The 67,061-nt window shown below is 36.8% G+C and overlaps 4 protein-coding genes across 4 annotated transcripts; 1 reads left to right on the top strand and 3 right to left on the bottom strand.

Annotated features, from left to right (window-relative positions):
* Nucleotides 1-3,964: 3,964 nt before the first annotated feature.
* Nucleotides 3,965-5,229, top strand: LOC145778890 (GDP-fucose protein O-fucosyltransferase 1-like). Its single transcript, XM_082590479.1, has one exon. The coding sequence runs from the start codon at nt 4,075-4,077 to the stop codon at nt 5,227-5,229; it is 1,155 nt and encodes a 384-aa protein (XP_082446605.1). The 5' UTR covers nt 3,965-4,074.
* Nucleotides 5,230-8,712: 3,483 nt separating this feature from the next.
* On the bottom strand, nt 8,713-20,620 carry LOC145777893 (uncharacterized). Its single transcript, XM_082589250.1, has 13 exons — nt 20,516-20,620; nt 19,962-20,390; nt 19,439-19,605; nt 18,454-18,595; nt 16,801-17,049; nt 16,414-16,611; nt 16,096-16,280; nt 15,282-15,511; nt 14,977-15,187; nt 13,412-13,547; nt 11,953-12,136; nt 11,588-11,790; nt 8,713-10,059 (listed from the first exon to the last, which is right to left on the bottom strand). Exons 1-13 carry the CDS (start codon nt 20,517-20,519, stop codon nt 10,025-10,027), a joined length of 2,373 nt encoding a protein of 790 aa, XP_082445376.1. The 5' UTR covers nt 20,520-20,620; the 3' UTR covers nt 8,713-10,024.
* Nucleotides 20,621-33,603: 12,983 nt separating this feature from the next.
* Nucleotides 33,604-38,831, bottom strand: LOC145777894 (uncharacterized). The gene is made up of 5 exons (XM_082589251.1): nt 38,716-38,831; nt 37,672-37,875; nt 36,984-37,149; nt 35,590-35,774; nt 33,604-34,358 (listed from the first exon to the last, which is right to left on the bottom strand). The coding sequence occupies exons 1-5, from the start codon at nt 38,780-38,782 to the stop codon at nt 34,270-34,272; spliced, it is 711 nt and encodes a 236-aa protein (XP_082445377.1). The 5' UTR covers nt 38,783-38,831; the 3' UTR covers nt 33,604-34,269.
* Nucleotides 38,832-41,320: 2,489 nt separating this feature from the next.
* Nucleotides 41,321-52,766, bottom strand: LOC145777892 (uncharacterized). The gene is made up of 14 exons (XM_082589249.1): nt 52,653-52,766; nt 52,017-52,201; nt 51,496-51,759; nt 50,994-51,160; nt 50,076-50,214; nt 49,190-49,435; nt 48,477-48,674; nt 47,930-48,114; nt 45,332-45,561; nt 44,550-44,760; nt 43,858-43,993; nt 42,976-43,159; nt 42,503-42,708; nt 41,321-41,793 (listed from the first exon to the last, which is right to left on the bottom strand). The coding sequence occupies exons 1-14, from the start codon at nt 52,661-52,663 to the stop codon at nt 41,759-41,761; spliced, it is 2,397 nt and encodes a 798-aa protein (XP_082445375.1). The 5' UTR covers nt 52,664-52,766; the 3' UTR covers nt 41,321-41,758.
* Nucleotides 52,767-67,061: the final 14,295 nt, after the last annotated feature.

Consider the following 67,061-nt stretch of genomic DNA (forward strand, 5'->3'; position numbering starts at 1 on the left):
ACGCAATACAACTTTTCAAGTCGCTGATCGCAGTTTAAAAGGGTAGCCACTTTAACAAGTCGAAATTCTGCCACTGAAATTGATTAGAATGCAACTGCCAACCAATCAGAACATGTTATAAGAGGCTACCGTCCAATTGTGATCCTTCTCGCACTCATCCAGAGAGTTAATGCTTGTTTTGAACTTTATTTGGTAATTACAGAAGAAAAAGAGCAATAGCACTAGTGGGAATCGAACCCGCGTCAATGAAATGACTACTTTCTAGCCCTAACCCTAACCCCTAAGCCTACCAGCTGACAAAAAATCCATCACTTAATTTGTTTTCTATTATCTTTTTTTCGCCATTTTTTACGTCACTTAAACCGTAGCTTGTGATTGGTTGGCGGTTTCATTCTAATCAATATCAGTGGCAGAATTTCGACTTGTTAAAGTGGCTACCTTTTAAAAGGGTTGGGGACTGGGGTTGATCAGAGTTTCTGCAAACATTTTAAAAGGGTTAGGGGGTTAGGGTTAATCGGAGTTTCCGCAAACATTTTAAAAATTCTGGCTATGATCATAAAAGTTTTGTTTGTTTGCGGAAAATTTGAAAACTTACTCAAAAAAATTTTCAAATTCCAGCAAATTAAAAAAATCTTAGTCGGCAGCCGTGGTCGAGTGGTTAGCGCGTTGGGCTCGCAGTCGAGAGCCTGCATGTTCGACTCCAGCCACCTGCAATTGCTGTTGTTTCTCTGGGCAAGAAACTTTACGATAATTGCCTCTACCCAGTGATCGATTTCGAGTAATGGGTAGTACCAAATTTAAGTCATAAGTAGAGTAGTCAACCAGAAACAGACATTGCCGTCGGCTGCAGCGTGGGTCAGGTGTATGTCGGAAGGCGTACACCGATGCATAGCGCTCAAGTCCGCTTTCCCCAGTGGCGTATCCTGGTTGGTTGAGCAAGGGAAGCAATAAAACTCGTGGGGGAATAGAGCGTGCCGAAGGCACGTGTTTTCTAGGGGGTTTGGGGGCATGCTCCCCCGGAAAATTTTTGCAAAATTACACTCAAATAATGAATTATACTGCTTTCTGGAAACACTTTTAGGGTAATTTTTGTATGAAATTTATTAGCAGATAAACAGCTATTAACTTATTAAAGGTAGCTCTTACACACGAACGGGCAAAGGGCAAAAATGCGACTATAATTAGAGAACACCAAAAACTCAGCTACAAAGTCAAGTATAGCTTAGACCTCACATATCCTGTCTTACTCCAAAGTCTATCCAGCCAGGATAACAGTGTAAAGCCAACATTTGGCTCCCCGGCAACAAGACTTCAACAATCGGAAACTTCACTCTGTCAATCTCGGTGACCGGGCCTGCGTCAGTGATTCAAAGCCTCTACAAGTATGCGAAACTGCCAGGATTAAGCTCTGCAAGAAGCTTTCCCAGTCCGAGGATAAAGATTCAATCAACCAATCTTACAAGGCCGATATTATAAGCATAACAGTGCCCTAGATTTTCTCATTACATAGCTCACTGGCACAACATCCAACAAAGCAGAGTTGCCAGACTATGAAAAAGTCTTAAAGCCAAAATAATACAAAGAAAAGGCCAAAGCAAGGAAAATATTAGACAAAAAAAACCAAATGGATATATTTACCTGTTTCTATCAAAAATAATAAAATTTACATATATATTTTATAACTTGTAGTGAATTTTAACAAATTGTAGCAAAAATAATTCTGAAAGTAGCCCAAAAAATAGCAAGCTAGCCTATAAAAGTAGCGGATGAGTTTTGATCCGCCACATTACGAGTATTAAACAAGTATAGAACATGTATTGAACAATGTTGAATATGGTTTCATCTGGTAAAGTTACAATATTAGAGAAATATTGATTATTATGCATTTTGAAAAGTTATTTAAAAAAAAACTAATTCGCGGAATTTGGCTAATCTGGCAACCCCGCGACTGGAAGCAATTTTTAAATCGCTTCCAGCGATTAGTTAAAAGAAACGTAAATTGCGAAAACTTTGGGCTGCTTTTTTCCTTTCTTTCAAACTTGTTTCTTCTTATTGCAAAAACGAGAGCAACGGATGCAATACGAATCTTCGCTTCCGTTGGCTTCCAACTTTTTGAAAATTAAAACCGAGTTCAAAATCATACGGGGGGCATGAGTTAAAAACCGTTCTAAATCGCATTTAGGTAAAGAAATTACGAAATCGTTTTACTGAAAAATATCAGCTTCTCTTTTTTTCAATTTTGACAGGGGAAGCAATGCTTCCCTTGCTTCCATTGAGGATACGCCCCTGGCTTTCCCGCAATGCAGGATAAAGATAAACAAACAAACAAATCTAACTTTATTACGGTACTTATATTTGGAAAAACATAAAAAATCGGGCTGTGCTCAAATTAAAAATTTTCCACAAAGAAGCCCTAACGATTGAGTCTCTTCGAATTAAAGTATAATTTACAAAAAAAGTTGTTTGGGTAGTGATTGTGCCACTCCTAGTGTTTTTCCACTAGATCTAGTGTTTTTGGGTTGCATCTAGTGTTCTAGTGTTTTTTTTGCTATCTAGTGTTTTTTTTAGCGATTTACCGCTATGTTGGTGTGCATAAGTTTGGACAGTGTTCAAAGTAGCCCACCTATTTTTGTTTGGCTGCATCAATGTGTTCGTAGTGCTTTTCAAAGTGGACTCTAGTTTTTTGTCTAGTTACACCCAATGATGACCAAATTTGAGATATTTAGCATAAATACTTTAAAAAATACTCACAAATGACTATGAAAAGTCTTCAAAGTAGACTAAAGTACCGTAGGTAGCATACGGTAGCCTACCATTTGGTACCGGAGGCTTACATTTTGTCGGCTTACATTTGATGAGTGTGGAGTTCTTAGACTACACTACCTCAGAAATGATTGTTGAGTAATTTTGCGTTTTTGACAATATATTTGCAAAGGCTAAATGTGGGAAAATTTTGTTCGCTCCCCCAAAATGTTTTACTCTCCTACGGCTATGACTTCAGGGCTCTCACTTTCAAGGAAATTCAGTTCTACTTTGAAATTTTGAGGACTTTTAACACTCACTAATGCCATTGGCTGTCATTTTTGTACATAATGCATGTAAATGATCGTGTATTTATGATACTAGTGTTTTTTTTGTAAATCTAGTGTTTTTTACAGTCAAATCTAGTACTTTTCCATGACAAGAGAGTGGCAACAGTGCGCCCAGGGCGAAAGAGAAAATTGAATTGAGTCCTGTCTTTGTCATGAGTTACCAAGGGGGTGGGGGGACTTATATACCAGTCCCAGGTATAACCTGTCTCCCCCCATGGTAACTCATGACAGACAGGACTCAATGCAATTTTCTCTTTCGCCCTGGGCGTGTGATGTTCTAGGCGTTACCCAAGTCCCAATCCAAGAAACAAGGCACAAGCCACTGATTCAATCAAAAAATCTTCTGATTTTAGAGGTTATTTACGCCCTTTTTCATTATTTGTTTTAAAAAGAAGGTGAAAGAAAAGATTACATCATGCTGCGGCTGAATATAGGATAAGAATAGCTACTGCTTTAGATATATTTATGTCTTGAAATGAATATTTTGCTACATTTTATTGTTCACTTTGGAAAATTTACTTTTAAGCACCCGCTACTTTTAAAGTAGCGCGCTTCCCGCTACCGCTACTTGACCAAAATAGCGTGCGGTACCCGCTACTGTACTAATTTACAAAAGTAGCGCGCTAGGCCGCTACTGCTACTCGGACCTAAGTAGCACGCGCTTCCGCTACTTCTTTCGCTCTTTTGTCTAAAATGACACTAGGAAACACTCTTCAATGAATTTTATCATTTGTTTACACTGTCATTTTAACGTCGTTTTAGAAAACACTTTCTAAAGCTTTACCTCATTACTTCTGATTAACACAACTAAGTAAGATTCTTTTTGTTCAGTGTTTCTTCTGAACAGATGCTGTGATAGGAATCAGAATTTTTCTTGTTTAAGGCATAAGCTTTTTAAACTGTTTTTTTGGAAACTTGGAAACTTGCTGTAATAAACTTGCATCTTATTTTATCTTAGACAAGCAAAAATCGAAATTTTGACATGAAGATCAGGTCTACATCAGTATATTTGATAATGATGATGGTTTCTGTTGTCATTTTTCCAGTATCTGGTTTTGACAAAAGTGGATATGTCATGTATTGCCCATGCATGGGTAGATTTGGTAATCAAGCAGATCATCTTTTAGGTTCCCTTGCTTTTGCAAAAAAGTTAAATCGCACTCTTGTTGTTCCTCCATGGATAAACCATCACTTTGCCACTGGTTATAAGAACTCTTTTGTTTCGTATGATAAATGGTTCAAATTAGATGCTTTAAAACTGTATCACAAGGTGATATTAATGGAAGATTTTATGAAGAATATTGCAACAACAATTTGGACCCCAGAAAGTAGAAAAGTTTATTGCCACAAACGGGCAATGGAGAGAAGTACAGACAAACAATCATGTCCGGCAAAGGTTGGCAATCCGTTTGGGGCTTTTTGGAATAACTTTAACATAGATTTTGTATCGTCGGTGGGATATCCTTCTTCTTTGAGTTATTTTTCTAGCAAAACGGATTGGGATAAAGAATATCCAGTGGCCCAAAATCTAGTTCTTGCGTTTATGGGAGCTCCTGCTTCGTACCCAGCCAGGGAAAGCCATAAAGAAATCCAGAAATATGTTGAATGGTCTGATGAAGTTGGTTTGTTTGCTTTAGATTTCATACAAAAGAACTTGAAACGACCATATGTTGGAATTCATCTACGCAATGGAGATGATTGGAAGAGAGCCTGTGACCATATAAAAGAGGACACTAACTACCCATTTATGTCATCTCCTCAGTGTGTTGGAGATGGTGAAGGGAAGTCCAAAATGTTTACAAAGGAAATGTGTTTTCCTTCCAAAAAAACAGTTATTGCTCAAGGCTTAGAATTAGTAAATAAATTCTCTGCAAAATCTCTTTTTATTGCTTCTGATAATGACTTCTTCGAAAAGGAATTTAAGAATGCGCTTTCTTCAGAATCAATCAATGTTAATGTGGTACGATTGAATTATGACTCTTTAATTAAAGATCTTTCTGTATTGATTGAAGCTAATGGTTTTTTAGGGAGCTGTGCTTCTTCCGTAACTGCTTTTGTTGTTCGAAAAAGAACAACGTTGAAAAAACCTTATCAATTTGTAGGGATTATGTCTGATCACTTAAAATCAGAATTATGATTCATCTTACTGTATAATTGTCAACATTGTGTTTAAATGAAATTATGCTTTTTTTAATGAGCTTCGAAAATGTTGGGAGCTACGATCCAGGATAAATGACTCAATAAGCATCTTGTTAATATTTGTAGTAGGCTACATTGTTTTGCTCAAAAACTTTAACGTCACTTTGTTTTTTTTCGAATATTACCACATGATGTGTGGTTGTTAGTGACAGTTCACTAAACTTCCTTATCGAACATGCCCTTGGCAAAGAAAATTTACTTATTTTAACTATTTGTATTAAACCAATGAACCCATATTTACACACAACATTAAAACAAAACCAATCATTGAAACTGTAAATCAAGTAGCGGATGCATCCGAGTTAAAAGATGATGCTCTTGGGAAGTATTGTCAAAGAATAAACAAAAACATGCGGTACGGTACTCAAAACATTTTATTTGTTGTAGGCCTACAGAAAATTTAAATAACTTTATCTACAAGTGACAGATGGTATATTTGTGAAAACACTTAAAAGTTGCATTTCTGATAAGATTTACTTTCACTAACTTTGAATTTAAAAAAAAAGCAGCACTAACTGTCGATAAGAAATGAATTACCAAGTTGGAGTTTAAAAATTTGCTGTGCGATTTGGTATAAATCTTCACATAGCATGAACAAATTTTCTGAGTGTTGGTATGCATTTAATGCAAAACCATTGCATGTTACTCTGCAATTGAATCAATCAAGTTTTTGTAAAAACTCCTGTTTGTCGCTCATTAGGCTATGTGTTCGCCCGAGGAGTTTTTGCATATATCTGCATTGCAGTAAAACTAAAATCTGTGAAAAAAGTACGGTAAGTTTTAAATAAAAATTCCCAAAAATTTGGACGTTATAACTTCAAAATTTAAAAGTAGGCCTATCTAGTCGGTATCAGCAATATCTTTTAAAGTTAATGGTTCTCTGTTGGTTATTGTTTTATGTGCTTAAATTCAAGTCTCCATACAGCAAAATCTATCATTTTTGCATTGGCTGATGTAATTTTTACACTGAATCAATGTAGAAATGACGAATTTTGCTTTCTGGGTTGTTGCCTGCGTTAGAATCGTCAACTAATCGTGTAATAGCCAAACTAAGTTTATTCCATTAACTATATATATGTTTAGTTGATAGTATGTAAGTTGTAGCATCAGCCGGCCATTGACTTCATGCGACAGCATTGTTTTTTTCCTTTGTTACAAAACTGCATTTGAGTTGTTGAAATCTTACCATACATATTCCCAATATGTTTCTCGGCTGCCGAGAAACATATTGTTGATTGGATGGTCTGAATGGCTAGCGTGGAAGCTTTTCCGTTATGGTTAGCGAATCGCAACTGCTCGCTGTACTAGTGAGTGCTCAGCCTTGTGCTGATAGCCGGGAAGAACGCCTCTTTCTTCACAATACATATTCCCAATCCAACTTTTGCACATAGAAAATATTGTTTACCACAAGTGTGCACTGTGCAAGGTGTTGTGAGGTTCTTTGATCATCAAGGAAAATACCCAAATCGTAGCTATCCGGGTTTTACTTTTCTCGAATTTGCTTTACTTCCGAAAGAGAAGCATGCCATTCTGAGTTGTAAAGAGAATTTTTTGTTTATTTTTATCGGACCATGTTATTGTTATATGGATAAAGCACACCATAAAAAGTGCATTATGGTCCTATTTGTTGTTAAAGTAAATGCAGTAATTTAATATTTGCATAGGAAATGGGACAGTTATATAGCGAAACTGTTTTGAATCGTATCGGTCATGCTCCTCTCACATTGTTCACTTGCGTGCAATAGAAGTACTGTATTTTTCAAGCGTTGTGTTTTATCCATTCATGTCATCGGCTTGCAGTAGGACTCGCATATTGGATGGTTATGTAGCGGGTAGCCGTATTTATCGGATCAAAGTGCTAATCCGGATAGCTTTCCATTCTTATAGGTGCATTTCAACTCGCTTATCATAGATCTGTTATCGTATTTGACTGTAAATAAGAAGGTCAATTTCGTCTTAGGGATATCACGTATGACGGATAAAAATCACTGGTCTGAACTTGTCCATTATATGCGAGTTTTACTGTACAATGAGTTATTTTTCTGCCATACGTTGTTTTTCCCTGTTCCTTGTTTTTACATCTCAATCATGTTATTGTAGTTTCCAGTTTAAACATTACCTACAACATTCGGCGGTTTAGTCTATGTTGTGTCTGAAGTTTGCACTGAATGCTGCAATTAAGGATGTGCCGATTAATCGACATCGGAATCGGCAGGTATCGGCAATTTTTGGAGAATCGGCATCGGAAAAAATTGCCGATTCTTTCCGATTCTTTATCAAAGTTTCCTGATCAAAAGTAGCGCGAGCGCGTGGAAATACCGATCAAAGTACGGCTTCTTTTAACAACCGCATCAGCATCAACTAGCATTCGGAGAGCGGTAGTCTAAATTATGACGATTGTCCGCCATTTTGTAAACTCTTGTTTAGTAGGCACGTGATCAAAATACTTTCTTTCTTTGAAATGACGAAAAACGTTCAAAGAGAAAATCAAACCAGATAAAATATATAAGTTCAATGATTACACAACGGTTAGAAGTTAAAGGAGAAATGGATTATTACGTAAATTATTAGCTTGCAGTATGCGAGGCGCTAAAAGCAAGAAGAGAAAAAGCGAGGGAGTATAAACTGCAAAGAAAATGAGAGCAACTGTCTGAAAGATTCAAAACGTTTTTAGAAAAAAACAAAGGGCGTCAATGGAAAACAACGTGTGAAGTTGCAAGTTATATCTTTTCAGACGCTGAATTGCAGTGAATTAATCTTGTCACTTAGTAAACACGTGAAAAAAGATTACCTCGTTTGCGCAATAATCACTCGATTGTTTGTTCAACCCATGAAACGGACTATGTTACAGCTGTCTCAGCTCTAGTCGGCAAAATTAGGGAGTTTTCTGTGATCTGCAGAATATACCTTAATGCAGACATTTTTAGTTGATGTTATTGCATTTTAATTTACGTGCCTTTAATTTTGAATGTTAAAAAGCGGAAATGTTCTTTGTAATTATTGTTTAATCGTTGTAAAATTCGTAGTCACTGAAAGTTGCTTAATGTTAATTTACTAAGCAGAGAGAAGTGAACTCCAAGTATAGACCTATTACGCTTAATGCGTTCAACAAACAATCGTGGGATTGCGCAAACGCAATCAAACCAGCTACCCCGTAATCTTCACGTGTTTGCTAAGCAACAAGATTGTCTGCAACTCTGCGTTCGAAAACAATAGTAATTTCTTCACAAGATGTTTTTCTTTTTTCGCCTATTGATGCACTTTGAATGCAAGGCTGGTGTGTTACTTTTTTAAAGGTTTTTGTATATTCAATACCGCTGCGTTCATTTTCTTTTACACTCTAGTCTTTTTCTCTTCTTGTTTCTGGCACCTTCTTTAATTCTGCGAGAAAAATACTGCAAACCGCACAAGATAATATTTTGCACACTGCATTAAGCTACGTTTATTTTGCACTCTGTGAGCAATGGCGATTTTTCTCTTTTCACTGATTTCCGCGACAAATAAAACGCGTGTCTATCACCACTTTGTAGCGCGCAAGAAGTAAACAACCACCGTAAAAAATCACACTGTCTAGAGCAGGCGACAAAGTGAACGCTTTTAGACACTTCAAAGGCAGCAACTTGTAACAAAATTGCAACCACTTGTAAAGCGCCAATTAAAAGCAGCTTTAATCATTTAACCAAAGAATCGGAATCGGCAAATATTTAAGAATCGGCATCGGCAAAAATTCTGTAATCGGCACATCCCTAGCTGCAATCCAGTATTTTTGTGAATATCACATGGTCTGTGTCCAAAAACTGCACGAGTGTAAAATGTAGGCTACCAATAGTTGCTTTATTATGAGTTTTTTGTTGTTGGATGTATGGTGCTTTGATGAATTTTGTTTTACGGTATTTTACTTCATTATTACACAGCTTCCAATCAATAACATGATCATAATGATTGCTTCATTTCGTCTACCTCGAGAAGGTTGGTGTAGAATAACCGATTTAAGCCGGAAAAAACCTAGTGTGCAGATAATCCGACAATTCTTAAGTTGGGTTATGATCAGATTCAAAGTATTTTTATGAACAGGATTAACATACTGGTAGGTTCATCAATTGTTTTGGCCAAGGCTGTGTAACTTGCGGTTATTGTCATCAAATAGGGCGAAAGAATGTCATTGCCCCATCTATACTTTTCGTCGACTAGCCTACCTACTCTTTTTACTAAACGATGCTGAGCAGGCCTAGCAAGTAGCTTAATGGTATTTTGTAATACAGAGGTTCTAAAACCGAGTATAAATTTACCCTCTGTGTCAAATTTACATGGTGTACGCAGAAGAAACAAACTGCATAATAAATAATTCTAATTTGAAAATATAGCAGTAGCCAATCGTGTGTGATTTTCCATATCAAAACTCTGCAAGAGTTCAACGATACGATAAAAGTTGAGAACTTCCGCTCCAACATATAAATTACCGGTACTGTAAAGTACACTGCATGTTTTAAGCTGGGCGCTATATTACGCTCTGCGAAACAAGGTCCAATGAAGTTGAATTTAAGCGGCAAAATTCTAACTTTACCAGAGGTGGTTCGAAATGAAATTTCGGTATTCTAAACGGAACCAAAATAAACGAATTTCAATTCGAAGCAATAATTTCATAGGCTATAGGTAAGCAGATTATATTTTTGATTCGATCTGTCCCAAAAGAAACCATAAAGATAACAAATTTCTTCGAAACGTTAAACTTTTCAGAGCTTTCCAACAAGAGCGAAGTGTTGTAGACCTGAAACAAATTAATATTAACATTAAAATAACAACAAGCATAGAACAGATCAGATCTGTGGATCAACCAGAAGATCAGCAGTTTTGGTATATAAATGAAATAAACAAACTAAATGCTCACATCTTTGCTTATGCTTGTCGGCCCAACTATTGTTACTTCACGCTCAACCAAAAAAGGATTTTCGCTTTGCAGTTTTACTTTCATTTCAATTTGTGTTTGCGTAGCCCACTGATGCCCACCCATTGCAGTGTGGTGTGGTTCAACCTCCTACTACTTGCTATTTCACAGCTTTTCGTTTTGTCCGCCCCAATTGCTTCTTTACCGTCCGCTCAGTGCTTAAGCGCCCGACTCAAGATCACTCAACGTACACCCGGCGGCGAATTTTTTTCCCACGAACTTTCTGTCTCACTTGCATATTTCTGTAAGCGTAGCTTACAGTAGCTATTACTTGTTACCGCGCGGCGCGCTTACTGTTTTTACCGATTCATTTTTTTCCCGCGGTTTTCAAAGTCAGCAGCCGATTTTCGCCCTCCAAGTCCAAATCTAAACATTGAACTTGAAAAAAAAACGTAGCCTGGAGACACACCTAGTCTAGTCAAGTTTAAAAAAGTTGAGAAAAGAAATTGATTCTGGTCACTCTAAAAGTAAGATTTTTCGAATTGATTAAAAATTAACCCTAACCGTTCTTTTTGTGAAAAGCTTTTGTGCACAGCAAAAGTTAATGTAAAGAAAAATAAATTGACTTCGATGGGCGTCGAACCGATGTCCTCACGAACATAAGGCAAAATATGAAACCACTGAACTATAAACACGCCAGTTGGCACATTTTTTTCGTTGACGAAAAAATGTTTGCATTCACACAGTATCAATACAAACTCTATGCGAATTAACAGAAAGTTCGTGAGAAAAAAATTTCGCCACCCGCGGCTCTGGTTCAGTTCTCGGGGTGTGCGTTTGAACAACGCATTTCAAGACTGCTCCCCTTCAGCAGAACCTAATAAATGGAATAATTCGCCAGCAACAACATTTTAACAACTGCAACTGGAAACTTCACTCTGCCAGTCTCGGTAACCGATCTGTGTCAAAAGCCTTTACAAGTGTGCGAAACTTTCAAGAATAACCTCGCTATCAGAGGCTTTGTCAGTTTGAGGACAGAGATTTAAAACCAAGAGCTCATATATAAGGCCTTTTTCGAAGTTCTTGTTACAGGATAAATTAATTCAGAGATTCTTCTGAGGAAAAAACAAAGAGTCTCTTTCGGACTTGAAAAACAACTTCAGGCATATTGGTAAACCAGGAATTATGGCACGCCGTAAATGAGTCATGACAGATTTTTCCACAAACCGTATTTAGTCTAGCAATCCAGCTATTGAAACTTTCTGGAGAAAATCAGTTCTACAACTAAAAATTTAATCATCAATATTTAATTGTTTTTGCAATAGGCTAGCCTAATTTTTTCAAAAGCATCTAAATTCTGAAATATTAACTTACCACCACAGCATGCTAAAGTCAATTCTAAGCTACGCACCTGCAACAGCAGAGTGGAATCCAGCATTGTAATCAGTCGCTACTTCATTGCTGACGAAATCCTTTCTGTCATCTTCATAAAGACCGGCCACATTAGGTCCACCTACAAGGGCTCCATACAGTACGTGAGGATTTGGACCTGATCTGTCGAGTGCTCCAAACCCGCATGGAGTAACAGGCTTCGACCTCCATTTTGGACAAGAACTGCAGGAAACAATTTGTGTTAGACTATAGGCTACTGATGAATAACTGTTTTTGAAATGCGCTACCCTAGTAGGCTACCCCAAGAGCCGAACCAGCGCTGCTTTATCTTACGTTTCTTTGCACAAAGTCAGGCGCTTTACCAAATGTTTCTGGGATACTTACCTCGCTCGGTGGTGAGGTCGGCGTGGAGATGTTTTATCAAATCCAACCACATAAGCTTTTGAAAGTTCATTTTGACCAAGCAAGTAGTTTATTTGCGACATTCCATACTGTATGAATTGTGTTTCTTGATTGCTTTCCAGATCCAATACCTCCGCAGCCATCACAAAAATGAAGGCAAAGTTTGCTGTGTATAAAAAAAAGCTTTTATAGAAGCAGTATTTCGACCAGCAATGACTTTTATCATCCTTTTAGCAATGAAACTACAATACGCATTATGTTAATTATGATAAATAATTTATAAACTTAACCATAAACGTTGCGCTGTAGCCTATTGAGAATGTTTTGACTTAATAAAGTTTTAAACCTTTGCTTGTTTGTGCAGGCTACATCTTTGCTTGCTTATCCAAGCTCCAATCCCACTGCAAATCCATGCAGGCCTACCCTGCATCCGAATCTACATCTTGTAAGCCTACCACGTATTCAAGCTCGCTTTTCAAAGTAACGATTTCTTAACATCCAGGCTTCATCTCAAGATATGATTATCGAGAAACTCCCAATTATTGATAGGTTTGTGTCTACAATCTTTTTGATTGTTGTTTTGGCAATTTATTTATAGATTTTTATGCCACTATGAGTTTAAACCATTAATATCCCTTGACTAATCAACAACACTTTTTATCAACTCTTGCTCTCCATTTAGAGGCACCTAGTAGATGGAATAATTCCCCTAGCAACAACACTTCGACAACAAGCAGAAACTTCACTTTGTAAATTTCTGTGGCCGGGCCTGCGTCAGTGGTTCAAAGTCTCTGCAGGTATGCGAAACTGCCAATATTAAGCTCTAAAAAAAATTTCGAAGATAAAGATCAAAAAATCAAATTAACGTTTGTTGGAGTTCTTCCCCCTTTATGTCACCATCAAAGGCTGCTCAGTAAATGTTTAGGTCACTTTATAATAACTCAGTTTGTTAAGTGCCTGACTTCACGAACGAAGAAACTGCAAGATTAAGCGGGCAGTTCAATTCACGGTCTTTCCCAACATCGATGCCTAATCAGGAACAGAACTAACTCGGAAGTAATGGGTGAAGCTCAATCGCTTGCGAACTGAAGTGGGCCGTTTCAGTAGCAACATGTTCAAATGGGGGCTCGCCGACTTACCATCTTGTGAATATGGCTCATATTTTTAGACTGCATACCACATTCTCTACCAATGTCCTGTATACCGAGCCGAAGATAGACATTTAGACTTAACAACGGTCGATAAACACACAATCCATCGGCTACTGCTCCTGGATATAACAACGTGACCTGCGGCGGCCTTAAACGCAAAAAGAAGAACCATACAGAAATTTGTAGGCTACTATTATTTTACATTTTTACATTATTCAACTTAAATTGTCTTTGTGCTTTTATCTACACAATAGTTGACTATACTTCAGTACTTAAAGTAAACTTCCCACCTGCGTATCGGTTTGACCCCCATTTGCTTTTCCATGTAAGTCCATTCGGCGTTTTGGATACTTGCTGGGTGTTGAAGTAAAAATCTCCGACATCGTTTAAATATTTTTGTTCTCCAGTGACTTGAGCCATTAACACCTATCAAAAACAAAGCAGAAAGTTTTATCACTAAAAAGAGCGGTTGTCTATTCTCAAATTAATTTTAAGTTGCAAGCTCCAATTTGAAGAAGCTGCTCAATTAATTTCAAGCCAAGTAGTTTTAATGTAAGTTAAGTGACTGCTGTGAGCCGCCAATCAGCCAAATGTGGTATTGTTCTCACGTAGCTTTTTAGCCTTGTAGTTTATTCTTTATTCTAAACAAATGTAGGGTTAATATGGCTTACAAACTGGTACTTTAATCTTTATTTTAAAAGCAAACTAAACGGATAACAATCAATGCAACACTTAAAACGTTTAAATAACATCAACTTGGTAGGGGCAAAGCGACGAACCACTTTTATGCGCTAGATATGTTAAAACATTAAATTTGACTACCATGTACAAATACTGTAGTTGGATTCCATTTTGTGTAAAAGAATGGCAGCTAGACTGCTTATTGTGGTCTACACAGTGCTGTATTCGAGGGTATACGGCGGTATACGCAGTATACCCTCTGCTTTTTCGGGCAATTTTAGTATACCCTCTGGTTTTCCAAAGAGAATGCGTATGCTATCCTTGCTGGTTCTTGACAACTAGGCCTACTACAGAATTCTAAAATGGTGCCAATTAACGCGAATCAATTCATTCAGAGCATTGTTAGCAGAATGCAAATGAGACTTTGCGCTATTGCTGACACTGACAATGGTCAGCTAATGGTTGATATTGCTAACTTGCAATATGAAAAATGACAGCTACTTCAACTTTACCTTGTTCGACAGCAGAATGTGAACGTTGTTTCAGTTTAATGAACAATATTATCACGGGTTTAAAAGCATCTTTGCTCATTGATAATGTGAGCTGTTTGATGTTTATTAATTGCAATTTGCAATGGACCACCTGTGGCTCAATTTACCGCTGAAAATATGTAAGATCCTGGCTGCTAAACCACCGATCAGCTAAGGAGACTAGATCCCAAATTTGTAAAGAGGATAAAGATTAGATTCCTCTCGGCAGGCTGTTTGGAATGTATTCATAGAAAAATAAACAGTTTTGTAGGCCTTCCTCTCGTCCAACTTTGATGTTGATAATTCAAGTTATGGTACAATAAAGGTTAGTATTTTGCAAGTTGTATATTATTATTGATCATTTTGGAAAATCTGACAGTATACTCTGTGCTTTTCTTACAAGCACAGCGCTGTTCATGTTATGGTAGAATAAAGATTAGTATTTTGCAAGTTGTGTAACTATTTATCATTTTATCAAATCTGAGACAGTATGCCCTGTGCTTTTTTTACGAATACAGCACTGAACATAAAACAGTGGCCAATGGTCTTTTTTCATGCAACCTTATCGTGATCATGCAAATATCTAGTAATGTTGCTGGTAGACAATTAATTTTTTGTGTGTTACTGAGATTTTAAATAAGTACCTGAACACCCGCATATTTGTTATCCCACGAAAACTCTGGTGGAGCATTGCCTGCACCATAATTGTCGTAGTTGTTTGCCACGGACGTGAGATACATCCTTTTATTGGTAGCTTTATACAACCACACACCGCCCCATAACAATTCATCGCGGTAACCGCTCCACGATTTATAATATGTTTCTACGCCTGGTACAGAATTGTGGTACACACCCCTAAAAAGAAAAAAATATAATTCATTAGCGTATTGGTTAGTTATAACTGCATTTACTGACACTGCAATTGTTGCTATCTGGAGGAGTCTCTTACTTGAAATCGTTCGCAAATTCAAACAACTCTTCGGCATGAAAAATCAATTCGTCAACATAAGAAATCTGGTTTTCAGATTTGAAAATAATTGAGGCAGCAGCAAGTGCAGCAGCTGTTTCAGATAACACGTCACTGCCAGGATTATTTCGATCCAGTTTGTATGATTTCTGTGTGTAACTGATATCCTCAGGCCGCAACCACTGCCCATGATCTATCCCAGCATCTCCAACCTTGTAATCATAAAACTCATGTGTTATCAGAAGGCTTATACTGTATAGAAACCGAGGCTTGTTTAGGTAGACTATACAGGATATACTCTACAGTATATTAACATCTACCTGTATATTATCATCTACCATATACTGTAGGTGTGCATATTTTTCAAAGTTTTGTTTGATTATTGTGTCAAACCTCCAAGAGGTATAGGTATTCGTATTCCAACAGGGACGTTTGGTTGACATAAATTCACCTTCATTTTTGGCTTGAGAAAATCTGGTTTCAATCATCATTTATATCTTATAAAATCTTCGTGGGCAGCACAATGCCAGTTAAATAAATGAAGAAGGCATGATGGCAGACATTTGATAGACATTTGCTTCAAAAAACAAACAAAAAAACGCACTATACAGTAGGCTAAGTCACAAGTTACATTTTTGTCATATATTTTTTGTATTGGGAACAATATTAAAGAAAAATGACACTGCTGTTGTTAATAAAATAATTCAAACCTACCTGTAAGCAATTGTCTAAAAATATTGTAGTCTTCATACTCTCACAACATGACAGTTAATGAGCAGTAAAATAAGCAGCTAACCTGAGCGTAAAATTCGTATTTAGATGGATGAGCTTTAATGAAGTAATCTGTTCCCCACTTCAAAAGATCTAGTGCTGCTTGCCAATCTCCTGAGCTTTCGTAGGCGTCTCTGAACTCAATCATTCCCCAAGCAAGTACAGTCATTGTGTAAGCCATAGGAAATCCAAACTTTACATTGTCACCAGCTGCAAGACAACACAAACCTGTAAGAACTTGTACAGAGTAGGCCTATGGTTTTTGAAACAAGGATTTTTGTTGTTCAACTTTTTGCATAACTTTGTTGCAACAAACAAAGCATTCATTTAACAATTATCCAACCATCATAAAATCCTCCAGTTAAATCCAGTCCAACATCACATCCATCCTTGAGCCCTGAATTTCCTCTCCAAGGTATCCTATTGTTTGCTGGAAGTCGCCCTGATCTTTGAGCTTCATAAAATAAAGTCGAATAATGTAGAACTTTATTGTAATCATACGCTGTCCTTCCAGGAGGAGTAGGTTTTCTTCTGGAATAATCTGTAAATGTAGAGCCGTTTATTAAATTTTTCATTCATCAATGCCTTTAACCTGATATTAGCCTATTACTGTCTAAAACGTGAATAAAATACCTTCCACACGTGGATAAGTCACCTACTGTAGGCTACATTTTTTGGATATTAGCTTATCTTGACTTACAACAAACAATTGAGCTACTTGGGAACTTACAGGGAGAAGCGTTGTATTCAGATGGATCAGTCTGTTTAGAAACAGAAGGCAAATCTCCAAAAGATTTTTTAGCCTTTGAGTCACAGTTTCGCATGGGGGTGGAAGAAGGGCGAGCATTTGGGTTTGAAGTTTCCCTGGTAGGTCCAAGTGGTCGATTTGTGGTCGATTGATCCGTTGTGGAAGATATAGTTTCAACGTTGGAAAGATCGGTGTTTGGGATCTCTCCATTTCGACAAAATGTAACCAAGGCTGAAATTGAAGAAGCAAAAAATTGTAAACTGATTAACTTTCATTCGACTCTCCTTTACGTTACAACGTTAAGTTTAAACCTCTGTCATGTAGATACAATTATAAAATTATAATTTACTAGGCTACTACTGTATAGTAGGGCAACACTTATTTAGTTTCAAACTTTTTCACTCATTGTGACAATACGCTACGCTGCAAATAACATATGCAGCACAACAGACAGCTGAAAGCAGCAAAGAGACAGTCATCAGGTAAGCGCGGCCAATTATTTTGGCGTAGAGTTAAATACATCCCCAGACAAAGTCGATTGCTCTGGCACGATATCGAACGTGCTTTCCACCGTCGGGAGCTGTCACCACTCGGCCACGCAGCCGGCATTGAGACTAGTACGCACAGCACAATAGGGGAGAGTGGGGTTAGTTGGAAGACGGGGTTAGTTGAAAAATGATCATTTTTTTAACTCTCCATAACTTTTTTAAATATTTGCTGCAAACATGTGAAGTAGTTTATAAAAACACACAATCCATGTTAGTTTCGATTTGTTGAGTCAAGGTATGTTTGTTTGGCTGACAATTTTGTGTTTTCTTACTTTCGAAGTAAATTTTTTAGCGCATTTAAAAACATCTCATACGTCGATATCGTTGAAGATAGGAAGAAGTTTTTTGGTGTGTGTCAGCTGTAGGTGTTCTACATACACTAAGAAATAAACATATTTTAGTTTATTGCACCATGCTTGAATATTTTAGGAAAATAGTTTGTCATATGCTAATGGGGCTAGTTGGAAAATAGTGGGTGGGGTTAGTTGGAAAATGTTTTGATAGCGGTATGACTATGTAGTATGTTACGAGTATATCGTCGTGGTACGATAATAAGTAGTATAAGTTCCAATGTACCTGTTTTAAGCAGACATACATTGTAAAATTTTAATTTGATTAATTTGGAAAGTGCTATATATGCGGCATCACAAGTTTTAACAATGCGTTTATTAAAAAATGTTTTTCCGATGATTAGATGTAGAATTGATTGCATTTTGATTTTAAAGCAAGTAAACATATTTGCTTACAACCCCATGTAAATGTTTGTTGGTTGAAAAAAGAGTATCCAGTTAATTAGTGTGCATTAAACTGACGTTTTTCAACTAACCCCAGGCATGGGGTTAGTTGAAAAATCAATTGTATGTTTGTTTATTTTAAATTTTTATTAAAAGCTGAATTGATTCAATACTTAGTTTTTGGTTGTATGATAGAGGACATCATAGATGATAATTTAAGCCGCTTCAAGTTGTCAGGTTATGCACCAATTGTTTTAAAGTTCACTTTAAAAAAAAAACTTTCCGACTAGCCCCACTCTCCCCTACAGTGTAGGCTACATTATTGTATTGTGTATTAGTCTACTTTATCTCACCCGTTGGCCCAGCGCTGCCTCCGGTTATTGTACCAAGAAAATTGAGCCTCAAAGGATCTCTAGTTATTGTATTAAACGGTTTAGGACGAACAAACCACACTCGATCATTGGAAAATCCTCCTTCAGCTTCAGCTGCAAATATCTGAAACGCAATTATGTTTTGATTGAAATCTCAATGCATGAAAAGTTATTAAAAAAAGTATTAGGTCTAGTTGCGTAATTTATCTTGTTGTGTTTTAAGTCAAGTAAGTTATCACAATTTGAATCAAAATGGGCTTTTGTGGTTTTAAAAACTGCAGTTTCACATTGAAGCAGTAAATTGTGAACTAAACTCTATACTCAATAAATGTTATAACCAAGGAAAATCGTTGTTCTTCTACACTTCTACAGTTAGTCGAGTTAAAATTGTTGTTCAAACAAGCATGATTTATTGTTAAATAAATAGTTATTTTATTTTCTGTATTCTCACAAATCTCAATACACCAAGACAGTGAGTTTAGTTTTGAATAGCCAAGATGTGGCATTTATTGTTGGATTCAGAATGTTTAGTGCTGGTTCCAAACTTTGACGTTTTTGGCTTTCCGAGTGTAGGACGCTTGGCTTCCTAAATTGCAGTCCAGGTTTGATAGCCAATTAAGGTAGATACATTAGCTATATCTTATTTTTACCGGGTGGGTCCGAATTAGGTATGCGACGATTATTACATTACTTTAAGGCAACTGTAAATCACCTACCTATTTTTACACAGAATTTTAAATATAAAAACAACCAAATTGAAATTATGTTTAACATTTTTTTAAATAAGAGATGGGCTGTAGGCCATTAAACAGATTTCTAAAATAAGGTCAAAGATGTTCTCGAAGATTTTGATGAAAGCAGAAATTTTGTCACCAAATGCAAGATGTTGCTTCTACATCACTGCAATTCTGTTGTTCCATTTGAGTATGTCGGTTATTGTGGCTTCTATGACTCATGAGGTACAAACCTGTATCGCATTAACGCTTTCGCTGAATTCCACTTTAAAAACCCAATCTATCAGCTCCTCTCCATCGACGGGATATTTTTCAACTCGAGAAGTAAATTTCCAGTCGTTGCCTTCTTTCCATCCTCTGTTCAAGAGCAAATAGCCTGGCTGATTGGGATCGTTGAGAACTGCAATAAAACTTTGTTACAAACTTTTGCATTTCGACTGAAGAAGGAAGATAGATTAAATGGACAATATGTCATCAACAATAGATATAGAAATATTGTCCTATCATACTGCCACCCAGGGCGACTGAAAAGATAATTTTGACCCGATACCAATGTGATATTTGGGCCCCAAATTAAAACACTTTTAAGAAAAATGCACTATCCTCGAAGAATATGCGGTGTTTCTTTAAGTTTCTGGGTCCCTCGGAAAGGTTACGAGTCCCTAATATCATCTCGGGCCCGGATCCAAAAGTACCCTCTGGACCCTCCCTGTCAACGGTAGCCTACTGCTGCCATCGTATATATTAAAAATGTACCTTCACAGTTATTTTCAACTGATGAAAGAGTGGAAGTTGGAGGTGCACGTGTAGTAGTTGTGCGTCGCGTTGCTGGTCTTCGTGTGGTTGTGCGTCGAGTTGCTGGTCTTCGTGTGGTTGTGCGTCGCGTTGCTGGTCTTCGTGTGGTTGTGCGTCGCGTTGCTGGTCGTCGTGTGGTTGTGCGTCGAGTTGCTGGTCTTCGTGTGGTTGTGCGTCGAGTTGCTGGTCTTCGTGTGGTTGTGCGTCGAGTTGCTGGTCGTCGTGTGGTTGTGCGACGCGTTGCTGGTCTTCGTGTGGTTGTGCGTCGTGGTCGTTTGGTTGTTGGTTGCTGGGTGGTTGGTGGAACTGTACTTGGTAAAGGTTGAATAGGAGTTTTGTCTTCAATGCAAGAACCATCTTTTACCAATTTATCGTAGAAACCTATCAAAGCTGCAAGTAATGTGAACGCATAGTTATAGTTCCTGTAATAGGATGGAGACCAACAATAAGTTAATTACGGATGGTATGAAAATCGTCAAGTTGTGATGTCATGGTTTATAACAAAGCGGGCTTACCCATATACAAATCAGGGCGGTTAGGTCCTTTAATATTGAGATGGAAATCGTATTGCGATAAGTCAGAAATGTCTTGATTGTGGTTTACACTGTTGAAAGTTAGAACTCGTCTGTCTGTACTTGTGGCAACCAATGTCACGTGGCCAGATGAAACTTGAAAACTTTCGGGAAGAGATCTGGTGAAACACAAAAATATGAAAACTGTCAAAATCCAGCATCTAAAATAGCTTCCAACTACCATCTCTAACAAATAACTATTCAAAGCACTGCATATCCACATCGAACCGCAGTTGCGTTCGCTGGTGCTGGTCTGCCACAAAATTTCGATGATTTTTCGATAAAGTAACAATTCGTAACAGTTATCGATTCACAGGGCCGTTGAGAGAATAATTTAGGCCCGTTACCAATTTGATTCACGACTCCCAAATCAAGGCATTGCTGAAAAAAATCCATATTCTAAGAATACGCAGTAGCTTCATCAAGTTTTCGAACCCCTTAATTGGAAAGGTTATGGGCTCCTAAAATCTTTCCAGGCCCAGATCCAAAAAGTACCTTCTGGACCTCCTGCCAACGCTAATGTTGGTTCAACGACGACCGAAAACACTCGGCTGTGTCTCGGCAGATTAATGACAGTAAAGGTTAGCCACATTATCAAAAACTGAAAAATGGATGACCAGATTAAACAGGCTATGCACTTCCGATTCCTGTAGCCACAACTATTGGGAAAAAATCTAGCTATAGTCGCAGATTTCAGAATGCAAGAGAAAAAAAAGCAAGATCAACTGCTCAAAGTCAGGTCTTGGGGTGTTCCCTTGATCAACGCACATTTAGAGAACAGCTCTCCATGTAGTCAATGGCATCGAGGCAATCAAGTAATTCACAGGCAACAACACTTCAACAACAATCGGAAACTTCACTCTGTCAATTTTGGTGACCGGATCTGCGTCAGTGGTTCAAATCCTCTTCAAGTATGCAAAACTGCCAAGCAAGTCTGTTCAGAAGATTATGTGGGCCCTCTATTAATAAGATTCTCTGGACCCAAATCATTACCAAAAAAACGCATTCTATTCAAAGCATATGCGGTGACTTTTTCAAGTTCTCGGGCCCTTTAGAAAAGTTACGGGTCCCTAAAATCATTCCGGGTCAAGTACAAAAATACCCCGTAATCTACCATGTCAACGCTACTTCTGCCAGGATTGCGATTTTAAAGATTTCCAGAATCAATCAACATTAATTTTTTACCTTGCAAATATTAGAACAACTGACCATCCTTGATTAGTACTAGCGGACGGTTTTACACTGATTTTCATGATGGCACCAGTCGGCCAAACGTCTTGCATGGCCAACGAAGCTTTCGTGTATTCAGGGATATCGCAACCAACCTGCCCCTGCGGTGGAGTTTCTGCAATAATGATGACGTGAAAAAGAAATCTGGCTTTAATCGTTTGCGCTATAATTGCATTAGATAAGAAATAATTAAGGTAAGCACGGTCCTCATTCTCACAACTTGAAGCACTGTTTAATTTATAGATTGCTTTTTGTTGGTAGTCCACTTACATGAATTGTAACCCCATAATATGTCCGCATTTCTTTCAGTATGCTGTCGAAGTTATTTGGTGTTAAACCACTCAGCCTTAATAAAGCTGTCTAAATTCACCAAATTGCCTTTGAGAAAAGATAATGTTTGTTTACGCGTTGGCGTAAAAAAATATTACTTTTCGATCTTCTTGTTTTGCACGATATAATTTTCCAATTAAATGTCGAACCTATATATGAAAAATGACTTTTGTAGTAAGCCTTGGCCTATTTAGCCTGCTAATATTCAATTTTACAGAAAGGTTACTTTTTAAACCAAATGCAAACAAAACCAGGCAACAACATGGCACTTAGCATGATATAAAAGAAACCAAAAACAAAATTGCGAGTGTTTTCGGTTATAGCCTACACATAGCCCTTGACAACTTTTTTAAAAACCGATGTGGGCTACATGTTCAAAAAGAAATATGTAAATAAGTGCTATATACCGTATTGTTGTTTGGTTTTATTTGCTTATACTTATATATATATTTTTTTAAACTTTATTGTCCGATCTTACTTAGCTTGCAAATTGGTTGTTTTCTTCCAGCCCAAAAGCATCCTCTTCCCTTTCTGCACACGCACTTTTTATTCTTCGGCGTTCCCTTAGCAAACACATAGCCTTTATCACACTTGAATCTGCATCGCTTTCCTTCCGCAATTCCTTGCGGGCAAGTTACACTTACATATCTTGGAGGGGTTATAGGGCTGCATGACTTTGATTCTGTGACATAAACATGCTCTTTGTTTATAAACTCATTTTCTGCTACAGGTTAAATGTTGACAAGAATAAAATATAAAACTGGGCCTTCAAGTTACCTTGAGCTGATGACTTCATGAAGAAGTTGATTCCAGCTACAATCAAAATTGATAAAATATAATTTTTCATCTTCCTCGTTAATGATTTCTTGAGAATTGTCCCAAAATGATAAAGGCGCGCTTTTCTTGTTGTTGTCAGTCGACGTACTTTTTTATTTAAACCTAATATAACGTCACAACTGTCGTTACAGTAATACGAGTAAACTGTTGTTTGAAGCAGTGCCGTAGACTTGAGTGACGACAATTTATATTACGCAGTCTGACGCAAACCCGATGATAAAACTGTCACTCACTGTTTATGGCCTTCTTCAGTTTGCTACAGGAAACGAATACAATTGATGATATTCCAAGGGTGCTTTTAGACCATACAAAACATCTACCTGATTTAATGCACGTATTCTTAATGAATTGAAAAAATATTATTGTTTTTCGACGTGTCTTTTGTAATCACTTATATAATTGAAATTTTTAAAATAAATAACATAGGAAACAAACCATCTCTGTGCATGATCAATAGACGAGGCTGCTATTCACTTGATAAATAACGTAGGTTTTGCATTCATGATTTTCATAACCAAACAATGTCTTTTTGTTACAAATTATAGCCAGCTTGTTCAAACTTGTATTTTTCTGATTTTTAACGACATAACTCTTTTCAAGGCTTGTAAACTGTGATTACATACTTCTGTGTATGCGTGCCAGCTGTGCAAGAATTTCGGGTAACGTGGACTTGGTGTATAAACTGCTCACATGTCAGGTAAAAATGCTTTTAGATTCTTAAGTCACTTTCCGAAATGTTATATAACTTTGAACTCTTTGGATGCGAATTGTCGCTGATTTTTTTCCATCACTAAATAATGTCTGCTACATTGCAAAAATGCAAATTTTATTTGAAACGCCAGCGCTTTACTTTACGGTAGCTAGAAAGTAACCAGTGAAACAACGTCTTAACACTTTGCTCCTCAAAGGGAGGCCGGATTTGGCCCCCCCCTCATATTTCCTTTAATTATTTGAAGCACAGTAACGCCATGCACTTGGTTTTTCTTGACTTTTCCTAAAATTGCCAGGCGGATCTGATGATATTAAATTTGATGCTAAAAGTTGTGTAGTTTTCTTGTAAATTCAAGATTTTGGTGAATTTTTGCTATTTCTAGCTAACTTCCAGCAAAGCGTAAAATGGATTACATTGCGATGACAAGCCATAAGCTCATAATTGCTTCGTGCATCGATATGCGCGAGCAGAGAGAAGCATTCTCTTGCTTTCTTTTGTTTGGTTTGACCTCAATAATACAAAGCGCGTTATTTCTTATGCTACAAAGAAAAGCCAGTGATCGCAAAGCTGTTAATTAGAAACAATAATAGCAAACGTTTTTTGCGTTATCAGCTCTACAAAGAAGAATAGCAATCCACGATCAAAATAGTAGGCTATGGAGGCCACAAACTATTCAAAACAGTTGTTTCAAGCAGATAATATTCATTGACGAATAAAAAACGTTACAATAAGAAATCTTCTCTTGGATAAAGACACGAAAACTTGGTTTCGAAATAAACGTTCTATGGAAATGCTCTCATTGACAAAACTTGCAATTGAGGAAATGTATCACTGCAAATGCTTTTGGGAGAAGCCGGAGAAATAGCGTTTTTGCAAACAGTAATTGTGAGATACTCAAAATTATGAGATAGGCTTCATTTACACGTAGCAGCTAACTCGATGGCGTCCCTTCACTGATTTATGTCGCCTACTTGTTGTTATGTCCTGTATTTTTGTTTCACAGTGCACTGTGTTTTGTTCCAAAGAGCGCAAAATAAAGATGATAATGCTTCATCTACATTACAAAATATTTTGTAATGTAGGCCTACAAACAAAATGTACAATGTACACAATGTACATTACAAAATATTTTGTACTGTAGACGAGGCATAAAGTTAGGCGTCACATAAGACAAACAACAAATCAGCTTTCTTCATCATTGATTCAACATCTGAATACGTTGCGCCAATGTATAAGAGGCCGGCTATTGTGAAGACCCGCCATTTAGGCTATAAACGATCCGATTATACCAAAAGTGGGACAAACTAATGGATCAAAGAATGAATAAACAATGCTGAGAAAACTAAATCTAAGTGACGAACAATACCGATGTCTTCATTTATCTTGGAAAAATGCTGCCCAAACTTATCAACAAAAAATACAGTAAATAACGGCAAGGATCCCGAAAGCAGAATTTGCTCAACTTTGGCATGAATTTAGTCAGACATCTACAGTAATAATTCCACACATACAATAACGGGCTCTCAACTGCTGTAAGATAACACGATGGTTCTGGTTCTGGGCGATTTGTGTAACAGTTTAGGGGAAGACACTACTTGAAATGATGCACCACACAAAAGATTTTCAATGAAGACTGAGTCTAAAAACCGATGTGGATTGTGCTGCACAATGACTTCAAGTTCAGGACAGACAAGGCACAAAAATATCACGATAAAAATAAAGACCTTGTGGGAGATTTTCGAGAATCATAACACGATGCAAATACCAAAAACGCATGGTTTGCATGCTGCTCTAAGCTGGCCGGCAACCACAAAGGTAGACAATACAGGCAGTTTATAATTCGATAACAGCGCAATAAACATTATAAATACGTAAACCGACAATTTTCTTTTACAAACGTTTTACGTCTAATAGTAAATTTTCCCTCAACAATTTTTTGTGAAGCACTTGCAAACCACGGTTTTATAAAATAATTCATCATTATTATTTTTTACTTCTCGGATATTGTAAAACGTCATCAGCAAAATCACAAAAAAAATTTTATTACTTCAATGTAGTAGGCCTAAGAATTTCTTATAGAATTGTAGCCACGTTGTTTCAACAAAGAAGCCATTTTTTAGCAATATAGAGTTATAGAAAATAATTTGCAATCATGCAAATGGTTGGAAAGAATCTAGGAAGTCTTCTCACAATCTGGCACAAAATGATTATGTTTATTGTATCTCTGTAAAATGTTTTACGACAAACTTTGAAGCTTCGTTATAATCATTTTTATCTTTGAAGTCAAAAGTTATTTTTTTTTTTTTGGCCAGAAACATAATCACTGCCTTGCTGATGTTGTCGATATTACGCGTATTTTTAGTGCTTCAAACAATAAGGACCCAGTCAGCAATCCAGTCCTTTTACATTGATTCAACATTTGTAAACGTTAAATTTATGTAGATTTGCTGACTGTGGGTTATTTCACATTTCCTTTGTTTACGCACGTTCCTCAATTCGCTGTTGCATTATTTCGACGCTGGCGGCAATTCGCTGTTGCATTATTTCGAATTGATTGACACAATCTTCAATAAAAAGTGAGCTTCGAACTTAGCTTTGTTGATATAAATGCTGTATTTTTTGTGGATGTAATTTATGAGTCATGTTTATAAACACCCGTAAGCGAAATGACTTATGATGTGGCCTGCATGATATTTGTGATGCGACTTGACACAAATCCACAATTTCAAAAGCACCTAATTTGAACTTAGAAATTTCAGATAATTTCAACAACTTGTTCAACTGTCTTCTCTCTACTAAAAATATTCATACTACAAACTCAATTGTAGACCTAAATACACAAACGAAGATGTAAACAGCTATTCAAGCAGGCTAAGGTGTTACTTATGAGAAATTTGGTTCCATAAAACTAGAAGCTAGCCATGAGTTTGGGAATGCATTAGTTTAGGATAAAAATGTAAGACAACAAACGCAGTTTTGTTTTTTTTTCAAATTCGTGTAACAATGTTACTTTGATTGTAACTATTTTAGAATCAGTGAGTAGCTTACAATAAGATTTGCTCGCAAGTCGTAAATTCTAATCAATGCAATGATTCGGCACACCGCACACACACTTCGTGCGTTCGATCGAGCTCTTTGTTATTCAGAAGTTTGCATGAAATCGGATTAGCACGGTAATTAAATAGCGGCAAGTTAAATCAAAATTGTCGTTTTTGGGTACCTTTGCAAAAATTGAAATATCAAGTTTAACATATAAAATTTTAAAATAATGACTTTTCAAACTTATATACAAATGATTTGCTTTCACACCAGTGCAACTTCTGTTCAAATAGCATCAGCGGATAACACGTAACAGCTGATTGAATTTGATCCAAAAACGGCCCCCCCTTGAGCAGTTAACTTCCAAAAAAACGTTGAAAAGCAAAGGGTTAACACTTTGCTCCTCAAAGGGAGGCCGGATTTGGCCCCCCCCTCATATTTCCTTTAATTATTTGAAGCACAGTAACGCCATGCACTTGGTTTTTCTTGACTTTTCCTAAAATTGCCAGGCGGATCTGATGATATTAAATTTGATGCTAAAAGTTGTGTAGTTTTCTTGTAAATTCAAGATTTTGGTGAATTTTTGCTATTTCTAGCTAACTTCCAGCAAAGCGTAAAATGGATTACATTGCGATGACAAGCCATAAGCTCATAATTGCTTCGTGCATCGATATGCGCGAGCAGAGAGAAGCATTCTCTTGCTTTCTTTTGTTTGGTTTGACCTCAATAATACAAAGCGCGTTATTTCTTATGCTACAAAGAAAAGCCAGTGATCGCAAAGCTGTTAATTAGAAACAATAATAGCAAACGTTTTTTGCGTTATCAGCTCTACAAAGAAGAATAGCAATCCACGATCAAAATAGTAGGCTATGGAGGCCACAAACTATTCAAAACAGTTGTTTCAAGCAGATAATATTCATTGACGAATAAAAAACGTTACAATAAGAAATCTTCTCTTGGATAAAGACACGAAAACTTGGTTTCGAAATAAACGTTCTATGGAAATGCTCTCATTGACAAAACTTGCAATTGAGGAAATGTATCACTGCAAATGCTTTTGGGAGAAGCCGGAGAAATAGCGTTTTTGCAAACAGTAATTGTGAGATACTCAAAATTATGAGATAGGCTTCATTTACACGTAGCAGCTAACTCGATGGCGTCCCTTCACTGATTTATGTCGCCTACTTGTTGTTATGTCCTGTATTTTTGTTTCACAGTGCACTGTGTTTTGTTCCAAAGAGCGCAAAATAAAGATGATAATGCTTCATCTACATTACAAAATATTTTGTAATGTAGGCCTACAAACAAAATGTACAATGTACACAATGTACATTACAAAATATTTTGTACTGTAGACGAGGCATAAAGTTAGGCGTCACATAAGACAAACAACAAATCAGCTTTCTTCATCATTGATTCAACATCTGAATACGTTGCGCCAATGTATAAGAGGCCGGCTATTGTGAAGACCCGCCATTTAGGCTATAAACGATCCGATTATACCAAAAGTGGGACAAACTAATGGATCAAAGAATGAATAAACAATGCTGAGAAAACTAAATCTAAGTGACGAACAATACCGATGTCTTCATTTATCTTGGAAAAATGCTGCCCAAACTTATCAACAAAAAATACAGTAAATAACGGCAAGGATCCCGAAAGCAGAATTTGCTCAACTTTGGCATGAATTTAGTCAGACATCTACAGTAATAATTCCACACATACAATAACGGGCTCTCAACTGCTGTAAGATAACACGATGGTTCTGGTTCTGGGCGATTTGTGTAACAGTTTAGGGGAAGACACTACTTGAAATGATGCACCACACAAAAGATTTTCAATGAAGACTGAGTCTAAAAACCGATGTGGATTGTGCTGCACAATGACTTCAAGTTCAGGACAGACAAGGCACAAAAATATCACGATAAAAATAAAGACCTTGTGGGAGATTTTCGAGAATCATAACACGATGCAAATACCAAAAACGCATGGTTTGCATGCTGCTCTAAGCTGGCCGGCAACCACAAAGGTAGACAATACAGGCAGTTTATAATTCGATAACAGCGCAATAAACATTATAAATACGTAAACCGACAATTTTCTTTTACAAACGTTTTACGTCTAATAGTAAATTTTCCCTCAACAATTTTTTGTGAAGCACTTGCAAACCACGGTTTTATAAAATAATTCATCATTATTATTTTTTACTTCTCGGATATTGTAAAACGTCATCAGCAAAATCACAAAAAAAATTTTATTACTTCAATGTAGTAGGCCTAAGAATTTCTTATAGAATTGTAGCCACGTTGTTTCAACAAAGAAGCCATTTTTTAGCAATATAGAGTTATAGAAAATAATTTGCAATCATGCAAATGGTTGGAAAGAATCTAGGAAGTCTTCTCACAATCTGGCACAAAATGATTATGTTTATTGTATCTCTGTAAAATGTTTTACGACAAACTTTGAAGCTTCGTTATAATCATTTTTATCTTTGAAGTCAAAAGTTATTTTTTTTTTTTTGGCCAGAAACATAATCACTGCCTTGCTGATGTTGTCGATATTACGCGTATTTTTAGTGCTTCAAACAATAAGGACCCAGTCAGCAATCCAGTCCTTTTACATTGATTCAACATTTGTAAACGTTAAATTTATGTAGATTTGCTGACTGTGGGTTATTTCACATTTCCTTTGTTTACGCACGTTCCTCAATTCGCTGTTGCATTATTTCGACGCTGGCGGCAATTCGCTGTTGCATTATTTCGAATTGATTGACACAATCTTCAATAAAAAGTGAGCTTCGAACTTAGCTTTGTTGATATAAATGCTGTATTTTTTGTGGATGTAATTTATGAGTCATGTTTATAAACACCCGTAAGCGAAATGACTTATGATGTGGCCTGCATGATATTTGTGATGCGACTTGACACAAATCCACAATTTCAAAAGCACCTAATTTGAACTTAGAAATTTCAGATAATTTCAACAACTTGTTCAACTGTCTTCTCTCTACTAAAAATATTCATACTACAAACTCAATTGTAGACCTAAATACACAAACGAAGATGTAAACAGCTATTCAAGCAGGCTAAGGTGTTACTTATGAGAAATTTGGTTCCATAAAACTAGAAGCTAGCCATGAGTTTGGGAATGCATTAGTTTAGGATAAAAATGTAAGACAACAAACGCAGTTTTGTTTTTTTTTCAAATTCGTGTAACAATGTTACTTTGATTGTAACTATTTTAGAATCAGTGAGTAGCTTACAATAAGATTTGCTCGCAAGTCGTAAATTCTAATCAATGCAATGATTCGGCACACCGCACACACACTTCGTGCGTTCGATCGAGCTCTTTGTTATTCAGAAGTTTGCATGAAATCGGATTAGCACGGTAATTAAATAGCGGCAAGTTAAATCAAAATTGTCGTTTTTGGGTACCTTTGCAAAAATTGAAATATCAAGTTTAACATATAAAATTTTAAAATAATGACTTTTCAAACTTATATACAAATGATTTGCTTTCACACCAGTGCAACTTCTGTTCAAATAGCATCAGCGGATAACACGTAACAGCTGATTGAATTTGATCCAAAAACGGCCCCCCCTTGAGCAGTTAACTTCCAAAAAAACGTTGAAAAGCAAAGGGTTAAAGTTCACCACACTCGAGCACAGCAAACTTGAGTGAGCTTGGCATTGGTGGCGTGTTGTACGACTGATCACTGGAAAGCAGCAAGCTTTGCTTCCTTGGACTATGGATGGTTGGTGTTCACACGACCACACAGTTCAGATGAATAGCAACCTTTATTGACCATATAGTCATAGACCTGTCTTTTTTTGCTTGCATGAGCAGGCAGCAAAACTGTTGTCAAACTGTTTTTGTTACAAAAACAAAAAATATTGTCATACAACAATGCTTGACGGCAGAGTTGGGGAATAATTGGTTGTGATGATACTTTTTGAATTGGTATGAAGGTGTGCAATATCTACATTTCAACTGTAACGCATACACGATACAAAACTGAGATTGGAGTATGGGGAAGGTCGGGACCCATGATCATAGTGGGAGCCATGATCCACCCCCTTTTCTGAAATAAATTATTTTTTTTGCGTTTTTTGACATCATTCCATTTTTTATGCTTGAATCACTTTTCCTTAATGTTTTTGTTAAAATTGTACTGAAAGTTAAAGAGCCATGAAAATTTGTCGTTTTTCTTTTGAAAAAGTATTTTTTTTGGAATAGGTGTGCTTCAAGATAATTGATTTGTTGCGCAAGAAATGTTTGTGAGGTTTTTTTAATGATCGGTAATGCATTCATGAAAAACATAAACTGATGATGTTTTTTTAGATAATAAAGTTAGTTTTTCTCAGCAATTGTTTCATTCTTAAAACATCAGGTCGAGACCTTTGAGTCGTCTTATGGGGGGACCTGCAAGCCGTGACATATTGGTATCAGTTGTCATTGTATAAAATTGCTACTGTACTTTTTTTTTTTTTTTACTTTCCCTTGACTCAACATTTGGTATGATTTTTGTTTTCATTTATAAGCTAGTTGGTGCTTTCAAATTTTTTTAATATTTAATGCAAGTTACCGTGTTTCAGCGCCTGCAGACGTTGAATCAATGTAAAAAGGCAAGGTTTGCTGGCTGATACTGTAGGCCTACCTGTAATAGGGGCTGTTCAAGTATCTTATAACATCATTTATTTTTATTTTTGATATAGCTTCGTGATTTCTATATAGAAATACTTTATTTGTTCACAGAGTAGTTTATTTGTTCACAGAGTAATTGTATCTTGTGGGTTCCAACACTCGTCTTACCACTCCCCGCATGTATGGGGAGCGATAAGCCACTTGGCGCGTGTTTATGTTTTCAAGCGTTTTCAAACAATTGCTGAAATGATGGCTTCTGCTTTTGTTGTAAAGTAGGTTGCATTAAAAGGCATTGTAAAACCATTTTTTAAAGAAAAATATTGAGAAACGTAGGAGATATGAATCAAACAGAAAAAGTGGCTCGCAGGTTTCGACCTCCCCTGCATGCAATTATCGTTATTTTCAGTGAAGCAATAATAGAACTTTTGAAGAAGCATTGCGTTCTTTGCAGGACCGTGTAAACGGCCCCTTGTGCCCTCTGGACGGGGGGCCCAGAGCAGTTTAGGGGTCCACTCATTTTAGTCTGTTTAATGTTTTTTGACTGTATAAAAAAAGCTGCTACAGAAGCTCGATAATAATCAATAACTGAAATCATGCAAAGCCGTACTTACTGCTTCCCAAACTCCCGGCTGGGGACCCACCTCTGTCTAGGGGCCCATGCATATTTATTACATGCAGCGTTTTTTATCGTATTTGTACATGCAACATTTATTATGTAATTTTTTTCAACTTTTCAAAATTTTCTCGCTCGCTTTGCTGGCTCAAACACACTTTATTTACTTGAGCTACAGTATTTTGGGCATGCATAGTTCCAGAAAGGGGATTGAGGGAGTAAAAACTTTTTGTGTCCTCAAAAAAACTAACAAAATAATGTAATAGTCCGAAGTAAACACTGCTCACTCAAACAACCTAGTTAAAATTAACAATTTAATCAATAAATTTCAGTGTTAAATGGAGACTACTATAAAGTGAAATGTGCTGTAAAAAATGCTATAAGTGAAGCGAAAGTGAAGACACCTCAGATTTTCGAACGTTTAGCCTGCTGAAAGGCTATACACAATAATAGGCTATACAAATTTTCAAGAACTTAATCATTGAAATCCTTCTATAATCGTAAATGAAGTCTTTTTGAAATGGTAGGCAAAATTAAATTTTAAATCAAACCTTCTACCCAAATCCAACTTTTTTAGTCACATACAAAGCGACCTATTGTTGCAGCTATGGTTATACACAAAGTGTGCATCTTGATAAAAAAAAAATATATATAGCCTATTAGTGCGCCAAAACTTTTTAAAAATTGACCAAAACAAGATTATATTTGTTAAAATTTTCTGGGAGAGCATGCCCCACACTCTTTTATCCAACTTTACTTTTTCTGACATTTAGTTTTGAGTTGTCCATTTATTTTATCAATACTGTTTTTTTTTAAATTCTGGCCCTTCTCCCTTTTTTCCACATCCGTTACTGTATAGTCGGCGTATTTAAGTTATTAATATTGTTTACGCTTTGCTGAAATGATGAGCATAACTTTTTTCCCTGCCTTGAAAGAATCTGTGGCCATAACGTAACGCTGCCTTGTGCAATTTTTAAGACCCATCGGTAAACATAGGGCCCAGTAGTGGATTTCGGAGGGGAAAGATGGTGTTCATATGGCTTTCTTCAATCGATCAATCAATCATTTATACAGTATGATGCACTCTTGCAAAATACTTATTCTATTGATGCACTCTTGCAAAATACTTCAGTAAAACACATGTAAGAAGTGGAAAATTGGAAAAAGTCGATTTTTGCTTTGTAACTTTGTTTTGTTTTCTTGATCAGTCTTGAAACCTTAAACGTTTTCGAATTCTAGATCAAGGATTTTGATTGTGCAATTTAGGTTTGAAAAAATGAAGTTCTTCAAGTTTTAGTAGCCTATACGTAGTCCTGCTGCCAAGACGAAAACATGCTCCATCACTAATAATGTAACAATAAATAATATTTTGCATACAGTAGCATAAACCTGTGCTACTTTTAGCAGTTGTACCAATGGACCCATTTTGCAATACATTGCAATGTAAACTGACTATTTTTTTTGTAACATCCTGTGAAAATAACCAGTCCAAAAACTTAAAGCCAGTCTTCTCTTTTTGATGCGCTTGTAACAATGATCCACTGAGTGTTTACCTCTTTTTATCTTTTGGTTATTTGTGTTTATTAAAATGGACCTAAGATAAATCAATTTTCATTTTTGATTTGGTTGGAAAGTGTATTAAAAGCACATTTTATTTTGGAAAGCAAAAGAAAGCTTTTTGTGGTAAATTTAATTCGAAACGAAACCATGACGAGATGTCTTACGTAGCGACAAAAGTAATTAACTTGTACAGTATGTCATGCGAAACCAAGACAAATTTGCAATAAAAAAAACACTTTGTTTCAATTTTTTTCAGCTATTCTTTTCAAATAACTAGCCTAAGTCATCAGATTTTTTAACTGTGTAAAAACAACTACAAAGACTTTAACGGAACACTGTGCCCTCATCAACAAATAAATAATTATCTACCTACACCTATAGCATCTCAAAGTTATGTATTTTGTTAAAGCAGTTCAATATGGAAGTACAGTATTAGTTTTTAATTAAACAGTTTACGCTACTACTTTTCACAAAATATCATGTTCGTTATCGTTTCACATAAAATAATCTTGACCGATTCCAAGTGGCTTGATAGAAGGACACAGGCGATGGAGAAATGATTTGTTACCAACATTTTGCAGGATGCGCTTCTAACTTTTCTTTAGTTGAAAGAAAGAGGTAGAAGCAATAAACCTTAAAACACAAAACTGCAAAATCAAATTTGCGAAACGATCTAGTTAGTATCAAATTTTGATCTTCATAGCGGAAGTCCTTGAAAAGCTGGAGTTCAATCTAACGAAGTTTGGAAACCGGACGAACGGGTCCGATACTTTGAAGGCAAGATCCATCTCCAACAACTTTGTCGTAGAATCCAACTAACGCTGCACAACAAGATGGTGTATTAGTTTTAAATCTACCAGCACAGTCATTTTATTTTGCTCCCATTGTGTTAACAGGCGGTATTGTATTGCATTGCGAACATTTATTACAAATGCAACAAATGACCGCAAAAGGACTAGGCTATAGTTACTCTGTAAGATAACCTCTAACCTCAACAAAAGAAGAAACAAGACTTAAGCAATGAAAACAACAATTCGAAAATTATCCATCATATACTGAAATGAAGGTTCCACCATCAGAGTTCCTCCCCCCATGAGCAAACGCTCCTTGTGCAAAATGGAAAACATTAAATCGACTCCGAACCGTGTTGGACGCACTAAGTCTGCAATGGTAGAGTGGGGCTACGACACGGACCCAGTTGCATGTATCTGTGGCACCGAGCCCCAAATAGCGGACCACCTTCTTGTTTGCCCTCAGCTTGCCACCCGGTGTAGTAGGTAGGACCTGTCAGTGTATAACTCCGTTGCAGAAGAATGTGTCAATCTGTGGTGTATCAACGAACTTTAGAAGACTCGATTGAAGAAAAAGTCTGTAAGATATTTTTTCTACATTGCCTAAAACCATTTGTAACCATATTTAACAACAGTCAAATTGCTTTGCAATTGAGCCTCGTGATATAGAATCACAGACATCACATGAGCTGTTTCTCATTTTTGGGCACATTTTGTGTCATGCCAAGACACAGCCGGATGCTCTCGGAGAGCATGGAATCGACGTCGAGCAAGTACTTGCCAAGTACTTGCCTCCAACAACAAAAGCAAACAACCATATTTTTAATACCAATGTGTTTCAAGTTTTATGAGCAAGCCCTCAAAAATATCGTACTGGTGTGGTAAATCCGACTTTCCGGAATATTATGACGTAGGCTATGGTACCGGAGATTTATTTACAAGCTTGAAATCAAAACCCGTCGTTATTTAATACTTTGAATGAAGTTGGGCGGTGTTTAGCGCAAGGTTGTACAGTTATCAAATTTTTGGATTTCAGTGCGTATACCACCTGTGTTGTCTTTTAAATATAGTCATTCAAAAAACCATGGAGGGTTTAAGCTTATTCGTATAACTTGGGTCAAAATGGTTTGTATTAGCTAACTCGGATAGAGTTTTTATATAGTGATTAAAAAAAAGACAGCATCGGTTCATTTACATTTAATCTTGTTTCAGCCAAACAACTTGTAAAAGTTACTATTGGATACAGTGTAGCCTACTTTACCTGCAAAAACGTCCGAGCTTTTCATTTTTGGAAGTTTTTCTAAATAGAGATGGAAGCTATACACTTGCATGGAAGATAGATCCTTATTATGTGGCATGCTGTTGAAGGTTAAAAGACGGCGGTCGCTACTGGTGGAAGCTAAAGAAACATGTCCGGTATCTATCTGAACATCTTTGGGAAGGGAACTGCAAAACAATGAAAAATGGGTAACACTAACATTTGATCAGGTTAATAACAAAGAAATTTTGCTTACATATCTGCCCAAGAGTTGATCCAATAACAGAAAACAATTTTTTGTTTTGATTTTTTGCATGTTTGGTAGTAAGTATGAACCTATTGGTCTGATACAAATAAATAAATAGGCTACAAAAGAACAGACTGAAGATTATGACGAATCAATTCAATGGCTGCTCGACACCTGCTCAAACATCTAGACCGCGTCGCCGCCACTGCCCAAGGGTGGTAAAATGCAGAGCCCTTCGACCCCTGGAGTGGTGAAGAAGGCAGGGATATCCAGAGAAGGGGATGTGAAGGCTCACAGCGATTGCCTTATTCTTCCGACACTACCAGGGCGGTAAGTTGTAGCACGTGAAACGTGCCGTTCTTTTCAAAATTGCAGAAAGTTTTGCAGTGCAGCTGGTACAGTCAACTACCATAGACAGTTAGCAAACGTTACATAGAGCATATTTAAAGAATACGTGTTTGGAAAGACAGTTGAAAAGTTACCAATAAGCTGTTTTTCTTAACAAAGCCTTTGCAGTAGGCGAGATGTGAAGCAACTGTACCGGTGGTTGAATTAACGAGTAACAATGAGCATGCAGTGAGCATCCAGGCTTGATGCTAATAGCGCAATGCAGGTTATTATAACAAGATTTATTAAGCTGCTATCGGTGCCAATTGTTATTTCACGGTAAACAGAGATTATTTACGATAAACAAAAGCCCTTCTATTGTCAGACGTATTAAAAGTCTTCGTATCCCCTTCTTTAGATATCCCTGGAAGAAGGTTCAAACGAAGAAGAAGAAGAGGAAGAAGAAGAAGAAGAAGAAGAAGAAGAAGAAGAAGACGGAGGCCTTCAACTGATGTCATTTTAGTTTGTGATCAACTGTTTCAGCAAAAAAAACTGTTGTTATTATCGTTAACTTTAAACTGCAAGCGAAATAGTTAAGATCGAAAATCTTTACCAGATCGAAAATCGTTTAGAACTAGCTTTAATTCCCTCATGCGTATCATATTGAATAATATGAAGATGGAAAAATGCTCATGGCCAAAACAATCACATGATGTCGGTGCAGATTGCCGGAAGTCATGCAGAAACAAGTAAAATGTACAGTACCGGTAGTTAATGATTAGAAGGATGGTTGTTATTTTTTGAATTGGAGTAACTCGGTTACCTTGCTAGCAGAAGCACGACTGACCATCCATCTGTTGTTTCCGGAGTTGGTTTGATGGTTACTTTTAAAACAGCGCCGGTAGGCCAAACATCAACAACTCCGTACGAAGCTTTTATGAAACTAGGAATGTCGCATTTTCCGGTAGGCCTGGAAGGAGCACTTACTTCTGTAAAAATATAAATTGGTAGGTTATGCACAATTGCACAGGCATCTGTAAGTATGCTTATACCATGCTTATACGGTTATGAATATGACGTCTGCTTGTTTGCAAAATGTTTGTCACACACACACATACATACACACACGCTCGCACACACACACACACACGCACGCACCCACGCACACACACACACGCGCGCGCACACATGTACACACACACACAAAATCAATAATTGTAATCTATGTAGCATGTCGAGTTGGCTATCTCCTGCAAGTTGAAGACGTAAACACAAACATTTGGCTCTGTGGAAAACAATCATTGTTTTTGCGTGTTTGTTTCATAACAGTGAACGCAATTTTAGAAACCACGTCAGATACAAGTCTAACATTTATTTTCTCTTTTATTTACTGACAAATGCCAGGTTGGTCGAGCAAATGAACTTTCGCAATTAAAAATGTTATCGTACGTTATTTAGTTTTGATACTAGCAATAAAAATGGTGCAAATCGCTCAAAGCTAAGTTGCTCACTGAGTTCACAAATTGGCTGCTTCCTTCCACCCCAGACGCATTTTCGTCCATTTCTGCAGAAACATCGTTTGTTCCTAGGTGATCCTTTTGCAAGCACATAACCTTTGTCACAAGAAAATCTGCAGCGGTCTCCATTGTCTCTTCCACTAGGACAGTTTACGCTTCCAAATCGCGGCGGCTTCAATGCGGGACAAGTTATCTTATCTGAAACGTTTTATTGCTTATCTGAAATATTTTATTGTAAAGCTGAATTAACGTACAATAATTTATTTGATCAGTTTTAACTTTGAAGTTATTTTTATCTTCCATTAGTAGAGAATTTATTTTAACGAGGTTTACTAAGAGGAGTATTAACTGAAAAATTACGTTTTAAACCAAGTTCTTTGTTTATGCTTAGCTTCACCACTTTTTAATTTTCTGTACATGACACTTTTGTACTTGTGTCACTTTTCTCTTGAAAGGTCTTGTGGTGACATAATTGCGACCTAAATTGCGCAAATAAATCACCGAGACAGACTTAAGCGACTGTGCGAGTTCATCTGGGATAGAGTATAAGAGTAAGACTATTAACCTGCTGGAAAACCATACAAAAACTTTGCACACAGTAGCCTGACAAAGTTTTCAAACAAGTTCGTCGAAGTTTTTCATAGCACATGACTCGGGAACTGGTGTTCCTAAAGAAGGTGTTATTCGCTATTACCACAGCGAACTTGCAGCATCGAGCTAAAACACGTCGTTAATATTTACATCGCAAAGTAAATAACGATCATGCAAATAAATAACATAAAAGCAAAACTCAACTACTGCAAAGTTTACAAAATTTAGACGCATAGAAAGAACGCTTAAAACGAATTTCACATTAATGAAACAAAATTCCGTTTGCTTCCAAGTGTTTTTGCTTTAACAGTCCATATGCTAGCTCACAACAAAACAGTTTTCTTGGATTTCCAAACGTAACAAAACCCAAAAAAAACTTAACTTTGAAACGATATTGTAATTTGTTGTAACAAAGTTTTATAATATTTTTAACTCGAACATTCTTACCTTGCTGTGCATCTCCACAAAGAAAATAAACATTCCACAACAAAAATATAGCAAAAACTTGCTTCATCTTAAACTGCTGCGCATCAAGACGTGGTAAGGCTGATCTGAGGTTTATCAAAACGATTTCTCTTATGACTTCTAATGATTTCTATGAGCTCACAACTACAAAATATGCCATTCCTGACTAATGTAAGTATTGTAAATAACGATGCTTCCGTAAAGAAATAAAGAGAGAAGAATCGTATTTGTATGAAGTCGAGTTTCTCATCTCACGATGTAGGTGAATCATTGTGAAAACAACAGGCTAAATTGTCTTCAATTCTTTATTTGTTGTCCGTGACCGCTCTAACCAGCGAGTAAAACTCTAAACAGTGATTAAATTCGTGCATCTTTGTGCTTTTGTTTTTCATACAAAGGCTTTGTTCAAAAATGCACAGTAGCCTAGTAGCCTATAGGCGAGCCTAAAGCTTTTGAAATTTCATATATATCTAAGTATTTTCTCGGTTGATGTATCTGTCGCACAGTGTATTGAGAAACGTATCGTAAAATCTTGTCAAGATTGATTGATTGAATCTTTATCTTCGGACTGAGAAAGCTTCTTTGATGAGAAAGCTTCTTTGCTTCTTTGATAGTTTAATAACGGCGGTTTCGCATACTTGTGGAGGCATTGACCCATTGACGCAGGCAGGCGCGAATCTAAGAGTTTTTTTCGGGGGGGGGGGGGCAGAAAATTTGAAAATCAGTTAAAAAGAAAGAAAAAGCTAAACAGATATGAACAATGATACTACGACATATACGATATGCTAAAAAATAGACATTAAAACAACCATTTTTATCAATTGTGATGCCGAGGGACTAATATCAGCTGTTTAGAAGCATATCAAACCATTTGATGCGGAAACATACAATTTTTCACAAAATAAATCCGCGCCTGGACGCAGGCCTTGTCAGTTGTCACCGATATTAACAGTGAAGCTTCCGCGGTTGTTGAAGTGTTGTTGCCTGGAATTACTCCATCCATTGGATGCCGCTGAATGGAAAGCAGTTCTCAACGTGCGTTGCCTAAGCGCACATCCCCGATTCTAAAAGTTATTCTATATTGTACTATAGTGGTAATACGCTAGATGTTGGATCTATTTTTGCATATTGTTTATCTAGCCTAAATAGTCTTATTAGTGGAAGGTAGGAGGCATGGGATTTGGCACGTTAAAGAATAAAAAGTCAGCTGACATCCTTTGAATGATGGATATAGAGAAAAAAACGTAGGCTATTAAATTGAGCAGTGTTTTTTTGCGGGAGAGTGAATACTGATTGGTTGATTTTGGGTAACTTGACGAAGCTGTTTGATTCAGTAGGTAGACTACACCAGATTGAATTTATTTTCAGCGGATGTAGATAGGCCTACAGGCCTGTCTGTTTTAAATCTACGCATGAACAGAAATTAAGAAAAGGAAAAGGCGCCGTTACGATAGAACCACATTTGTCTTTTGCTATACTGTAAGTATGAAATCAATCAAATTATCCATAAATTATTATTGATTAATTTTTATTTCGATTTTCTTGGGCGTTATTACCATATTTTCAGACATTAATTGTCCGAAGGATTGTTTTTACCCTGTCATCTTACAGTGAGAAAAAAAAATGTAACAATCTCCAACAAAATATTAGCATTTTGAGAACGGTGATCTCATTTAAACTATAAAAGAGCTGTTCAAGTTCTGTGTCTTTGCGTTGAAATTATACACTATAGTGTGATAATATCAAGTATTTTGTTGTTGTCTAAACTTAAAGAAATTTAACCTTGTTTAAATTATTTTTTGGCGTGGGTCCTTAATCCCACCTCTTCGGCTCTGTCACCATACTGCAAGTCCATTTTTTAACTTTAGATATCCATAAAATGCAAATTAATTTCACCTATTAAATTTGAACGTTTGGTCATAGTTTTGCAATTTGAGGAAAAAACTATTAGGCCTAGTCTAGTAGGCTTTTTTCGACTAACGTGAACAGCAACTGTGGACTACTTGACTTTGCATGTTTTATCTCATTTGCAATACATCGCATTTGAGATAAAAACATTGGCACGATATATTTTTTTAGGTTTCCTGGAAGTCCTGCCTTGACAACAGAGAGTTAATTGCTGCAAACTTCATCAGTAAAAACGTGGTTGGCTGTCTGGCTGAAGTGCAAAGGAGTTTTCTTTGACTAAGTGACTGAAGTTTTAAAGGTTTGTCGCCTCAAGAGCCTGGAACTTTAGTTTAAAAGCACCTCTGGCATAGCCTATTTGAAAGCAGAAACAAAAACTACTTTTTTTGCCTTCTGTCTGCGCAATTCAATCTCCAGTCACTTGACCGAAGTTTAGCTATGCTTAGAAAGAAAAAAGCAAAACAACCAGATAACCAACCAGATAAAAATCACCAGATAACAAAGTAGCCTATAAATAAATCTTTCTTGAGATTCATATTCACTGCGTAGCCAACATTTTAAGCTGAAAACATTCTTAGCAGTTTTAAAAGAAAACTTTATTTGGTTGGACTAACACAACAAGCAGTTAGGTCTGTGTTGGTAGCTTATTTTTTTAAACTGACGTCTGATTACTGTGTTCAAACAAGAATCTAATAAATATAAAGAGAGACTGCTGTTAACTAACATACAAGAATGTAATGTTAAGTAGGCTAAATTGTATTAGCAATACAAAAAAACTGCAAGGATCATGCTCATTTTCTACAACCTTTTGTGAAGCTTGAGTAGCCTATCTTTCACAAATTAAACTGTTTAAAGAAAAGAATGGTCAGTCATTTTCAATGCAAAACAGAGATTATGACTTCAAATAAAAAAATATTTGACCTTGAACTGCATTTATTATAAAAAAATATCACCAGGAATTTTGGTGTCATTTAAAGAACGTAGAACGCATACCAGCAAATTCGATAAAAGACTAAATTATATTCCACACGCATGTTTATATAAATAAACGGTTGTTTTTTTTTAGAAAAACGTCAACTAAGCTACAGTAGATCAGCCAAATCAGTGATGCTCAAAGTTTCTACAGAGTTCCGGAAATGGCAAAATGCTGAAGACCTGCAACGAAAGAAGGTTTTGTAAGTTTTGGAGTAAAATCTTTATAGGTTATGAATTAGTGCTTTTCAACCTTTAATCTGCGTCGGAGCACTTTGTATAAAAGAAACAATCTTGCAAAACACCAAACGGAATTAAGACAATTTGAAACTGTGCTGTAGCAAAACAGTAAATCCAGCACCAACAGTTTACATTATTAATGTTATGCTTCGTTTTTTTGTTATATGTCTATAAGCAATAGTAAGCATGCTTTACTGTTGTAATGAAGTGTAAAATGTAAATCATAAAATATCAGGTAAAGCTTCTGCAGAGTTTTGCAATAGAACCCGCAAACATACAAACTCTTCTGTATCAACATTGAACAATACAGTTCCACTGGATGTGAACAGTGCATCTCACGTGAGCGTCAGGACTTTTTGCAAAACAACTCGCGGACTTCCGCGGACACAGTTTGAAAACAATTGGTGAAGCGTGGCTTACATATTTCAAAACTACACATTTCCAAGCTAATAAGCTGATCTTGAGGCTTTGTTGATGTAGGCCTATGACTAAATGTATAAACAAACTATGCTAAAACGTGACATAAAGTTTAGGTGTTTACAAGCTGAGTGCTAAGTGGGTAGTTTACACTAAAAAGTAGCATTATCTTGAACGCAATTACCCAGCCATAATATTTTAGATAAAAAAGAACTAAGGATGTATGATGAATTACCGGCAACAGTTGATTGGAATCCGGCATTATAATCTATCGCCACTTCGTTTTTGATGTAGTCAGTTCTGTCGTCTTCATATTCGCCTTCACGGTCTGGGCCGCCCACTAAAGCCCCATAAAGGACGTGAGGATTGGGCCCAGGGTTGTTCAAAGAGTTGAAACCACATGCTGGTACTGAGTTAGTGTTCGACCACGTTGGGCAGGAACTAACCAAGAAAATATTTCAATGGACTTCAGTTTGCTTTAGTCAAAAATGTTTTTAAAATCGTTTGTTTTTAGAAGTAGCTTTTCAGATGATTAGATATAGCCTACAACAATAGGTAAAACAGCGTTTCATATAGCTATACAGTACAACGATTATAAAATCGGATTAACTTAAGATTTCTATATTTTTTATATGACTTTCAATGGCACATTAGTAAAATTAATGCATGCAGTTTTGAAAGCCTCCGTGTACAATGTTCTGTACTTACCTTGAGCGGTGGTGAGGCCTCTGCGGAGATTCATCACCAAACCCCACAACATAACTCCTTAACTTTTCGTTCTTTCCGAGCATGTAGTTGATCTGAGATTCTGCGTAGTTTATGAAACTACTAGTTTCTTCGTTTCTTAAGTTTACAACCTTTGCAGCCATCACAGCGATGAAGGCGTAGTTAGCTACAAGAAATATTTAAGGCAACGTTAATTCATTGCTATGTTTAAGATTGGCAGAATACGCATTTAAATTAAGTTGACAGTACAAGAACTGAGAATATATCCAATCCAACAATTTAACTGTTAACATTTTGATTTTAATTTTATAGCCAAAAACTTAGAAGCAGGCCTAGCCCACATGATAGCCTAATATTGCTAAGGATTTAATGTTTTGATTTTTGATTGAAGTTCATGCATATTGAAGATATTGAAGATGATATTCTTTTGTATTTTGTATTTAAATCCTTTATCAAGAAAAAATTCTTCCTGGTTAAGAAAGTCTTATAAAACACCTTGAGCCAACAAAATTCAAAATGCACAGCAGCAAAGACAAGTAACGTTGGTTTAACTTTCAAAGGGTGCGGTTGAGCAACTCATTTCAAAAACAACTTTACCACCGCTATAGTGTCACCTAGAGGATGGAATATTTGTAGACAACCCACTTCAACAACAGAAACTTTATCAGTCTTGGTAATATGCCTTTGTCACTGATACAAATCCCATACAACTGCCGAAAATAGGCTTCAAAAGAAGCTTTCTCAATGCGAGGATAAAGATGTAAGGAATCAGTCAAATGCCGATATTATTTCTATGGAAGAAGGTTTACGCAGCCTCAGCTGTTCTCAAAACAGAATTGATGTTACAATAATATTATAGCCTACCTGCGTAACGATTGGATCCCCATTGTAATTTCCAAGTTAAACCCAACGGAGTTGTGGGAATTCTTTGGGTAGCAGCAAAAAAATCTCTAACATCTTCTATGTATTTTTGATCTCCAGTTGTTTGTGCCATCAACACCTGTACAAATAACCATTTAGCAATAAATGAAATATCTTGACATGGTAGGCTCCACCATTTACGCTGGCTATTTAAAATCTATCAAAACCTAGACGCTGAGTATTGGCTAGTTTCTCGTATTTTTTCCATTAATTTAAATCTTTAACCACAGGGCAGGTGCCGCACGATAAAAACGAAGTTCAGTAAGTGGACCTACAGCAAGGTGAGCTCAATGTAGGCCTAAATGTTTCCTTTGTGTGAAAGTTAACTTTAATTTCGGAGAGCTCCGTCTGTTTTTGTTGAATGCATTTTTTTTTTAAAGAAAATAAGAATATTTTGAAACTTTGGCAGCAGAAATAATCTTTGCCCATCAGTAGCCTATTGGCGATAATGAGTTTAAATGAACATTAATTTAAAAAAACTCTTTCTTGTGATAAAAACTTTATGTTTTGCTAGAGCAAGTGTAATTGAGCTACAAAAAAAACTTTTTATTTAATAATATAATTATTTACTTTTAAATTCAATTTCTGAAACAATTGGTTTCACTAACAACATTTTCGGTTTAGATTTCATTTACTTGTACTCCAGCGTATTTGTTGTCCCATGAAAATTCTTGGGGAGTATTACCGGCCCCATAATTGTCGTATGCAGTGGTGACCATATTGAGATACTGCTGATTGTTTGTAGCTCTGTACAACCATATTCCACCCCACAGCAGCTCGTCTTGGAAACCACTCCATGATTTGTAGTAATTGGCAACATTAGGTATAGATGTGTCGTACACGCTTCTATTGATCAGAGAAATAAAGTGACGTGTTAGGACTAGGGATGCCAGAATAGGCTATTTAGATATCCCTGGTTGGTTTGTTTTTGAATCTTTATCTTCGGACTGAAAAAGCCTTTATAGGTTTTCTTGGTAATTTCACATTTTTGTAGAGGCTTTTGACGCAAGGCCAGCACCGAGATTGACAAAATGAAGTTTCCGATTGTTAAAATGTTGTTGCCGGGAAATTATTCCACCTATTAGGTGCCACAAAATTGAGAGCAGTTCTTAGAATGCGTTTCTCGAGTGCACACCCCGAGAGTCGAACAAGCGCTGCTTGATCTTCTTCGTTCACGAAGTTACGCGCTAACCAACTATGCTTCGAACGTGAAGACTGTAGAGTGTAGATACTTTTACATCGCCATAACGTTTACACTTCGACAGTAAATTATAATCTGAGAAGCAATTGCCATCAAGTGACATAATCGGCTCTATTTTAGTTGCAGCCAGAACTCAAAAAATATTTTAAAACGTCAAAAAAACTGTTAAAAATGTTATACCAAAATATTGAGGTAATGAGGTATATGTTTTCTTACTCGTATTCTGTCGCAAAAGCATACAGATCTTCAGCATGAGCCACCAAAGTATTGGCATAAGCGGAATCTTGCGTTGAACGGAAAACGATTGATGCTGCTGAAAGAGCAGCTGCTGTTTCAGCGGTTACATCGCTTCCTGGGTTGTTCTTATCTAATTTGTAAGACATTTGTTCGTATTTAATATCTTCTGGTCTCAGCCACTGGCCGTGATCTTTAGCGGGATCTGCAGTCTATCACATATCAATACAATCAATTTAATTTTTAGTTAATTTATTGGAAGCTGCTAACTGTAAAAATATAATATTGTAATTTATGTGGATTTATACGGCATCTAATGGATGGAATAATTTCCTGGCAACAAGACTTCAACCATGGGCGCCGATCCCTATAGGACAGCGGGGACATGTCCCCACCATCTTTTTACATGTCCCCACCATCTTTTTTACATGTCCCCGCCATCTTTTTACATTATTTTTATAACGTAAAAGGGAAAATATTAACCGAATGTCACAATTTTGTTAGTCAAACGTTTAAAACTTGGAAAGCTATTAGTTTAGTTAAACTAAAGGTTTCTGGGAAATTCAAGCATCTGTAGCCTACCTGAATCTTTATTCTGAAGAGTCTTTGCCTCAAGCTGCATCAAAACTGAAACCAATTTTTCCAAAAAGATGGCTCATAAGTGCAGCTGCTGTAAAAGCAGTGCTTGATGGTTATAAGTCAGCAGCCTATAGGAAGCCTTGGAAGCAGCTGTGAGTCAATTTGATTTAAATGTACCAACTTTTGAAATCTTTTTTCTCGTGGGTCGAGTGTGCTTGGGTTGTTAGAGGCATTGTCTGTCATTCAGTGTATGGAACGTTTTAACAAAACCTTGCAAGGTTACACGGTGACTGTGGCTGGTATTCTTGAAGGTGTTGAACTTTGCAGTGCTCCACTGCAAACTCCACCATCTATGCAGTGAAGAAGAATTTCATCGTGTCTTTGTAAATGCTGAAAGACTAATGGAGGATGGCAACCTTGAGTCATTGCAACTGTCACGTCCAAAAAATATCCCAAATCGTCTTCAGCATGGACATGGCCATCGCCAACCTCTTCTGCTTCAAATAACGGAGACGAAATATCGGTCAGAGTATTTTGCACTCATTGACAGCGCGGCAACAAAATCTTACTAAGTTATTTCAAGTCGACCGATCTTGAGCACTACAAAATTCTACAAGAATCACTCTTTAGTGGAAAGCTACAATCACATGTGGTAAACGATAATCCGGAGTTCTCTGATCTGACACAGAGTCCCTTGCACAAGAACTATGCTTCTTTCGATAGCAGTTTTGTTTGTTTTTGTTTTATTATCTTTATCCTGCATTGCGGGAAAGCGGACTTAAGCGCTATGCATCGGTGTACGCCTTCCGACGTACACCTGACCCACGCTGCAGCCGACTGCAATGTCTGTTTCCGATTGTCTACTCTACTTATGACTTAAATTTGGTACTAGCCTACCCATTACTCGTAATCGATCACTGGGTAGAGGCAATTATCGTAAAGTTTCTTGCCCAGAGAAACAACAGCAAGTGCGGGTGGCTGGAGTCGAACATGCAGGCTCTCGACTGCGAGCCCAACGCGCTAACCACTCGGCCACTGCTGCCGACAATGTATAATGGAAAGTCGGTGGAAAATTTTCGAATGATATTCAAGAAGATGCCATCCGCTGTTGGGTAAATGTTTCCGCAAGTGGAACTTTTTGTGCGACTTTTGCTCATATCACCAGCCAGCTAGTGTTCAACTGAAGAGTCATTTTTAACTTTGCGACATGTCAAAACTTGGTTACGATCTACCATGAAACAGAAACTGCTAAATCATGCAATGGTCTTCCATGTGCAAAGCAAAGTTTTGAATTCGATCACCCTCCATGACCTCTCCAAGGACTTCGTTTTTAATTTGCCGGAGACTCGTTGCTGAGTGTTTGGACGTCTGCTGTCCAATGCTGACACTGACAATTAAAATATATACAGTAATACATCGCATTAGACTTGTACCTACCGTACTGTATTTGTTTGTTTGTCAGAACAGACCCCCGATCTTTCTAGCTCGCTTCGCTCGCCGCCCCTCCCCACCTTTTCTAGTAATGTCCCCACCAATTTTTAAGAGCGATCGGCGCCCATGACTTCAACAATCGGCAACTTCACTCTGCCAATCTCGGCAACCGGCCCTGCGTCAAGAGCCTTTACAAGTATGCGAAACTACCAGGAATAACCAATCAAAGGCTTTGCCAGTCCGAGGATAAAGATTCATAACTAACCAACCATGTGGTAAAAACTAAGGTGTTTTTCAAAAAGTTAGTCAAATGTTTTCACAGCACCGTCAAACAAGAGAAAGTGTTGCTACTGTACATCACACACTGCTTTTAGTTTGCATGGTGCAAGCATGGTTTCTTATAAACTATTTTTGTTTGCACAAAAACAAAACAGACTGAATTTACAGCAGTTGCACAAGCAAGAAAAAATTATACATATAATTTTGATGATAAGTCTCACTTCTTTGTGAAACAACCTTTTGAGGTAATTATTAAACAAATTATATCATAACACAAAAATTATATTTTACCTGCGCGTAAAATTCGTATTTGGATGGATGGGCTTTAATGAAGTAATCTGTTCCCCACTTCAAAAGATCTAGTGCTGTTTGCCAATCTCCTGAGCTTTCGTAGGCGTCTCTGAACTCAATCATTCCCCAAGCAAGTACAGTCATTGTGTAAGCCATAGGAAATCCAAACTTTACATTGTCACCAGCTGAGTAGAAACATAAATATTGTTGCTCCCTCGTAACATGAAGAGTCTCATCGACTTTAAATCACAAAAGGTGCTGATAATTAACCAGACATATGGATAAGACTATCTAAAGAGTGTTGAGAATAGACTTTGATGCTTGTTCGTTTGCAGTTCTCGAACAATATCAATAAGTTTGTTTTAGTCTTGGAAACTCTATGTAGAAAGATGAAACTACGATTGGTAACACTTGTTAGTAATCAATCCGTCTTTTGTGAACAACGTAGTATTCAAGTAAGTTTGCTTTAGATTTAAATCAAACAATGATGGAAAAATTACATTTTTTGATTTAGGCAGACATGCATGAATACAACGCCATTACTTACCATCATAGAATCCTCCTGTTAAATCAACTCCAACATCGCATCCATCTTTGAGTCCTGAATTTCCTCTCCAAGGTATTTTATTGTTTGCTGGAAGTCGTCCTGATCTTTGAGCTTGATAAAACAATGTGGAGAGATGGAGAACTTCATTGTAGTCAAACGGAGTGCGTCCTGGAGGCGTTGGAACATCAGTAGACACGTCTGCAAAATTTATATTTTTATAACTACTGTATGTGTACCATGTCGGTCTCTTTTTGTGCAATATAAATGCCAAGTTCAACTTACATACCATACGCTAGGGCATTGTGTGTTGCTCACAATAGGCTACTTATTAGCATTGACTATGAAGGCTATTCTACAACGCATGTTCATAGCGGCAGTCAACTGTGTATGTATGTATGTGGATTGTGGAAGTCTGTCGTTCTTTTTCACGACCGCTTGCCGATATGCATAAATTTAAATCTGTTTTGAGTGAATGATACAGTGAAAAATTGTATAGATATGGTTGATTGCTTCACCAGAAAAATAATTGTAAAAACGATTTTTTGAAAAAAGATTCCATAAGTGTAGGCTGTATAAACATACACCAACAGTCCAACACCCTTACCTGCATTTGGCGTCTGGACTTCGGTCAAAACTGTTGTTTGTTGAAAAACGGTCCATAAATGTTAATAACAATTCTTTAAGTAGGCTACGCATGTCTTTCAATAACTCACATGGTGAGGGATTGAAACTTGATGGATCTGTCCGTGAAGAACTAGGAGGGAGACTTCCATAGGACGCGGGCGACGTGTCAAAGCAATTTGATGCAAACAGAGGTGACAGAGTCGAAGATGTAGGTGGCCCTCCACTACTTGTGGCTTGGTTACTCGAAGTCGTTGAAGAAGTAGTTGATGTAGAAAACTCGCTTGGTGATGGATTCAAATTTGGATCTGCTCCGTTTTGACAGAACGTGACCCGAGCTAAGACATAGCAGTGTTAACAGTGATAAAGAGCTGCCGCAGAATACTTTGACTACTAACTTGGATCCTCAAAATTTCGAATGCCGTGATTGAACGTTTTCAAACCGACAAATACATTGCAAAATGCAAACGACAACCTCATTCGTAGCATTAAACCAGCGTGAAGTGTAGGTAAACTACAAACCCGGAGGTTGTTCACCACTCGTTTATCTGAAAGACTTTCATGCCACCCCCACAGAGCTTCCATAAGAAGAGATGTCAGTGTCACATTTTTTCATTTAAAACCACTACCACACTAACAACGAACGTTATCAAGTAAAATTAATGATTTTAAATAATAGTAATTAAAAAAACTCTTGATTTTTTTAAATAAATGATTTTAATTTGGTTATATAGTTTGTAGTCAATAAACTGTTGCGTAAGCTAGTGCACGATATGCGCCTTTCCGAATTGCGATCTTCCAAATGCGGACTTCGTATTGAAAGTTTGCCTTAACTCCCAATTTAATCAAAAGCATTCCATAATAATTACTCAGATTTCTATTCTTCTGCAATAACAGCGAGTTAACTTCTTTTGCAGCGTTACGGTACTATAAACAGATAAAGAAACGTTTCAAATGATTGATCATTCATGTTCTAACCGTTTGGGGCTTCGCTTCCTCCGCTTATAGTTCCAATGAACGTGATTCTCTGGTCTCTCCTCAGTATGTTATTCCAACTAACAGGTTCAAAGATCCAAACTTTTGGATTTTCAGTTTGTAAAGCAGAAGCAACGTAAGTCTGCGATTAATTCATAAGCAGTTAGTTATCGATTTATTACAGTTAGTTATCGATTTACTTAACTAATCTCTTAGTTATATAGAAAAGTAAGCCGCATTGGAACTCTAAATCTTTTGGAAGTTTGATCTGTCGTTTTATTTACCATTGCTAACTAGCAAAGAGCAAAAAGCTGTGATTACAATAGCTGTGTGTTGAAAAACCAGTTACAAAGTATAAGCAATAGCTTTTACAGGAGATCCAGGGGTTACTTTTCTACGCGGCCAGGGACAATTTTAGAGGCCTGGAAAGCGCAGTCTCTCCAGCTGACCCGTCTACTTGAAGGTATCACGATCACCGTATTGCTCATTATTTTTCTAGAGTGCAATTACATCCAATTTAAAGACAGTTTCTGCTATTAGGCTAAACTACCTCTCTCTTCGATCATTTTATTATTAGGCTAAGTCCCTGTCTTTTTAAGTGGTTTTGCCATTATCTAAAACGTGCGTTGTTTTTGGTACCTGATCCAAATTACGACCTTGTTTAGGCATTGAAACTACCTTTACATAGAACTAATATCTTTTATGTCTTCATTGTGACATGACATGATTCCGGATACACAAATCAAAATTGAAAAAATTTAATTTAAAGGAAATAATTCTGCAACTAATGCTTAAAATTAATACTCTTTAACTAGATGACATAAAAGTAAATGTAACAGGCTATCAGTAAAGAAACGTTGAAAGTTATCTTAGTCCAACCTAGCCATAAGACAAATTACCAGTTAAATCAATGGTTCATACCTCAATGCCTTCTACATCATTGTCGAACTCCACTTTGTACGTCCAATCTCTAACTTCGTCTCCGTCATCAACGTTCTTTAAGACAGCTGCATTGAATTTCCAGTCGCCTCCACTTTGCCACCCATTGCTGATCACATCGTAGCCCGGCTCATTGGGATCATTCAAAACTGCAAAGTTTCAAATTTAATGCTTTTGACATAAGTTGATGCAAGTTAGAATTAGGAAATGAAAGACTGGGGACACTGGTCAAAATGGCGCCGGTTAGACACCGATTAATACCATGCGACTGTGTCTTTAGCAGCACACTTAAAGGCGTAGCCTACCTGAAAGTGAACACAAATGTTGACTTCCTTACTTTCCCTTCTAAAAAGTTGAAATATCCACATACAAAATTATGCCAGCAATAGGATTAGAAGGCCGTGCTGTTAACCGAGCCTGGATTTTTTAGTCCGATCTGATTACTACTTTGAACTATAGAGTCATTAAGTTTTCATTTTTGTACCTTCACAATCATTACTGAGAGGTGGAGAAGTAGTTATCGTTGCCCTTGTTGTTGTAGTAGTTGACCGAGTAGTTGCTGCTGTTGTTGTTGTTGTCGTGCTAGTTGTGCTTGTAGTTGATTGGGTAGTTGTTGGTGAACTGTTTGTAGAGGTAGTTGACTGTGTCGTGGTGCTGGCTGCAGTTGTGGTTGGAAGAGGACGCAAAGGACTGATGAAATCAATGCAGGATCCATCAACAACAAACTTATCATAGAAGCCAACCATCGCTGCCAAAATAAAGCAAATCAATAAATCCAGAGACAGAAAAGAAAATAATAACTTTAACTTGATTGTTTTTTGTTTTTTTGTGTAATTTTTATCTTAAAATTTTTAATGCTCTATCTAAGAATAGTATTATATCAGTCATACAAACATTAGAAATATTATTGCAACGTCACGTGAATGTAAACCCACAACAACTTAAAAGTACTGCAAAAAGTGATTTCGTCAAGGCAATGTGTTTCGGTATCGGAAGTTTACTTACCTGTGTACATAGATGCATCTGTGTTTTGTGGTAAGTCTGATAAGCGAAGAAACACGTCCCGAACTTGATAATCAGATATATCATTTACATGATCCAAGCTATTGAAGGTTAGAATTCGTCTATCTTCGCTTGTAGAAGACAAGATAACATCACCAGCCTCCACTTTAAATCCTTCCGGCAAAGGTCTAATACAAATATTTGCTTTGTAAGAAACAAAGTTCTTTGTTCTATTTATGACACAACTGTTTTTGCTTTTACGGCAGCACAATACAGAACACAACGCTTACACAAGGTTAAATAAGCCGTTTTCAGAAGTAATACCAAACGTAGAGTAATACACCGTACTCTAGTTACTGATTTAATCAAACAAAGTTAAAATTTACAAAACGCAGCAAATTGTAAACCCTCTAGTTTTCTTAATTGTTTTGTCGTTTTAACAAACTACATTTATGCTCCTTTTAAAGCTGCACAAAATTGATGTAGATTCGTTTCTCATTTCAGCAGGGTTCTTTTGTGACAAAATAAACCTAATAAGATGTAAACAAGCTTACAATAACACTACTCAGCAAATGAAACTAGACCTAAAATATTATGAACTGTTGATAATTGTTTATGTAAGTTTAGGACGTAGCCTACCTTGCAAACATCAAGAGAAACGACCACCCATTTCTTGTAAGTGAATTCGGTCTTACACTGACTTTTAGAATTGCGCTAGTTTGCCAAACATCAACCACAGCGTATGAAGCTTTCAAAAAGTTTGGAATGTCACATACGACAGGTGTATCTGCCTCTGAAAATTAATAAAAGAACTTTTGCTATGGGCTATACCAGTGTGCGAATTTGTAATCCATTTGATGAAAATGTATATTTCTTAGTATTTAAATTACGTAGGGCTACTTAAAAATGTAAAGCAATATTGTAACAAATTCCACACAGTAAAAACAATTAAAAAGGCAAAATTGGTATAAAATGCATTTGATGTTTTTTTGTCCGGCTCCTGTGGTAAATCAATTAATTTATAGTTTACAGTTACACCAATAGAGAAAGCTTAGCCATTGTGTTGTGTATCCTAAGTCTAGGCTAAATTGTTGGACGCGTTTCTATTTGGAATGTTGATAGGCTACTGATTTCTGTGTGTGTCCAATAGTTATAAACTTTAAATAATAAATTTAAAGACTCAATGGTGATTTTAAAAACTTCATTGTTTCCGTGTGATATTATCCGTTGAAACATTTACGTACTTCTATGAGTAACACGATTAAAACGAAATTGTATACAGTGACAGCAGTGCACATGATTTGCTGGCAGAAATTATTCACTTCCTGGTTGCTTGTAAACTGTGTTGCAGATGAATAGAATCCTTACGTCACAATTGCCTATTCTGTCACATGACGCTTGGCATCATCTTTAAACTACACTGTGTAATCTGCTTTACAATCACAAGGCTAAAAAAAATTCCAAATTTGATCGGAATTCGAAAATATGGTCAAGATTTCTACTAAACTGCTTCTATTGTACATGAACACGATTGACACTTTTTTTTATTGAGAAGTTGACGTAATTAGAACGAGCAATCGTGCCCAATCCAGTGCATGCAATCAACATTTTGCTACTTTGGTATTTGCATCTCATTCCGGGACTAAAAAAGGTTTGTTTAGAGTTCCAATTCTTAACGAAATCACCGAAATAAAATTATAACAAAAAGCGTATAAATAATAGGAGATGTTCTACTGGTGCAAATTGAGCTAAACTATCACAAGATGTATACAGTGACAATTTGCTTTTATTCCGACGTTTCGTCAATCAGACACGACTGACTTCTTCAGGGGCTAGACCAGGTAGTGACTACCTGTCTAGCATGGCAAAACACAGGACCATGTTGTTGAAACCAACTAAACACGCAAAATGAAAATTCAAATCGAGACAAAATTATCGCGCGCAAAGTTTGAATTAAGTTAGAAGAAAGGAAAGATTTAAATTTTAACAATATCTAGTAGGTTGTAGAGTATGATTAATCAAAACGGACACAATACAAGTAGAGCACAATTGCTTACGGTATTCACAAATGTGTGGTACCCCATTCCATTCACATACTCCGTTGAAGCAAACACATCTTCTACTCGCTGGAACGTTTTGGGCCAATTCGTAATCTTGATCACAGGTTACTTTGCAGCGGCTCCTATCCTCTGCTCCATCCGTGCACGATATTCGGCCATACCGGGGTGCACTTAGTGGCTCGCACGACGTTTGAGCTGTGAGAGAAACAACTTTTAATCACTGCAAAGCTGATTTAGTACTGAGCTACTGTAATATACATATCTCGATTTGCAATTGGTACGTCTGTACTGGTAAAATAATCAAAATTTTTTGATTTTGAAGCAAAATTCAACTTGATTTTTTAAAGTTTACAATTGAAAATTAATACACAGAAACGTTATCTTACATCTAGTATATTACCTCTGACTGATGTATTTACAAAAAATATTGCAAGCAAAGGAAACACAGCAAATTTCATTTTTTGCAAGTTTTTTAATTTCGAAATGTCTTAACTTGCTTCTAGAGTAATTGCTACAAAATTAATATTTCACTGCAACAATGTAGCTAAACCTTGACTAAACTTAGAAATAAGCGTTGTATTTCTCTTTGCAGACTTTGTGGTCAGTTATATATAGGCTAAAGCTTTATTCAACATCAGCGCTTGGAAACTCGTGAGCGCCTTATACGGTATTTCACGATATTTGAGGAATAATTACTCTCCGCGGAACCAGACTAACCTTGCCAAATAAACCAAGCTAGGTCACATGGTGCAAGTTAACATTGCGTCTAAACCGAGTTATTTGAAAATAGAAAGCATTGTGGCTTGCACAATGCACATGACTTGTGTTTGCTTAATAGCTTGCTAGTTGATAAAACACATCAAGAATCTTAATCGTGACTTATTTCTGTCCGATACACTTTGAACGCACACATCCAGTAACTTTGGTAGGGGGTCCAAGGGGTACTTTTGAACCTAGGTCCGGAATGATTTATAGCAATTCGTAAACTTTCCAAAGAGCCGGAGAACTTGAAAAAAACATCGGGTATTTTTTTTAGAAAACAAATCAATAGCTTTTTTTCTAAAGTCTGAACCTCTAAACATTTGACCAGGCTAACACTCACAATAGTATTTCAATAAAATAGTAACATATAATTATATTTTGTTGAAATACTATTGTGAGTGTGATTGCTTTCTGTGTTAGGTTGATCGCTCATGCATTTGAGGAAGTGTCATAATACCAGATCACATCGTCCAGTTAGTTTTTCGCACTTTTGATCGGGTATTTTTTTGCGTTTTTCTTAGACATGTCTTGATTTTTGGCCCCAGACCAATTTCATTGGTCTGGGGCTTGGTCTCTCTCTGGTCTCGATTTTGGGTAGGCTACTGGGCCCAAATTATCCTCTCAAAGGCTCTGCACAGAGCTGTGGCTTGGAAGAACAGAGAATAATTATGCTTTTAAAGATGGATTCACATAAGAGAATTTATTGATGTTTTCATACACTTGCACATAATAAAAGTATAATAGCCTAATAATTTTAAGTAACATTAAATCTGTTTTACAAAAATTTAAAGCTCACTTTATCGCATAACAGGCATACCCTTCAATGAAATCTGAATTATTTTTGTTAGTACCAAGCCATATAAAGCAAATTTCTAACATTTACATTAAATCAAGCTGTAACTACACAGTTTTTATTTCTTTTTATTTTAAAAGCGTCAGTAAAATGTTTTCAGCTTTTGGAGAGATTTAGTGAAAAATTTAAACGATGGCACACAATAAGAAAAAAAGGTAAACATTGACACTGCCCAAAGCGCATCAACCGAGTTGACCAGCTATAAAATCAGCTTTTTTACATTGATTCAACGTCTGGAAACGTTAAATCAGTTAAACAAGAACTGATTTTGTGGGTTAAAAATAGTCTCTCAAAGGGACAAATCTCGTGCAGAACGACATGTATTCAGCATGTGCATCAGCTGGTTTGGTTGTTGCCTTTTCCACAGCAGCGGTCGATAGCTCTGTGTCATCAATTAGTGGAGCAACACTAATAAACGCAAATAAAAACAGCCTCATGGGAGAAATATGTGACTATCGCTGTCAATTCTTGCTACACTGGACTGCAGGGAAACATTTATTCAGCAAAGTAACTCTACCGTTAACATATAATTGCAACCAGCTCAATGGCCAAGTGGTTATCGCCTTCGGTTCTGGGGCTGATAAATCTGAGTTCGGTCTCAGGAAAGGTCAAACCGAAGTCTTTAAAAATGGTACCGATTGTATTCTTTCTGGCATAACGCAGTGAAAATAGGTTGAGTAATACTGTAATGTGATGAAATCCTAAATCTGATACCAAATTTAAAATGTGCGCTGTCGCCAAAAAACCTTAGCTGTTTGTAGAGCGACAATAAATAAAACCGGAACATTATTATTATTAACATACATTTGCCTGTTTACAATAGATTTCTTTGTTGAGTTGATGTTTCTTCAGAACGCTGTGGCAGAGCAAGCAGGAGAGTCACTGATGGCACTTTAACAATGACATAAGAGGCTAGCCTCTTACCAATATCATCAAACTTTATAAACTATCACTTCTGTGTTTCAAATTTACAGATGTGACTCCGCAAAACTGAAAATGCTCGGCAGTGATTGCAATTTTCAAGTGGGCCTACTTTATCATGTTTCTTTAACTTTCATTGTAAAAAATTAAATATCATTAATTTCTAAAATATAGATGGGCTAGAAGTGTTACGTGTGAGGGTTGATGTTTCAAGTGATGAGGAGGAGGATGCCGCTAGTGAAGTGGTCGTGGTTGAAGAAAGCGCTAGGGAAATTGTTGTTGAAGATGGCTGCACAGCAGTAGTAGTTGTTGTGGTGGTGGTCTCTGTACTTGTGGTTGTACTTGCAGATTCAGTAACAGTAGTTGTTGCACCTGTGTGATTGAAATAAAACTTTAAGTAAAAAAGGATGTTATTTTGTTACCTGTGATCAGCAGAAGCGTGATTGACAAGGGGCTAAAGATGCAGACAAAGTAAATGCAAAAGCTGTACTTTCCTTCTCTTTCTATTTTTCATCAAAAGTGTAGGCCTACCCAGTGGGCTCCCTCAGCCTCAATTGGTGTTACGTGACAATAAATTAAACTTTGCTAATGGTGTTTTAAGCCTATCGACATGTACATTGTACAGTAATACAAAGCTAGAAATCCAACTTATTTTTCTTCTCATAGCTTTTATCAAACCATAAATAAAACCAAATTTTTGTGCTTAAGAAATTCCTTAATTTAAAAAGCTTTTGTAGTGGTTTCCATGCCACTATTCTTTTTTATTGCTTAAAAAGCGGACGCAGAAACTTTTAAAATTCCACGAGTAATGAACACAAATGTTGAATTGCACCAAATTTACGTCACGCATCTTACAAAGAGTGAAGGGGTAGCCGCGATAGTTCAAAGGACAAAAAGGCAATTCGAAATTGTCTTCATAAGTCTAACCAGACGTGTATAGTCTACAGTAGCCTACACTAAAGAAAACAATAAATAAGCTATAATGTTATAAAAACAGAAACATTTACCATCAACCAATTGGTTACATAAATATCCTGTGCAGCAAAAGTAGCAAACGTAGTTGCTTGAAGAAGGATTGCAATTATTCTCGTTTTGCCTTGCATCATTCTCGCAAGCTGCAGTTTGTTTGCAGGACTTTGTGATTCTTCTGTCGTCACCATTCACCCGGACTTCGGTCATACAGGAACCCTGTTGAACACAAAGCAAGACCAATGATCGTATACACCAGACTCAGTCTGTCCATAAAAATTTGTCATTTTTTTGCTGTTTTTTTTGGTAAACGTAGGTTCGCTTTTAGGTCAGAGATAATGCCCAAGAACAAATAAGCTGATCGAGATCAGACAACCAGACCCCTCGCAGGCTATTGCAAAAAGAAGTTCCTTCATTTCTTTGTGTTTATATTGAAAACATAATAATCAGAAAAAGCTTTAAGTTATACATGTATAAAAGCACGCTGCATTTGTCAAAACTCAGCTGTTGTGGAGCAATCATAGGCCTATCAGCTATGAAACCATGACATCTGTATAATTTCTGTTGTACTGCTTATGTTAAGAAATTGTAGCCCGTTGTCATAATTTTATTATATCCTTTCCTCTAGTCCAGGCATTGGAGTAGCCATGGGGGAGGGGGCAAAAGAGGCCATGGCCTTCCAAATTTTCAAAGTTCGGATTCCGAAGTTGAGCCTTTGTTGAAAATTATAATAAAATTTGTAGAAATTTATATGGTTTTCCAAGACATCTGGCTATTAACACCCCCAGGACTTGTTTTAGACACACAGAAAGACACCAATAGCAATAAGTTTTGCAAATCGTAAATCGCGCAAAGTTTACGCGATTTACGCTTTTTTTAACTAATCTGTGGAAGCAATTTCAGAATCGCTTACTCTGTTGGGTTTTTGTGTAGTTTTTGAGTTTTTGTGTAGCTCAGTTTTTGGTGTTTTCTAATTTTAGCTGCAGTTTTTGCCCGTTTGTGTGTAAGAGCTACCTTTAATAAGTTAATAGCTGTTTATCTGCTAATAAATTTCATACAAATATTACCCTAAAAGTGTTTCCAGAAAGCGCTATAATCCATTATTTGAGTGTAATTTTGCAAAAATTTTCCGGGGGAGCACGCCCCCGGACCCCCCTTAGAATACGCGTGCCTTCGGCACGCTCCAACACCCATCACTTTTATTGCTTCCCTTATTCAACCCACCAGGATGCGCTACTGCACATCAGATGGCGATGTCATTAATCAAACACTTTGTCGTTCTCTTCAATTCATCAAATACTTGCCCCTCCAAAAAAAAATTTCTGGCTACGCCGTCCACTATTTATAATGATTTGGTGAGATGCATTTGGTTTCGATGTTGGAAAATCATTAACTGTTCTGTTACGCTTTCATTTCTTAATTTGATTGTCGTTTTTAAATTTATACGAGTAACAGTGAATACTTTAGGGTTAATTCGCCACTACAGAAATGTTGAAATTGCAATTTTCCGATAATAAATAATTTTGAATGTAGCAACGTAGAAAAATGTAAGCATGGAAACGACATTCCTCACTTGATTGGTTCCACAAGCCACCGTATTTGTATTACAATCTTCGTTGGAAGAAGCGCTGTTACAGAAGTAGCATTCTTGACCTGTAAAAACATGTAAAGCCGTGTTATCGAATATTGATTGATAACACTGGTCTACACGATTTTTACGGTATGAACTGTGAAAACTGATTTAAAGTAATTTTGGGGTGCTGAATCCGAATCTGACCTCAGATTTTGCCTATCACGTCAGGTTTGTGAAAAATAATTACAAAAAATTGTTCCTTTTGTTAAAAGTGGAAAATTTGACGTTGCGTTTATTGCACATACACATTGTGCTATATCCAGAAATCCAGGCCATGTAATACATAAGTAGCTGAAATACATCCACCAATTACAATTTTGATACCAATTTGGTTTCTAAGCAACATTATTAACAAGGCAGTAATAATAAGCTAAAAATGTAACTGACCCCCTCTCCCCGTCAATGTTTTGCATGAAACCACAAAGATTTAAGCAGACCTATGGCGATGCTTGTTCAGTAACCTTATTTAAGCTGTTTTGGCTTGTCTAACACTAACCTTTTGTTATAGCACTGCATATATTGGTAGTAAACGAAACGCCAAATTTTTCACTTTTGGCAAAAATCAAGTATTTTTGTTATCATATCTCAAAAATTTGATGTGATAGTAAAAATCTGAGTTCAGATTCGGATTCAGCATCCCAAAATTACCTGAAATCAGTTGTCAAAGTCCAAACAGCAGAAAAAAAATCTTTTTTTGTACGGTAGACCAGTGTAATTAATAGTTTTTCCATTGGGTTATTTGTGAGACAATAAATGAGGATAGTTTGTAGGTCTATGGAATTGTTTGTAATCGAAACAAAAATATGTAGTTCTGACCCAAAAAGTTTTATCCTAGTTTTAGAATCTCTGCAAGCAAGAAGTAGGCTACAGGATAATTTAAACTGGCCGACTTCAAACTATGTTTTAGGAGAATTTTTAAATAGTCAGGCTTGCGACTGTGTAGGCAAAAGTAAACTAAAAAGTGTTCAAAACGTTTTTCGAAACAAAAGGAATTTTTGTTTTGATACACAGTTTCTTAGTCAAGATTTTACTTCAAATTGTTTTTTAGAGGATAACTTAGATGATAAATTATCTTACCTTTGGTCATTGTGGCAGTAATAATTAACATAAAAGTTATAAAAATATAGTTTAACATGACTGACAAATACAATACAATTGACAAAGTCTACAAAAGAGAATTTGAAGCTAATAAAATTTGTGCGACATGGCCTTATACAACCTTTTGCTACACAAACTTTGTTGATTACCATAGACTACAACTTGCCATTGTAGCTTATATTTCATGGTATTTTATTAAAGTGATCAACATCATCTTTGTTTTTCCTTCTTGATTAATTGACATTGCAACAAAATCACAAGTGCGTTGTCTACTGTAGACCACACTCGAGATTTTCTGAAGCATGGTCGGCTAGGCCTACCGGTAGCCATATGAAAAAAAAGACTTAGCCTACAACCTCCTCAATGTGTTAAGCTTCTAATATGAAAACTAAAAGAATGATTTACAAGCCTTTTGATGATTTATATAATTGAGTTGTTTTCATAGTTTTTTTTTCATTGCATATTCACTCACTAGTTGGTTACTCACAACTTCTTGTTGTCACACAGCAAATCTATCTACCAGGATACAAGATAGATTTAACCACGCACTTCCTTGCAAAATGCGCTCAATATGTTGAATCACAGGTAGGCCTAGGTTTAGGCTACAGAAATAAATAGCATAGTCTGAACAAGACAAACTATTTTTCCTTTTTAATATCCAAACCCAGCTCTTTGTGTAGTTGTTTCTATTAGTAGCCTACGGTAATTTATAAGCAAAAAATTGGTCAAACCCAACAAAACCAAATTGGGTAAATTATATCTAAAGTTAAAACGATTCAACCATTGTAATATAGACTGTCATTTGTAAACTCATTCACTGCGCCTGCGCGTTTTTTTAAAGTAGGCCTAATCTTCCTTCGAGATGTGTTTGATCGTGAAAATCTTTATCCTCTCAATGAGAAAGCATCATTGGAAGCTCTTAGTAGTTTCGCCCATGCTTATAGCCTACTTGTAGAGGTTATGAACTACTAACACAGCAGCGTTCCTAAAGAGATCCAAAGGGTACTTTAGGGCATGATTTTATGGGTCCGTAACCTTTTCCAGGGGCCCTGGAGTTTAAAATCACAGAATATTGTTTGGGTACAGAGCAGTGCGTTTTATGAGAAAATGTCTTGATTTGAGCCCGAAAATCTCATTCGGATCGGGCCCAAATCATCTTCTCGTCTCAACGGCTCTACCTACGCAGACCAATATAAGCACAAAGATTAACAAAGTGAAGTTTTCGCTTGTTATCTAAGTGTTGATGTTTATGGATTATTTCACCCACTAGTTGTCGCTCTATCGAAAGCTGTTCAATGCGTTGATCTTGGCGTTTCTACATTACTTACATTAGCCTACATCTACCATATTAGCTGTTCTTTTATTAAATTCCCTAGTTTCTTACAATGAAGAACAAAACTATCAAGACTAAGTTACCACTCTAAAATTTCACTCCACTGATGGGGACTTTAAGTTCGAAAAAATTGGCCTATATATGCACTTATAGTAGCCTAATTAGTCAAGTAATGTCTCTTTACGCATTTTTTATTCTAAATATTGAAAAACTGAAAGGGTGTTGCAAGTCGAAGTCATTTTCTTGTGGAGCTTCATGTTCTTGAGTGGTTGCTGACTTTTTTATTTTCACTTATTGACTCTTATAACTGATTGATTGAATCTTTATCTTCGGACTGGGACAGCTTCTTGCAGAGCTTAATCCTGGCAGTTGCGCATACTTGTAGAGGCTTTGAATTACTGACGCAGGCCAGGTCACCAAGATTGACAGAGTGAAGTTTTCGATTGTTGAAGTGTTGTTGCCGAGGAACTATTCCATCCAATAGATGCCGCTGAATGGAAAGCAGTTCTTGTGCGTTGCTCAAGCGCACACCCCGAGAGTCGAACCAGCGCCGCTTGATCTTAGATTAATAATTCTTCATTTCAGAAGTCACGTGCTGACCAACCGAGCTATAGGGGCGAGCTCACTCATCTTGTATTCTCTTGCATCTCAAAAGGCTAAATTCAACAAATGCTTGAAGCATCACCTATTTTGCGATTGTGCTCGATTTCTCGTACTTAGCCTACAAGTGATTGTAACGGGAATTGCAGATCATAATGGCCACCAATTACATTTCTTTTCAAATAGTTCTATTCCTATGTAGGCTATAGACAAACTTTGGGCCGTTGAGAACATGATTTCTCCTGGTAGGTTATACCATATGAGATAGCCTACTCGAGTCATAGGCTAAATCAAGACACTTTTCATAAAAACACAGTATGTTCAAAGAATGTGCAGTAGTGTTTTCAAGATCTTGGTCTATTTGGAAGGTTTATGGCCCCTAAAATTATCCCGTGCCAGGTCGAACAGTAGGCTTACCCCCTGTCAAAGCTACTGCTCACAATCCTTAACAATAAAAATGAGGATTAATTGAAAAACACGCGAACTCGAACCTAGACCTTGTCCGCCCCGTTAGCTCAGTGGTTAAGTGCCCGACTTAATATCAAGCGGCACTAGTTCAGTTTTCAGGATGTGCGCTTGAGCAATGCATCTCAGGACTGCTCTCTATTCAGCGGCACTTAGTGGATGGAATATAATTCCCCGGCAACAACATCTATCATTCGAAAATTTTTTCTGCCATTCTCGGTGACCCGCCCTTCGTCAAAAGCCTTTATAAGTATGCGAGGCTACCAGGAATAACCCATCAAAGCTTTGTCAGTCCGAGGATAAACATTCAAAACCCAAACCAACCAAACCTGACAACAACCTAAAAATAAAGCTTTATGATCGCTAGGTGGCGAATAAACTGCAAGCATTTGTTGCTAGGAACCAATCACTACAATCTGACCACCAAGTGAACTAATTTTTTTATTTTACACTTAACTTCAGTCTAAGAGTGTGCAAAAGTGTATTCAGTAAAATCATAGAAGTTAGATCTAGTTAGAACACTATTTTAAATTAAACACCATCACGTAGTTCTTGACATTGCTTGCTGTAGGTTTAAATCTGAGCAGAAACTGCCATTATGAGCAGAAACCGGCTCGGTGGCTTAGTGGTTAGTGCGCTCGCCTCTGAAGCGGTAGGCATGGGTTCGATACCTTGTCGGGTCATACCAAAGACTTTTTAAAAATGGTACTGAATCTAATTTCTGCTTGGCACTGAGCAATGCAATGGATTCGGGTAATAATGTACTCAGTTGCGCCTCTCTATACGGCTGCATTGACACTGTTTGCTTTGTAAAGCGCTGTAGAGCAACGCATTCTGCGATGGATACAGCGCTATATAAAAACTAACATTATTATTATTATTATTATAGCCATATGCCAGGTGTTTTCAAACTTTTTGTAGGTAGCCTACCCTTTCGTTTGTTCTCCATGTATAGCGTACCCCTAAAAATAATGTGTATAAAGTGTAGCTACGCAATTGAAAAAACAAAACACAACAAACTGTTTACACTTACAACCATCGTTTCACACATTTAATGCAATGGATAAGGTTGATGTTTCTTCAGAAGTACCGGTAGGCTAAATCTATTCTGGGAAGTGCTTTATCAACTGAAAGTTTGGCACGAAGTTTGTTTTTCATTATGCACATGCTTGAAAAACCTTGCTCACAATTGGGAGTAAATGAGAAAAGCAAAAAACTCTCCACCCATTTTTTTTAACTGCTGGATATGACTTTACCATGAAGGCCAAAACTTTTGCATGGAAGAGACTTCAAACATATCTTTGGCTGTTGAATCATTCAGACGTTTCACAAATAAAAAGGTGAGAACGAAAAGTAGGCTACTTAAGTCACATTTGAATAAAACAAATTCAGAGCACTTCGAGCATCTGTTGCCTACCATGAATATTGATTATTGAACATATTGCCAAAACATCTGTAGCCTACCTAAAATTGGTACCCAAGTCTCCAAAGGTGTTTGCTCTGGTGGAGATATTTTGCCAGGGTATTTAAGGTTCATGGTATAATTGCTTATAGAGCTCAGAATTTATTTTTTGCAAATACGACTTTTCGTTCTAACCTTTTCAAATTCATCTTATAAGTCGTCTGGGAGAGATAAGGCACTAACCTCATAGGGATTCCGAATTCAGGCGATAGTAATCAAGGCGTCCAATTCAGGAAAATACATTCCTAGCTGATTATGCGAAACCAAGTTATTCTGCACTCACAAATGCCAGCATTTCCTAATAATGCACAATTTTTGCTTATGTTAGCAACAATTTCTGTAATCATTGTTACAAAAAATCGTCACAACGCCAGTAAAATAAACTTGCTCGCATACCTCAAAATTTCTCTCGCACACCCCTGGGGATACGCCTATCCCAGTTTAAGAACCCCTGGACTAGGCTAACTTTAGTGATAGGCTACCATACCTATACATAAAAGACTTTGTCTGCTATAATTTTAAATAAGATGGTGTGATTCTTTTAACAGTTGAGTCTGCAAAGGAACAAACCTGAAGTTACATTTAATTTTAAATCCATCAGAAGGCAACAACACTTTTGTCTTGTCTTGCAGATGTAGCATTAACTTCTTGCCCATTTTTATGACTTTTCACCAACATATTCTAAGGCAGAGGTGGGTAAACTTTTAACACAGAGACCAAAAATGTCTCAACTTAGTTAAACAGACAGGTGATGCAAAGTATATAGTGGACAAAGAATGTTTACATTGGTTTCATGAGCTAATTTTATTTACATTTAAAAGCTGTAGGCTAAGTAAAAAGCAACAAAGACTGGCATAAAAGTTAGGTTTAATGCCAGTATGAACGATGTTCTCAACTATGGTGACCTTTTGGCTAATTTATCGAAAATTGGTGTCAATTTGGTTGTGGTAATACTTGGAACAGATCTGAGGTGCGCATAGTTAATTGAGGTCTGTGGTTAGACTTTTTGATCTTTATTAAATTGCATTGCCTAAGTATTTATATTGCTTTGGAATTTTACGTTCAAGAGACCAGCATATTCTACCATGCATTGTTAAAAATATTTTCATTGAAGATGGCTTGTTTGGCTTTGCTTATTTGAAAGCCAGCAAAAAACATGCTTTAATGATTGACTCTTTTGAATTGGAATTGGAATTTTTTTGTAATCCCTGGACAACACTGCTCATTGTCGACTTGTCTGACTGCTAAGACAGTTAAATGTTTGTTATAAAAACGGCAGTGACTTTTTTTTCGAAGTTCACAAAGCTTACACTGTAAGCTAACTAGATAAGCTAAGCTATTCATAACTCAGAAAGCCTATCGTACGCTTTGAGTTAAGTAACTTTGCTGGGCTAGCTCTTTAACTTAATCCAGTTGCGGTGGTAAATGAGAGTTGCTATTATAGAATTTTCAAAGTGGCAAACTTCAGAAACTTATTTTACCAGCTTTTGGCAGCTTTGTTTCAGTTGTCTTGTGAGCTCAACTGTAGATAAGAATCAACAAGAAATAAAAATTGCTTTTATGCACTAATTTGTACTAACATTTCATCATCATCATCATAATCCATCGTCGGTTTGTTCCCCACTAGTGGGGGTGGCTGATTGTTTCTGCGCAGCAATTGTTTTTATCCCTTTTCTCCATTTCACCCTGTCCCTTGCATCTTCCTCCTTCAGTCTGACTTTTTTAAATTCATCCTTCACTTGTTGTTTCCACGTTCTTCTTGGACGACCGCGTTTCCTCTTCCCATCCACCTTTAGATCTAGTGCCTTTCTAAGAAAACTTCCTTCCTCCCTCCTTATCACATGTCCATACCATCTTACTCCATTTGCCCTTGTTATTTGGTCTATGGTCTCTCTCATCTCTAGCATATCCAACAATTCTTCAGTCCTTTTTTCCCTTCTCGTTTTCACCCCACACATTGCTCTCACCATTGACCTTTCCGTTCTTCTCAGGATTGCCAGTTCACTCTCTCTCAATACCCATGTCTCGCTACCATATAGCATTGCAGGCCACACACAGCTCCGATATACTTTTCCTTTCATCCTTAGTGAAAATTTTCTGCCATACAACATTTCCCCACATTCCCTGAACTTTGCCCAGCCCAATCTTGCCATTGTTGTCACCGCTGCTTCACATCCACCACTTCCATCTATTCGATCATCCAGATAACAGAAGTCTGTCACTGTTTCGATGCCATGGCAGAACTCATCATCATGGCCTTCCACTTCATTCCTTCCTTTACTGCATTTCCCACAAACAAATTGGGAGGCGAAATTAGTAGACTAACATTTGAGAGGCGAAATTAGTAGACTCAATGGGCTGTACTTTTTTCATGCCTGCACTAAGGGATGAATTTTAAAATTTTCTTGTGCATTTTATTCAAACAAAGCTGATAATAGGCAAACAAGTTCCAGTATACATAAAGAGTTGCCACATTTTGTTACAAATAGATATCATACTGATGCAGTAACTTATATGCCAGTAGAGTGTATAGGTTATTGAATTTACACAGATGGCATGTCTGTTTTTTTTTTTTGAAGCAGCTTGTTTCCTGCGAAGGTTAAAAAAATTGCAAAGTTTTTTTGAAAAAAACTGTAATGTTTGTACTTTATGAAATACTATACTATTGTTGGGAAATATAGTTTTGCAACTGCTTCCTATTTTTTGTGATCTTTCTTGACCCCAAGAACAACATGTTCACGGAATGAGCTTAGGTGTCATATATCTTATAATACTGGTATAAAAGTTAGATGTTAGGTTATCATGAATTGGTTGTCAAATCCATATCTGTGTCATGCTCAGAATTTTTAATTTTGAAAAGAAATTTAATTAGAAAACCTGAAAATCTTATAA

This window comes from Aplidium turbinatum, chromosome 10, assembly GCF_918807975.1.
Source record: "Aplidium turbinatum chromosome 10, kaAplTurb1.1, whole genome shotgun sequence".
NCBI lineage: Eukaryota > Metazoa > Chordata > Ascidiacea > Aplousobranchia > Polyclinidae > Aplidium > Aplidium turbinatum.

Bases quoted from the DNA above. Each gene is read 5' to 3' on its own strand.
- LOC145777892 (XM_082589249.1), bottom strand. The intron at 51,760-52,016 runs GTAAGTAAACTT...TTATTTTGGCAG, and splicing joins AGATGCATCTATGTACACAG to CGATGGTTGGCTTCTATGAT. The intron at 49,436-50,075 runs GTTAGAACATGA...GCTATGTCTTAG, and splicing joins AGGAAGCGAAGCCCCAAACG to CTCGGGTCACGTTCTGTCAA.
- LOC145777894 (XM_082589251.1), bottom strand. From the start codon at position 38,782: ATGAAGCAAGTTTTTGCTATATTTTTGTTGTGGAATGTTTATTTTCTT. The intron at 37,876-38,715 runs GTAAGAATGTTC...AAAACGTTTCAG, and splicing joins TTGTGGAGATGCACAGCAAG to ATAAGATAACTTGTCCCGCA. The intron at 37,150-37,671 runs GTGAGCAACTTA...ATATTTTTACAG, and splicing joins GCAGCCAATTTGTGAACTCA to AAGTAAGTGCTCCTTCCAGG.
- LOC145777893 (XM_082589250.1), bottom strand. The intron at 19,606-19,961 runs GTACATTTTTAA...GTTTTATTGCAG, and splicing joins AGTTGAAAATAACTGTGAAG to TTCTCAACGATCCCAATCAG. The intron at 13,548-14,976 runs GTACTTATTTAA...TGTTTTTGATAG, and splicing joins ACAAATATGCGGGTGTTCAG to GTGTTAATGGCTCAAGTCAC.
- LOC145778890 (XM_082590479.1), top strand. From the start codon at position 4,075: ATGAAGATCAGGTCTACATCAGTATATTTGATAATGATGATGGTTTCT.